We start from the raw sequence: 71,688 nt of genomic DNA, 5'->3' as shown, positions 1-71,688 counted from the left end.
CAGTGTGGGACATGTGAGCGAAAGAAATCAAAAGGTAATCACTCACTTCTCTGCAATGGTCCTGCTCTGAGATGTAATTACTTCAAAGCAGAGGGAAGCTTTGAACTGTGTATAATTATTTCAGGCAAGCAGAACCAGGGTGTCTTTACCAAGTGCTCTGATCTTGCTTGAACAACTATCAAACAAATGTAATTTGACCTTCCCCGGATAGATCCTCTGGAGGATCAAGCTATCCAAGCATCTAATTTACTTTGCTTCAACAATAATCCCATACTGCTCTGAGGCTGAAACCCAAGAATTTAATTTAATTTATTTATTTTTACAAGGTTTCTGAAGTGAATGTAAGAGCGAATAAGTGTTTTCTTAACTTATGGATTTCCAGGGGCGTTGTAGCACATTTTTCATCTGACAACAGTGATATTGACGTATTAATGCTCCGAATGCCCTCTGGCTTGTCGTGCTGCCGTGACAATAGGCACCAAGGCACTGTGTCAGCGTACTGCAGCTCAGCACAGAGGTTTTGTTTTTCAGACAAAAGATCAGCTCAACCTGTCACAGACCACAAAGATTTGTGTGCTTTTCTAAAGAGCCACTAAATATGTTGAAGTTTGTACCACTGTATGACATTCATATGCATTTAGTAAATCCTAGACAATTAATTTGGCCTAAATAATGAAAATGCAACATATGAATTGATCCTCGACATTTGCAAGGGTCCATGCTCATGATGGAATTTGATGTCTGTGTAATAAACGCAATGCCACATTTGAGGCAGTATTAACAAACCTAGGGTTTTGGGACCCTCCTAGGGGTTGCACAATGATAAGGAAAGCAGAGAAAGAATAAGTGCTGCTACACTTTTCTTTCAGACTTTACCCTATGCTTCTTTAAATGCAAACAGAATCACTCAAACAAAAAACGTTTTGTCTCTCACTTTGTCACAACCTAAAGATATGTAACCTGTTACAACAGGATGCCAACAAACTTTTGTTTTAGGGTTGTGATCAAAAAAAGATACGAAACCATTGATTTCCAAAAATGCTGCTGTGGCTTAAAAACCTCATATTAGCAAAAAAGTAACACTTTTCAGGAAGAATAAAGATCTCATTAGATTGACCCATCCATTTTAAAGACTGTAACATGACTCAGCATGTGTAGGACTAGCTCATGGTCCGTAGTGCTGTATAGTGGACATTGTATAATGCTGATTCTTCTAGTATGCAAACAGAGGTCCTCACACAGAGTTCCATCAGCTGTTCACAAGTCTGCGTTCAACATCTGTTCCCTCGCTGGAAACTGAGGTCATGTTTTGTAAAGAATAGGGGAAAGAACAATTGTTTGCTGGTATATTCACATTACAAAAATAGTCTGGCTTTTATCTTGAGCCTAACTTAAGTTCAGATATTTTTTTGTATTTCTATTTTGTATTTAGATATTATGTACAGATGGTGGCAAATTCACTCAAGATCAAGAAATTCTAAAATGTGGCTGATGTAGGCCACGCATCAAAATGCCCATGTGAATCTTACTCAGCCAGACTGTTAAAAATAATCTCTCCTAAATATCAGAGACAGTGTGACTCGTCAACATGTTAATAGCCCATGGAACAGGTTTATGTTGCAAACGAAGGTGGTGCATTATTTCCCTTCATACAGCTCTGGTGTCATACCGCCATATACAACACAAACTGCACCTTGTTCCTAAAAGGAGGTCTTAGGTTATCTGTTATATATCTATGGTGTGTAACATTAGGTATGTGAGAAAAGCACGACTTGCTTGATAAATCCTGGATCGTGTTTCTCTCACTGACGACTTGGCTTACACTGTGTTTTCTTACACATAGTAAAGAAAAGAAGCTCAGTCATACAAAATGATGATTGGACATGGAAACACTCTGTACTCTTGGTCAAAGTATTGTTAGTAAGCAGTTTTATTTAACATCCGCATTGATAAAATTGTGAATACAAAAGTCTTAAGCATTCCAATTGCAATGTTTAAAACTGATATATTGTACAGTATGGCTGGACCCCTTACCAAGTGCAACAGCTTTAGCTTTTTGCACTATAAAATTAGAAATATTTAACCACAAAGTTTGTTGACCAACAACTAAAAAAATATAACTTAACTTAAAATACTGTACATTATTAATGTTTATACAATATAGAGACTCAGTGTTCTTAATGAAAGCCTTTCCTGCGCTTCTTCCCAAAACAGCAATATTGGTTTTAATCTAATGTTGCATGTTATTTTAACATTATAGCAAGTAATCATGAAAGCGTGCTGCGAGGTCTGCTGTCACGTCAAAGACATGAGCTCTTTTTCTGGATTTACTGGTCACTTTTACGACACAGCTGTATCTGCTGCTGGGTCATATCTGGTCAGCTTTATATACTTATGGGTGAACACAGAGCAGAGCCTGACTTTCTACATATTCCAGCATCTACGTAAGAGGAAGAAACACTGGCTGCTTTTCAAACACTTCAGTTTTTCTATTCATGGACAAGGAAGAATAACAACAGGCCGACAAGACAAGAAGGCCAACAGTACACAGAGGGCAACAGAAAATAAACAGATACCACCAGAAGGATAATATTTGCCGATGTCTTCAGCACTGTTCAAATAAAGCTGTCCCTGTACTCTGACATGCATGTTGTAAAATGTGTATATCTATGTTGGTTTGTCAATTCATCGGTTTTAAAGAGATGAATAAAAGTTGTTCTAATAAAAAAAGCTTTCTTTGATATTTCATAAGTCCCTCAAACCATATGGCTTGCTCCAACTCGTAATAATCAGCTCAGTGTGGGAGTAGCAGGATTGCATCACACTTCTCATATTGCTGGTGTGAGGAGGAAAAGGGCTGTATCCTGAGGCTGCTGCCCTCTCCGTCATTCTCCTCCATCTGGTTTCCATCAGGAGCTGCTGGGCTGGACTGTGTGAAGGTTTTCTCAAAGGACACCACCTTTTTTCCTTCTTCTTTTTTTCTCGTCCAATGCCATTTGTGCTCTACATTTGTATTAACTCTAAAGTGCGATAGTCCTTAAACAGATCCAAATAAATAAGTAACATGAAATGTCCCTATGAAATTTTAGGAAACATTTGGAAAAATAAAAATGGGATGAGAATATTTCTAGCTTCATGGAGCTTATTCTTGTCTAGGAGCACTACCACCTTGTCTGATCAGAAGGGCTGCAGGATCTAAGTCTTCCGCTCACAGGGCATTGAATGGCTGTACTTTGAACATCAGTAAACCCAGCATCACTTCACCACCTAATGTATAACCAATGGAGAGATATTAAAATTCAGAGTTCATGATCTTCTCATTTGGCTCCAGTTCAAATCCTCAACGCTGCAACTTGAACTAGTTGAACGAGTCGGATAGGGTAATTACTTTTGACATGGGGCAGGAACAGAGAGAGGTGCCCAACTGTGACTGGAATGAGGTGGGGAAAAATGGAGACTTACATGACCTTTAAATCCACATGGGGCTAAAAGTGACTTAAGTTTTTGATGTTTCTCAGTTCCACTGCTCTATAAATGCCTGAAGTTAAGTCAATACCAAAAGTTGCTCAATTTCTGCAAACCACCAAGGAGCGAGAGCATGTCAGTAGTAAGAATTTAGAAATAAGAGATTGTCTTGTTAACTTTCCCAGAGGAGTGAAAACACATCCAAGTATAGGAGACTAAGTGCATCTCTCATTGAAATAAACATACATTAGAGAAAGCTTTAAATCTTACACTGTCAGTGCTTCGTCTATCTTTGCTAAACTGGATCTGCTTTCTCCCTGGCCACAAATATGCATCTCTAAACATCATAAACATCAAGGTAAAGTTGCAGTGAAAGGGAGGATTTTTGGCCATTTTCAGTACAGGCCTGGAGTCAGCTGGTTACTGAGCCTCCCTCAGTCCATGCTGTTTGTCAAGCACAATGAGTTCTCTTGTTTAAATGTTTCCTTTGTTGTGTTTCTCCCCTCGTTTTGCATTGCCCACTGCAAAATGACAATTTCTATTCAAAACACATGAACACTTAAATGACAAGCTGAAGGGGAAGTAGCATTTCAGATAAATGCAAATTACATGATAATCTTCATTTGATTGAAAAAAAAGGCTTATGTAAAAGATGCATTACTTTCAGATAAACCATCTTATAGACTCTCAAAGCCAACATCGGCGATGAACACAGAATTTGTGAAGCGCTGACCCAGTCTACACCACGCAATACTTCGGAAATGAGCAAATGAAGTGATTGCTTCACTGCACTGTAATTACATCCACATGATTGGGCCTGTGGATAAAGCTGGCTCAAGCTTTATTGTTTCCTAAACTTTAGCTAGAGATACTGCACTTTTGAAAACTGGGCTGCTCACGGTACACAAATTCTTAATTGTCCTAAAACATCTCACATGTTCCTAAACCTTCTGTTCAGATAATTGGCTTTAGGTTATAGTATGCTGGAGGATGAAGATACTGTGTAATGGGCCTTTATTAATAGGATTAGTGCTTAATCTGTTTCAATCAAGGTATGCTCAGATCTAATATGGCCATAGCCAAAGATTTTTCCCAACATTTGTTGCCCTAATGAAGCATACTTTTTATATTTTATATTATATTTTCTCCAAACTCAGGAATGTATTGAGACACTTGGTGTAGAGACCTGACAACTCAGCAGTGGAATATTGTCATAATGGTGCATGTACTTGTATATACTGTATCTTGGATATTACTTGTTTTTTTCTGTATCTCACTTAACCTGTCCGAAAACTGTCAAGACTCTGGTTATAGAAGGACCTTTATGCAGTAGAGCTGTTGATAGGAGTGCTCTCTAGTGGAAAACATGGGGAACTACATGTGCATGACAGAGTGAGACTTTAGAGCACGTGTCAAACTCAAGGCCCGCGGCCGAACCCGGCCCCTGGCAGGTTTTGATCCGGCCTTTATATCAATTTAGGTTCACAATAAATGTTGGCAGAATTTGGTAGATTTGCCGACTTTGGGACTCCCAGAAATTCCCACAGAAGAAGAGAATTTTCGAAATTAAAGCTGGGACAGAGGTTGTGAGTCAACTTTTAAAATGTAATCTTTGTTTTGCTTGATTTGCTAAATTCTAAGATTTTTAAGGAACTATTTGCTGCCTTTTTTAGGGCTTTATGTGGACCAAACTACAAGTGAGAAGACTATATGAGACATGAAATAATACAGTCAAAAATATTTGACTTTTTCGAAATAAAAACATGAAAATAAACTCTGTATGTCTGGCCCTCGATGCAATTCTCCTTTTCCAGTGTGGCCCTTAGTGAAGTTGAGTTTGACACCCCTGCTTTAGAGGATAGGAATAAACAACCTATATCATCATATGGTTTGGAGGACTTGTTTGCCCAGTGACATGGTAGTGTAACCAAGGCAAGTGGTGGGGGCGTTTAAATCCACCAAATAATTAAATATTGCCATAAGTTCCCACACAAAATGATAAACTACAGAGACCTTTTTATTTTGACTGAAAGGGAAATTTAACAGTGATTTTTTTTATTTTTTTTTATTAAATACAATAGAACAAAAACTCAAGCAATGATACATAAAAACAATATGTTAATGCCAACAGTGCCAGGGATGCTAGAAGGGAAAGAAAAGAGGCAAAAGTGTTAACCACTCATCCTTTACAGGAGCCAGACATACAGGGGGGTTACCTGGGTGCTACAGAATGCCCGGACAGAGGCAGAAGGCGGCGCTTCCCTGAAAGGGAGGAACTAGGTGGTGGCATTACTAGGCCACAAGCCTATCACAGTAGTATGTAATTCCCATACTAGTACATTCAGTGTCTCACTGAGTTGATGGATTTTTTTTTGCAAAGCTATGAATGAAACTCTTGTGTGAGGAGCTTGTTGAATATTGATACCTTAAATATATAATCATACCAACAATTCTCAATGTGATCAGAGCAATGCTGGTCTGTACTATGTATTTTTTATTTTTTTCTAGCCAATAACACCCTGCAAGGTTATACTATCTGATAGTTTGCATGAGGGCTCCATGTAGGAAGTCTTCAGTCTGACTGAAGTTTATTATATGCAACCATGCATCCTTTGAGGAGCAAAAAGAGTCCAGCTGCTTTAAGATTATGCGTCCCATCTGACTTCCCACACAAACAAATGACTTGTAAAAAAGTATAATGAGGCTTGAATTAAAATATGTTTGTGCAAAATATGTTGTACGGTACACAAACAGACCACACTAATTGCCTTAGTTTACTTATATTTTATTTTACACATTTCAACCATTTCAAAAGGTTATGAAAATACTGACAAGGAAATTCACATATGCCAGTCAGTGCTAAAATGCAGAAGAAATGTGGGTTAAGTAAGTGGCTCTTTCCACCACGTTCCCATCTATGTCAAGTGTTAAACCTCATAGTTGCCATACTCAATATGCAGTGTTGAGGATATTACTTTTCATGCAATCTTGTATGTTGGAACTCCCTCAAAATGTCACTAAATAGGACAACATTACTTTATGTTCAGCTCTTCAGCAGTTCAACATAAGAGACATAGCTTTAATTTCTCTGCTTTTATTGTAATTCACACAATTTCCAAAAATCTAAAAACAAACAAGAAAATATTAAACTGCTGCGCGCTCTGTTGAAATACTATGTTAGTTAAACACGTAGTCAAACAATGAGCTTACAAAACAGCTAAACCGTCACTGACAAGAAACTTAACCTGCTAAGGATCTTGCTGTCCATAAAGACACTTGTAGTACAAATATAAAGATGTAAAATAAATAGCAATAATCTGAGGAAATATATCTCTGAGGAATTTTCCAGCATTCTATTTCTGACACATCATACTTTATGACCTACAGGTGTCCAGCACTAGTAAAAAATAAACTTTAACTGTAACAGGTCAACCCTGCATGTCTCCATTTCCCTGCTCATTCAATGAACTGCATCTTCCTATGATCCATTTTTAACATTTGTGTTATTTGTTTATTGTGAAGATGTGTTGTGTGCCATGATGCAGCAACATATATTTTTTACGTCATTTGCAGACCACCTCATCAGCAGTTGAGAATGGAGTTGGTCCTCATGATGCGAATGACCTTCCTTGAGGTGTAACTGTACTCGTACTGCATGTGTTCATGGAAGAAATACAAGAATCCTGAAAGAAAACAGAGTGGGATATCATTTAGGAAAAGCAGTGTAGTGGTAGTGCTGGAAAAAATATATACTTTCGCATGCTTTAACTATATTGAAAATGTGATAATTGAGGCTTCATAATACCATAGTGATAAGCAGCTGCGTCGACCTCGTCATCCATCCCAGGAAAATCTTCCTCAATGGATCGTGGGTAGCCGCTGTCCATGGTGCCTGCTGCTTCATCATAGCTGTAGGTGACGAATAAATGCAAAAAAAGTGTTGATGAAATACAGAATTACATGTGGCAAGAATGACAGAAGAATTGTTCTGTGCAGATTTAAATACTTTAAACTTTACTACAACTGGGACATGTGATACTCATCACCGCATACCTCCAGTAGTCCTCATCAGTAAAGAGCAGAGTTTTCCCGGTGTCTCCAATGTGCACGGCTGCATCTATTTTTCTTATTTTCTTGGGAAGACCAAGTTTGTGTATGTACTTTGGGTAACCATTCACAAGGTTATATCCATTCAAAGCCCACATCTGGATCCCTGTTGAAACACAGAGTTACATACCGTATCTATTATCTAATTAAAAAAATATAATAGCAATAAATAAGTATGTATAACCCACCACTAAATATGATGACAAGATCCTTCTCTGGATTCTCGTATGCTGCGTCCACCTTGTTGGGGATGGTGGGCCACGTGGACTTGATTAGTGTTTGCTCAGGCTCCGGCATCTGAGGATGAAGACGCCAGTAGAATCTGCAACAGTGTGGCGTGTTGAAAAAATATAGCAATAAATTGATCGACAATATGCAAATCTTAATGTAGAGTAATTGTTTGGGTCACAGAGTAATCAGCTCTTTTTTACACGCATGCTAGTGGTTATAGGTTATAAGTCCATTAGACCATGATGATCTAGAGGTACTGTATTAGCATCTCCTACTGTACCTGTCTTTGAAGATGATGGTTTCCCCTCTGAGCTCGGTAACAGCATCAAAACTTAACATGGGGTCACATTTGTTTGGTGCATCAGGCTTTGGCTTCACTTTTCTTGGGTTTGGGTTTGGGCCTGTGATCGAAAATTTGGCATCAACGCATAGTTCGCATATTTCCGTGCAAAAATAAATCTAATGCTATAAAAATCACGGTATCAATTATGATTTGACTTGAATTTAAGTTGTTGAGTTTAGAATCAATTTTGAATCTAAACACAGATCATGTATTTTCCCACCGTAGAGAGCTTGAATGCCTTCAATGTCATCCTCAGCCAGAGGGTAGCCTGTAGTGTAGGAGTAGATGGGGTACATCAGGGCGCCGGCGTCTGCCGAGTGGGACATACCGAGGGCGTGGCCCAACTCATGGGCTGCCACTACAAATAGGTTGTAAGCTGAAAAGAAGAGATGCTTAGCATTAATCATTATAGGATACAGTTTAGGGGCTTATGTTGTACATTTGTGTATTACTCTTACCTGATGAATCTTTTGTCCAATTTTCATCGTCATCAAAGTGAGTGTCTCCTCCGATACCTTGGCCGGGTGGGTAGGCATGAGCGAGCAATCCATTAGGCCCGTCAAAAGGGTTGTAATCTCCATGTTCTACAGAATAGAGACAATTTTTAAACATGTTGAGCAGAATGTACACTTTTATAATGTCTATTCTTTAGAACATTTGATTAGCAGATGCAGTGTAGAAAAATCATGTATTTTTGTATTCAGTGGATATACAGTATGTCAGAATTACCTTTTTTTCCAAAACTGATCATAATGTCAGCAATGCCTTTGTGCAGCTTCTTAAAGATCAGAGGGGTGACATTAGACCAAACGTTCAGCGCATTGCGGATGGCTCTATCTACATCAGCCTTCATCAGATCTGGTGTATAATTCACTATCCTGGAACATCATGGGATAGACAACAACGACAATTAGTGAATACTGGTGTTCACTCTCTGAATAATTCAACTCTTTGTAAAAAAGAATATTTGAGTCATATCATTTTAGTGCATACCTGAATGTGACATTGTTGTTTTGCCATTTGAGGTGACGAGGGAAGTGATTGTACTCTCCAACGTCAGGGACTCCACATCTGGCCTGCTTCATCAGCTCCAAAGTGTTGTCGTCCAGATTCCCAGTCACCTGCAGAGGCGGGAGAGGTGTAAAGAAAATATGTGTTGCCAAAGTACTGTAGAATCTTTCATTTTAAAACTATTTAAGGCACATTTTGTTTTTACCAAATGAATTTCTTTGGAAATTAGTGGTATTTAGTTTATTTTAATAAAATGTAGGCTATTCAAGGCTTACATTGTAAAACTGTGACATGTATTTATACAATATAGTTTCATGTGTATGCTGTGTTGAATGCTGTCCCGTCTGTCTTGTGCTATGAGCTCAACAAGGCGAGTCCCTAACAAAGGTTGTTGTAATGGCAATAAAGGTAACTCAACTCAACCCAATTCAACTTCTTTCCCACAAAAAATTACAGTTTGATTATAAACCAAAATATTATCTACACTCCCCCCGTTGCACAAGAGCAGCACCATCAAAACCAACCAACCAACCAATGAGGTTCAGGGAAAATATCACTCCTCAAGCAAATATCACATTGAAAGATCTTAAACACAAATGAAGGTGGACCACCAATAACATCAAATTCAAAAATATTTACAAAATCAGCTGCTCATTTACAGTACCAACAAGATCAATAACTAGCCTACTTTCCAGATCTTGTCACCTTGAGTTTGAAGAATCTCTGCATCTCCTTGATCTTGGTCTGAAAGGCACCCGATGATCTCTGTCTCCCTTGGAGACCAGTTGGAAGCCCATAGAACCGACGGAGGTACTTCTGTTTGTTGAAAGAGAACACATGCCGAATATCATTCATAATGATATGAACAAATAGGCACAGATTACTCCACTCAAGACTGTGTGGAGTCTTTTTTCTTTGATAATGACAAAAAAAAGCCACTTGAAGCCAGAACACAAGACCAAAGGACGTCTGAATTAGAGAGCTCAGATCTTACCTCTGCTAAAAGCTGGTTGTCTTTGTCCCCAGACGGCAGAGGCAGAGCAAAGGAGTGAGCGACCAGCGCCAGCAGCAGCAAAGCTATCATTGTTGTTGTCTCTGTGTTGTCCAAACTAGTCATTGGGGTCAAGAAGCTCTGAAGGGTATTTATAGTGTTTTGGGTCCACTGTTTTTTCAAAAGGTCCTTGTGATTCATGTAAAAGCACCTAGCCACTGACTTCCTCCTTTGATAGGAATGTGCTTGTATCTGTAAAACTGCAGTCACTGTGGTTTGGGTGTACTAATTTGAACCCACCTTAAAGGCTTTTAGAAAGCATTTCCCATTTCCCAAATTGCAGTGACTTAAGACGTTTGCCAATAGATCCTCTGAAAATGTCGATGAGGCAAAAATTATGCACTTTTAATTATTTCTTCAAAACAAAAAAAACAAGCATAACATGGCCTTAGATTTCAAAGGAATAACCCTTTTTTGGCAGATATAGTCGGAGCCTGAATAGTTAATTCCTCTACGTTTTAAATGCATAAATAAATAAATGTCCTACTATGAAAAAGTAGGGGATTTTTTTTCTTTCATGCTGCTGCTGGTCTCATGATAGTCATTCTGTGTCTTGTTATTTTAGGTGAAGACGTTTTAGGATATGTGACTAAAACGTCAAAATAAAGAAAGAGATGATGAAAGCATGACATTTAAATATATATGTCCCTTACGATATATTATGTTTCACATAAATGCATTCAACATAATGTTAGCTCTGTCATACTGACAAACCATGAGACAAACGCATGTTCTGCATGTAATTAAAAGTGCATGTTCTGCATGTGTTTGTCTGGTAATAATTGACATGAGCTCTTCCTAATTTAGGTGTTTTCCCATGTTGCCCATAAATGATGAAGAATGAATGGTAGTCTGCAATAGGTTTGATGACAGCATAGAAACCTTGGTGATCTACAACAAACACAATGTAATATAAAATTCGGAATAATCGCTTGTTACAACACAGTTACTTATGTAGAAGCTCAAAGTACAAAATTCAAGATAAGAAAGCTATTTGATCAAAAATAGAACGTTTCAATTTTTGATATTTTTAGCTGTGCTAGTGGCTCTAGGGATGGCAATGTCCGTCTAGGTCGGTCCACCACTTTGGTCCAGACTGAAATATCTCAACTATCAGAGGGACTGTCATGAACGTTTGTGCAAACTTTTCATTTGGCACCATCATCAGGTCGAAAATTGTCATTTATGACAAGATACCTGCAAAACTAATTTCCATCAGCCTTAGCCAGTGCTACTTTGTGTCTAGTGCTAAGTAGCAAAGGTTAGCATGCTAACATGCGCAGGTAAGATGGCGAACATGGTGAACATAATACTTGCTAAACATCAGCATGTCAGTATTTGAGCGTCTTAGCATGCAGCAAGCTTTTAGCTCAAAGCAGTGCTGTGCCTAAGTACAGCTGGCATGGCTGTAGTGTTAGACTGGTAACACTGGGGAGGGTAGAAGACGGCTCATTATAGGCAGGTTGAAGGAAATAGAGAGGAATTATAGCATCTGAATTGATTGTATAGAAAACAACAATGCTTCTCACAGAATCTTTTTTTTTTTAATATATAATATTAATAATAATAATTAACAATTCAATATAAAAAGTCACTCTTCTGTTTGGCATTGCAGTAGCGATGATGTTCAAACTGATTCTGGGCTATGAAAGACCTTGAGAGTATTGTTCCAGACAATAGATACCTGCAGGTCTCTGGAGTCAAGGCAAGTAAAGACATCCTGCCTATTACTCAGTGTCTGTGTGAGACAACAAAGGTAATTATTTGCCCCTGCCACAACAGTGGAATTCCTTAACTTTAACAGAAAAGGCTGGTAATGACCACTAGAATTGTACATTTTGAAAAAGGTTATATTCTCCTAAATAAAATCGGCATTGTTTACTGTGTGATCAATTCATATTTGGATACAAAAGCACTCTTTTGTAGAGGTAACTTAAATTGCTGCACAGACAACAATAAGGAGACGTCAAACAGAAGAATGTGACTGCATGTGTTACAATTGTAGTAATTATCAACATACTTTTGGAAAATGTCTGGTAATGACTATGCTTTGCTAAGTATGAGACTGTACGCCAAGTGTTGCAGTCAAGGTAGGTATGAAGCTGTTGCCTTGCCAGAAAAAACCCAAACCTAACACACTGCATTAAGAAGTACAGATTACAAACAGGTGGTGGCATGGCGATTGATCATTGGTGAAATGCTCATCTGCATCCAGTTAGTGATATCATGTGTAATTCTTAACAGACATTGTGTCCAAACACTTCCGCATCCTGTGGAGACAAATATTTTTGGAGTAACATCAATGCTGAGAAGGTGGTTAACAGAGTGCTCCTGACTCATGCCAGGGGAAGTTAGCAGCTAGGGGGATTTTTGCTGTTATTTTAAAACTCAGCAACAAACACGCACACAAAAATATGGAAACATATATTCTTTACAGATCTGTGTTGTGGCCCACTGTTTGTATTCAAAAGAGAAAAATGGTGTTGTATAACCTATATTGTAGTGGCAAGTCTGAAGACTCACACCTCAAAGGCCACAAACGCCACACTCTATGGTGCACTGAATTATATATATATATTATTATTATAATTTACCATTTACGGGCAAAATAAATGTCAATGTTAAATGTTTGTAACCATATTGCCTGATGGTTGCGCCATAGGAAACCCCATGTTGTTTATCTTCTATATAACAAGTGGTATTGGACTCTCCTACTCTTAGCTACACATCTATCAACTTCCACATTTTCCAGCTTATACCTGGAATTAGTGGGATGGACTAGCCCTCTGCTTTTGCAAATGAGCAGGAGTGGCCCTGTGAAATCAACTTTTTAAATGTCAGTGTTGTTCTACTTCATCATAATATTTTGGCATGGAAGATGCAAAAGGGTTGTGGCCCACAGGGATGACGTAAGGTGTGATGAAATCAACCACTTCCCTGCTATGTTAGAGGAAAGCTGATGCATGTTCTCCAATGACAAACCTGCAGCATTATACCCTTTTTTCAGTAGGGTATGCACCCAATGCTGCTTTAGATGCAGTTAAAAATAAATAATAACACTACTAATAATTTTGTATTTCAGTCTTGATGTGTTAGAAAATATGAGAGAAAATCATTTTATATAACAGCATGTCCTTGCCCATATGACGTATACATCAGTTGCCTCCACTTTGTTTAGAAAATGAGTCAGAACAAACCGGAAGCTGCATTTACATTTTGCTGATTCAGCCCTGTTTCTCTATGTGTTTCTCTCATTTAGTGACTAACTTACTCTACAGCGCTGTAGAGATAGGTCTGGCAATGCAATTGACTAACTAAATGTTTGTTTTGTGCCTGTGGCTTCTTCAAACAACTTTCACAATAAAAGTGCTGCAGGAGAAGCACTTTAAGGATGTGTATGTGTATTTTTAGTTTTTTTCTTTTGACAATTTTAATTTTATGAACCAGTTCAATGAGGTTACTTGAACAAGACACATTCAGTTGATTCAGCTGTAGGCTTTAATACTAGGTCCTTTTCTCTGGCAAAAAAGCAGCAGTAGCCTATACTAAAACATTCAACTGTTTTGTGGTCAGAAAGTTTGGACATAACTATAAAGGCTGCCTCCTTTGTAAGAATTGTATGCCTTTCTCCTGAATACATAGGTAATGTTTGTTGGTTAATTGGTTTTCTCACAAGTTATTCTTTAATTTAAAATGTTAACTTGAAGACTCTGTACAAAGTGGCTCAATGTTTCCTGTAATAATAATAATAATAATAATAATAATAATAATAATAATAATAATAATAATAATAATATTAATTGATACTTTATTAATCCCGCAAGGGAAATTACAACGTTTTCACTCTGTTGTTAGAATACACATTACACACAGGCCTGAAATACACACACATGCTCAGTACCTATTCATGCACTAATGGAGAGATGTCAGAGTGAGGGGGCTGCAGCTGTCAATGGACAGGCTCCCCGAGCAGTTGGGGGTTCGGTACCTTGCTCAAGAGCACCTTGGCAGAGTCTAAGAGGTGAACTGGCACCTCCCCATACTGCCATCCCCAAATGAGGCAGAATATGCAGCATAGAGCTTTAAAACCATAATAAACACAGCTTATCATACTGTATCAACACACTTATTGGCAACAGACTGAAGAAAAATAATTGAAGTTTTTTATACAGACGTTGTCACTTGAATGTATCACACAATTACACAACCACGATAGCATTATTGCTAGCAAAAGTATGGAAAATGTATTGTAAGTCTTTTTGGAGAAAAGCATCTGCCAAATAAATGCAACACAATATAAGCATATATATAAGCATGGTCGGTGAGCCACAATATGAATCAGCTACTTCTTACAGTAAAGAGAGGATTTTGATTACGCAGATGCGGAGATGTATCACAAATGATACAGTACACTATTGAAACTGTAATTTTATCTTTGCACATTGCAAGTCCGCAAAACACAGTAAACTAGACTACATCAAAATGCTGAGCAACTGCAATTGCAGAGCAACTGCAAAGATTCAAACCACAGTGACTGCTGTGGTGTAAGGTCAGGCCCACTCAGCGAAATTTAGAAACTACACATGCTGAAGAGATACCACAGGAGGGCAGCAGAGACTGTTTTGGACGGGGAGCTGGTCCCATGCCACCTCTTATCATGCCCCACAACCTTATGCTGAAATGCAAAATTTAAATAAATACAGCACAAATAAAGAGCCTATAAAAACATATTTCTTATTTGCTATCTAGTCTTATTTTTTGCTTTAGGACCGAATTGTATTGCTGGTTAGCATTTAGTTGTTTGCTTTGCCACAGATTGATCAATGACCTCATGTACACTAACATGTCGGCCTCCAGCTACAGATTGTAAAAGCTCTTAGAGGAGCCAAACATTAGCATTTAGTCATTGCAGAGTGTGTTCTTATGTTACTATTGTGCAAGTGTATTGCTACATCAAACATGTTTTTAAAGCCACTATGAATAGAAAATGTATGTGATTATATATTCTTTTAATTCATTTTTATATGTTCTTTTTTTGCAGAAAAATATCTCCCAGTTGAAATTAGTGTAATCAAGGTATTGCTTTCACCCATTCATCTTAGTTTGGATGTGTAGGGAGGATGCACTGTGCTTTGTACATTGTACTGTGCCACCGTGACTTTTTTTAAACTACCACTATGGGGAGCCAAATACAGATATTTTCAAATTATACACATAGTGGGTTTAAAAGCACAATCATTTGTTTCAGTTTCATTTCAGTGTCTATTTCTCATTGTGGCACAATATTCTATTTTAAAACAAAAACCACAATACAAATGTATTGGTCTCAGTATGACCCCGTTTCAAAATAAAGGTTGATAGTGTGTGATACTGACAGGAAACCCCAGACCCCAATACATTGGTATTTAAATAAAAACAAATTAAAACTATGATATGAAGTCATTAGGAACATATAGAATGACAGTCATGAACATTTAGAATGATAGAATAAAGCACCTGTGAGATCTGACAAAAAGTAGCCTACAGTATACCTCTGGGGTGTAGTCCTTTTTGTACTATGATATACAGTGTCTTTAATACTACATAAAGTAGCTACTTATTATTACAGACCAAAAAAGATGCTTTCCAAGACAAATATTTAACACCTCAGCTTCTATGTAACATCTCTGGCCCCTTATCAGTGTGAAAGGGTATGTTTGGGGCAAAACAGAGATGTTTTGACTGCTTTAATTACCACAGCGGTCTCCCCCAGCTTGTAACCTTGCAGCTCCAAACTTCACTCTCAGTCATCACTCCTGCTTAAAATGACTTCATTATCTCAGCTTTACTCAGACCATAAAACCAAAGCGACACAAATTCTTGAAGTCTTTTTGCAAAAGAGCGTGGTGTACTCTGGAAAAGTTATGTTGCCCTGCAGAGGAATGCTGTTGTTCCCATAAAACTCCACAATGACCAATCAACCATAATTGTACCCTGAATGTACCACGGCACCACCCTTGCCAGTCTATAGGCGGCCTGGCTGGCGGCCATTTTCTTTTTTTTTCGAAGGTCTTAAATCCACCCCTGCAATTTCAGCTCCCTTTCAGCGAACTCTCTCATTGAAAGGTCTTACATGTATTTGCTGCTAAAAACAGTAAAGAATGGGCTTTGATGGGGCTATTTCAGGAGCTCTTGCAGAATGCGTGGGACTGAGTAGTGCCACCCAGCTCATTGTGTTGCATCAGTCAGGTCTGGAGGGAGTTTAGTTGAGGTTGCCCTACAAGAGATCCACTGAGGAAATACTTTACTCAATATCAGAGCTGCTTTGATTTTGATGGTGGAAATATCAACATGTTTATGCCAAACATACTCATAGTTAAAGCAATGACTGCAGAAAAAATCCTTGTCTGTGCTGTGTGTTGCCTCATCATTTGTTTGGTATTTGTGAGTCAGCACACTGCACTCTAAAACTCCCAATGTATGTTTTGTGTCTCCAACTTATTGACATAATTTGAATTATTGTTGAAACAATTTTAGCCTAAATTTGCATCGGATTTGAATAAGATGTTGAAATTGAAACACTGAATATGTTAGCCATTTAGATCATGATTGGAGCAAACATCTCACGTGACCAAAACTGTTCAAATGTCATTTTTTTCTTTTCTCATTTAGCTGTCCTTGGCTTTCTGCAAACCCCTCCCTATTTTCATAGTACTGTCTGAGGCTTCCCTTGGATTTGCAAGTAGTATGAGTCACAATAACCATTTAAAAGGCTTTCTCATTAACCAGAACTTCATTCTCCGTGTTTTTAAACTATAGGCCACTAAAATCCATGTAGTGTTAAGTCTATGAAATGCATGTCATGCTGCTTTCTTGCTGTGTCTTAGTCTTACTTATGCCTCATCTGTGTCTTACGGCGCCCACACTTATGCCGGAGAGAGAGAGCTCTCCTTCTACAGAACCACAGGTTGACTTGAAGCTGGCCACAGTAAGTGCATAATTGCATGAGCTGCATGATATTAGACTGGATGGGACTTACTATCTTGTACAATGCCAAAAACATGCCAATTTGAAGGTATTTTTTTTGAAGGAAGGAAATTGCAAGAATCCATTCTTGCCTGCGTGTTGGATGTTGAGATAATGTTTTTTATTTCTTTTGTTTTTGTGTGGATGGGGGGGCGGAGGTAAGTAACCGCATTGCCCTCGGAGTTCTTGTAGCGGTTACATTGCATGCTTTAGCAGATTTGTCTTACATCCTCTTTTTTCTCTCTCCCTAATTTCCTTTCATAAATGTATTCTTGTCTTTCTGTGGAAAGAATTCTTGGGAAAGACATTCTGCATGAAAATTAGTTAGCAATGTTACTTGAAAAGTCTTTATTCAGTTTTGAACGATTTTAATTGTATTTATTTGTAATTGTACTTGTAATTATAATGGTCTAATTGAAATTTGATGCCGTAAATCTGATGAACCAGTGCAGATGTATATCTTTATATAGAAGTTATAAACAATGTGATGGATGCAGTCAAGTATGACAATAATGTGTAATCTACTATAATGCATGCTGCAATAAAAAAAGATCCAGAAAGTTAACACAACTTTCTACCTTGGCAATAATTAAGTTGTACAGGATCAGTTAATTCCCTGGCTCTTCACTGCAACATATCTGATTTGGGCATCGAATCTTCTCATAGGAATACCTCCAGCAGTACTACAACCTGCAAAACGACCCTATGGCGCGCATAAAGCGGAGCGGTCCCTCTTTTACCTCCAAGGTGAAAGATATGCAGATATTCTTTGGGCTCAATGCAACAGGCATGCTGGACTCAGTCACCCTGGAGATGATGAGGAGCCCTCGATGTGGCGTACCAGATGTAGAGGAGTACAGCCACATCCAGGGGACACGATGGAACAAGAATGTTATCACCTACAGGTATCAAAGTGGTCTTTAATGATGTTTAATGATCAAGATGCTACCAATCTTTTTTACTTTTAAAGTGGAGTAGAATTGCAGTCTGAAAGATATATCTGTAGATGAAAGATATAGGCATGTCGGACCCAGACTGAACTTGTCAAAACAGTCTGGTTGTCCCTAAAAATGCAAACCTCGCCAATACGTGGGAAACATTTTAATGCAGCAGGCAATAAAACCCTTGGCAGCAATAGGAAGCTGTCACAAATCATTGTGGTTAACACATTTGAGAGTTATTGTGGGCTCGTACAAGTGCCAAGTTCACTATATATGCTTGAACTTACGTATGTAACACTGTGTGGTACGTCCTAATCCATTTCTTTGCTATTTCTGTTTGAGTCATGCCTGCTGGATTACATACAGAATAGATGCAAAAATAAAGAGAAACTAAGACAGGCAGCTATTGTCAAAGGCTGTATAACCATATATTTAGTACATGTCATCTATGAACTTAGCTATTATTCTTTCAAAAGTATCAAAAGTTGGGATAACGTTGCTATCAATCATTTTTAATCATATTAATAAGACGTGTTTTTAGGGGACACTGTCTTGATCCTCATGTTCATCAACAACATTGCTGTTGCAGCATTGGCAGGTACACCAGAGATTTGCCTCGCAACACTGTGGACTCTCTGGTTGAGTCAGCGTTCAGCGTTTGGGCCAGAGCCAGCAGTTTGACGTTTGTCAGGTCACACACCCGCAACGCTGACATCATGGTGGAGTTTGTGACCAACGGTGGGTTGGTCTTTTTGCTTCACACAGGACAGGTATAGATGATATTTGGAAGTGCATTGAACAGATTAACTCATGCTCACATAAGTGCACATTTGAGTGACATATCAAGTATTATGTCAAGAACAGTCTCATAGATATACACACAGGAAGCTTTAGTAGTAATTCAACTGCTAAGCAAGGCAGTGTCATCATGCTCTGACTGCTGAATTTAACAGACTCATCTAGACGATGTGAACAGAGGCCTGTAATTTTCTTTTGGCCTGAAATAAAATTGTGTTATCTGTGGTTTCTATTTCATGTTTGGCCTGGATTACATTATGAAGAACATGGTGACTTTTATCCATTTGATGGACCCAGAGGCACACTGGCTCATGCTTTCGGTCCAGGGCTAGGCGTTGGAGGGGACACGCACTTTGATGACGATGAACACTGGACAGCAGGAGGGACAGGTGCAGAACTGAATCACACTGGCACTTCACAATGATGCTGAATGGATTTAATAGAAAGCCAACAAATCAAATATTATCATTTGGATGCATATTCTTTGTGATATTGCAGGTTTCAATCTGTTTGTTGTAGCTGCACATGAATTTGGCCATGCTTTGGGCCTAAAGCACTCCAGAAACCGAAAGTCACTGATGTACCCAACCTACAAATCCTCCAGTTCAGCCAACCTGTTATCCACAGAAGATGTAGCAAACATCAATGCACTTTACAGTAAACAATTTCTATTTACTTAAAATACAGAATTTATTGTAATGGAAGTATAGTAACATTGTTGGAATATAGTTAAATTTGAGTGTTTTTATTGTTATTATTGAAGTGGAACCTGATCTTTAAGTGTGTGCTTATGTGTGTTAGGTCCAGTCAGAGGTCCAAATTTATTTTCGAGGTTCAGCTGGAGCTCTCAGAACAACCCCTGGCTGTCAGGGTCGCTGTTCCCTCTGCTCATGCAGAAACAATGTGCTTCAGACCTGACCTTTGACGCTGTGTCAACGCTTGGGGATGCCACCTTTTTTTTTAAAGAAAGGTATGTTGATGATTTTTCTTTCTTTTATTCTTTAATTTAAAACACATATTCATATTAAGATATATTTCCTCTTCAGAAAAAGCAAAAAGGTCAAAGGTCATCGTTTGTATCTCTAAATGAGTCTCATATAGTAGATTGATTTTAGGATCTGATGGTTGAACATGTAAAAGTGTTATCATTTACCATTCAATGCAAATTGAATGTAATATTCTTCTTGCGATGTAATGGTATTGATACATGTATAAGGTTTTGCATGATGGATATGTCATTTCTTTTCGTTTCATCATAATCATGAATGTTTTGACCTAACCGACAATGTTTTTTCCCCACAAGATACCTCTGGATTAAACATAATGAGCAATATGACATCAAAGAAGGTCCCATAACCAACTTTATGCCTAAGATTAAGACCAGCATTGATGCGGCCTTCTGGGTGCCTCGCAGATCCACTGCTTACATCATTCATGGTAACTGTCTTAATTCAGTGCCGCAAACTGCAACATAATGTTCCTTGGTCTCACTGCCTCCTTTTAATTAAATCTAATCCCAATTTCTATACACAGTCCAACTATTAATCATCCCAGAACTCTACATTCACAAACATTCAACATTCATAATTGATTAAAATATGTTACAATTTGGACAATCACCAAATTAGTGAAAGCCCTCTGACATAAATGAGAAAAGAAAAAGAAAAACACAGATTTTTCTCCCTTTGTTTCGACAGAATCCATGTTCTGGACAGTGAAAGGCTCTGTTGTGAGGGGCAAGCCTCGACTACTCAGCCACTTTGGATTTCCAGCCTGGGTTCAGGACGTTGATGCAGCAGTGCACATAGTGAAAACAGGACGCACCCTTTTCTTTATGCATGACACTTACTGGAGGTAAGGCCACAAATGAACAACATGAATCCAATAACTGGCTCAATCTTGGCAATTATAGACTTTTGACTCAAATTGGAATCATCCTTATTATTATTATTATTATTATTAGTTTATTTGTCAGGGACAATGCATAATACATACATAGTCATATTATCATAGTCAAAGCCATAACAATATGTGTAGATGTGTTGCATAAAATGTTTCTAGCCAATTGGCTAATTTGCAAACCCAGTCCCTGGTCAAGCCTTTCTAGAAAAATAATCCAAATATAATTTTTAAAAAGAACTACATAGTGTGAGTTACACAATCATGCAGCAAATTCAATTCAATTCAATTCAGTTTTATTTATAGTATCAAATCATAACAAGAGTTATCTCGAGACACTTTACAGATAGAGTAGGACTAGACCACACTCTATAATTTACAAAGCCCCAACAATTACAATAATTCCCTCAAGAGCAAGCATTAGCAGTAGCTATTGCGACAGTGGCGAGGAAAAACTCCCTTTCGGGAAGAAACCTCGGCAGACCCAGACTCTTGGTAGGCGGTGTCTGATGGTGCCGGTTGGGGGTGTGATGAACAGTGGTAGTAATAGTCACAAAAAAGATAATGGAACAGTGACTACAATGGTAGTCGTAGTAGTTCATGTCATAGTAGGGCACAGCAGGGCGTTACGGGGTGTAGTGTGGCAGAGCACAGCATGGGTGGAAGCGGTAGGACGCAGCAGGACGCAGCCGGACACTGCAGGGAATCGCAGAGCGTAGCAGGGTGTAGCAGGTCCCTAGCGACAGCTGCCACCCTGGGGAGTAAACTCCCCAGAGCTAGGTTAGTAACAAGCATTTCTGGGAGAAGGATGCACATAAAAGGAACAAATGAAAAGAGAGATGAAAGAGCAGCTAATTGTGTCATAGAGAGGAAGGAACTTCCCCAGCAGTCTAGAATTATAATAGCATAACTAAGAGAGGCAGGCTAAAGAGAGGTGCCGGGTCGGGCTTGAACTCTCCCCTGCCGGAACGGGCTGTACTTCCTGCCTCCCTCTACTCTCACTATATTATTGATTATATGATAGGTAGATCTGATGACTATGAGGAGAAGCAGAGGGAAGCTGGGGTGCTGTGTCTGTAGCAATACACCCTGCCCCGCCGGTCTAGGCATACGCTGCAACTCCTCACTCCCTAACTATAAGCGTTTGGGGAGATTGTTTTTGAGGAACGTTGTCGTTTGGCCGATCCAGGCAGTGTAGGCCACCCTACTGCATCCCTCAGAAGCTTTCGCCACGTGGTAGCAATTCTCTTCTGTGACGACGGCTGGTCAGTCGGCGTTGAAGGGGGGCGAGCCTGGCGAACCGCATCGGCCGCTACCGGTTCCGACTACGGCAAGGCATATATATATATAAATATATATAAATATATTGTATACTAATATATTACATCAACATTTCACAGAGTCGTGACCACATTACACAGAACAGCACATCACGTAACAACACAAACGCCAAGCACCCTTACTTAAAGGTCATTCATTTTCTTACCCACAGAACATTTTACTTTGCTTATTTTGATCGTTTGAGGTTATTTGAACAGTTTAAGTCGTGCACTGCAGTTAGAAGAATACTAATGTTTTGCACTGTAGATTTTAGTTTTCGTCATGAGGACAGAAGATTTGACTCCAATATCATGCATTAGCAAAAGCCACAAACGAAATTCATGTATGCGTGCACTTCAGATTGAATTAAATACAATTATACTGTACTTTTTTAGCCTAAATATAATACTTAAAAAAATTGCATATATTTAATGAAAGTGTAGTGACATAATCGAGACAAATCACAAAGCACCGGTAGGTAGGGACATTAAAAAAGTTGACTGAAAGATTCCTTTTGTCATTTGGACCTCACACAGAGAGCAAAGGGCTCTCATTTTGGACTTTGATGATGTGACCATACCAGTTGCAGTCATGGAAAAATGTTTGTCTCAGCTTTGAAAGGGAAACAGATGACCATGAGTCATGACTTCTGACGAACACTGTTTATGTCGTGTCTGTTTCAGTTACAATGAAAACCGAAGGGTTATGGATTTTGGTTATCCAAAGTACATCAGCGAGGACTTTCCTGGAGTCAACACAACAATAAATGCAGCTGTTCATAAAGAGGGTGAGCCAGTGTAATTATTATTACCCACTGAACTGTATGTTTGAAATGTTTGTTTAGTCAAATCTAAAAATGTTCCAAAACACGCAATAATATACACATCAACAGTATCAGTGTTGTAATGTAACAAAAGTACAAATACTTTACACTACTGTACTTAGTAAGTAGAATTTTCACGTATCTGTATCTTTACTTCGTTATTTATATTTCCGGAATCTTTTACTTTTACTCCACTACATTTCCCCTAAGCATCTTAGTTACTCGTTACTACAAAATAAAATCAGAAGAAACATGTTACACTGGAAAAAAACAGGTTTGATGAATCATTGCTCCTAAATTGAGATAATGCATGCTCCATTCCAGTTGGTGACCTAATGTCTGTTTGACCGTACATAACTAAAGAAGAAGAGGATGTAGCATAATGACTGATAGTGTCATGGAAGCACCTGGTGCAGGCTCTGCCGCCATGGTAACAGACAATGACCACCCCCACAATAGTGGTGATGAAGATAATGTTACACACTTTGGCCATAAAGTTCATAATCAAAGTTTTTTTTACTTTTACTTTTACTTCTAATACTTAAGTATATTTAATATCAGACAATTACTTTTGATACTTAAAGCTATAGTGCGTAGTTTCTGTCGCCCCCCCCATGAAGAATTCTAAGTAATGACAACAAAGCTGTCACACCCACCCCTCCCCGATGCAGTTGCTAGTAGCCAAGGAGGACACGGAGGATTAAAAAAACATGATGGACTCTTCAGAAGAGGTAATTAGCTTCACTCGAGTTTCTGCGCGCAAAAGTCGCCGGATGACACAATCTTCTGAACATAGCCAAATACAGAGAAAGTTGTACAGAGCTAATAGTCTTAATTAGCTTTGTAGCAACTTATTTGGCAATGGCTTGAATGTAACAGACGTTTATTAATATCAAAAGGTTATCCACTAAAGTTTTCAGTACAGTAAATATCAGATAATTTAAGACTTTTACTCAAGTAATATTCTAAAAGGAGACTTTAACTTCTACCAAAGTCATTTTCTGGTAAGATACTTGTACTATTTGCTCAAGTATTGCTTTCAAGTACTTTATACAAGACTGAACAGTATAGGCAAATAGGGTGATGATCTGAAAGGAAAGTGTATAGAGTTAGGAGGTAGTATACTTCTATCTGTAGTTTCACGGGTTTTTTTGCGGTTATGTGTATTGTTATAAGTAACATAGGAATGCTAATTTACATGAAACATCAGAGTGTAGTGACATTTTTACGGAGCATGTGGTTCTCCTCTATGATTTAAACTGTATACTTTGCCCACTTTACTACTTTAAATGCCTTGATTTGATATACTGCCCTTTCAATTGTGAGCAAAAGTGGATATTTATTATATTTATACTTATTATTTAAGTTCACAAAGCTTGATCATCATCATCATAATCATCATCATCAACAACAAAAAACAGCAAAAACTTTCCAGACAACACAGCATATTAGAGGTGTGAATCACTCTTTAACATCATTGTTTTTTTTTCTCATCTCAGGTTTCATCTACTTCTTCATCGGACCACAAGTCTACAAATATGACTACGCCCAGAAACATGTTGTTGGAGTTGAGAAAGCTAATTCCTGGCTTGGATGTTGAAATACTGTAAATCCATGAAAATGTAGCAATGAAATTACCAGAAAAACTTGATTAAATTAAAACGAGTAAAAGAAAAACACTGTGTTTTTCCAATTTTGAGTGAATTTTTATTATTCATTCATTTTTTTCAAAATAAAATAATTACAGTTCAAACCTGATAATACATTTGTGGTTTTTGTATCTGTATCCCACAGTAAAACGCTCCCAGCAACAGGTTTTATGGTTTGTTTAGTGTAAAAATCTTTTTTTTATCAAATTATAATGATAATCAAGTCACTGTGGTGGAGACTGATATACAGAGATGATGAATGTAATTTAGGTTTACCTCACTACTGCCTTCAGGTTTTGACATGACTGAGTACAATCTACAGAATTCACAAATTACACTCTCGGCTTCTGGTTTCTGTACGATAAAGCACACTGTACACACGTCTTTCCCTTATAACAGATGGAAAGCTCAGACATTATATAGACGGCTCCAGAAAATTGGGGTCGGTAGACCCAGCTGTAACTCTCTGTGCTTTTGTGAAATGTGATTGCCCAACCTCCCAGAGAATACTCCCATATAAAAATGTGAAGCCTGGTGGAAATGTACATTTTAAACATGGCGTTGTTCCGGCTGGGGATACATGTTTTAGGTTCTCTGATGTTAGCGGCAGTCTTGTGGACTCTACCCGTCGATCAGGATCAGTGGCTGGTAATATTGTGGGTATTTCATTTGCTTTGTTCTGTTATAATAGCCTATATACATAACATATAGGCTGTATATAATCTCAATGCAAAGTGATGGACAGAGAAAAAATAAAATATGAGGCATACTTAAAACTCTAAATTGCAGCTTTTGCTCATCCCTTCTCATTTATCTCAGAATCCCATATCTCCCTCTTTGCAATTGATATACTTTTAGTAGGGTCCATCCTTACTTTTACCAGGATTCACCTCGACTGTGTCCTTCATGAAATTAACTACCTAATTAAAAACATAACATCTCGGAAACTTGCTCTGATGGCAACACAATTTAGAGATTTTATTTAGAGGGAAAGGATTTGTATGAATAATTAACAAAAAAAAGCCACCTTTAACCTCACATCAAACATAGACTACATCAATATTGTAGAGTAAATACTATAAAACACCATTTGCAGATATCTCATCATACAAACTGAGATCTAAGCCTCCAGACCTGAATTCTTCTCAACAACAGGGCTACCTCAAGAGGTTTTACAACCTGAACCACAGAGGCAGAGAGTCGGGGAGAAGGATCCGGTCCGCATCAACCATGGAGGAGAAGATCAGAGAAATGCAAAACTTCTTTGGTCTGAGAGAGATAGATCGCCTGGACCCTACCACCCTGGATGTCATGAGGGAGCCCATGTGTGGAAAACTTCAGCTTTTACCCCGAAAAGCCTAAATGGAAGAACCACACCATCACATACATCTAAGATGTTTATTTTTTTACTGATTACTGTAATATTGTGAAAGGGGCATTTTCTTGTAGACTGTTTTATTTTTATGACATGTTACGGGAGCTACAGCTGTTGAACTTGTTGCTCCCACTGTCTCATGTGTGTGTGTCCTTCTTTGGCACTGCAGGATTGCCAAATACACTGCTGGCATGAAGAGAGAGGATGTGGCAAAGTCCTTTTGTTCAGCCCTGAGGATGTGGACTGATGCAGCACCACTGAGGTTCATCAAAGTCAACCATGGCAAAGCTGAAATAGTCTTCTCCCTCTCCTGCAGAAGTAAATCTGAAAATCACTTCTGAAGAATAATAATGTTGGTTTAGCACAGAGTTACCAACTATGGTTACTAATAATGCCACAAAAGAAATAGAAACACAGTTTATTACATGTTTAAGACCTGTCTAATTCATTGTAGTGTCTTTTCTGTTGCAGCTCATGGCGATTTCTTTCCCTTTGATGGACCCCGGGGTGGCTCATGCCTTTCAGCCAGGAGAGGGGATGGGAAGAGACGTGCACTTTGATGGAGGATGGCGATGAGTCAGACAGTATATTTACTCAAATACTCTTGCCTAGTTTACTGCACTGTGCGCATGTGACAAAAATACAATCAGAGGGTAAATCATTAAGATGGGATGACACGGTTTAAGAGGTGCATGAAAAGGAACACAATTAAACTCCTGTAAAATCCTGTAAAATCCTGTAAAATCCAGGATTGAATTGAAAATCCTTCTCCTGACCTACAAAGCTCTAAATGGTCAAGCTCCATCATATATTGAAGAGCTCATAGTACCTTATTGTCCCACTAGAGCACTGCACTCCCAGAATGCAGAGTTACTTGTGGTTCCTAGAGTCTCTAAAAGTAGAATGGGAGCCAGAGCCTTCAGCTATCAGGCTCCTTTCCTGTGGAACCAGCTCCCAGTCTGGGTCCGGGAGGCAGACACCGTCACCACATTTAAGAGTACACTTAAAACTCTCCTCTTCAATAAAGCTTATATTTAGGGAGTGAGGAGTTGCAGCGTTCAGCCAGACCGGCGGGGGAGGGTGTATGTCTTCAGACGCAGCACCCCTTCTCTTCTCTGCTTCTCTTCATAGTTGTCAGATTAATTTACCATATAATCAATGATATAATCAAAGTAGAGGGAGGCAGGCCAGTACAACCCGATCCGGCAGGGGAGAGTTCTAGCCCGACCAGGCTCCTCTCCTTAACCTGTCTCCCTTAGTTATGCTGTTATAGTTTTAGACTGCCGGGGGACTTCCTTTGGCACACTGAGCTTCTCTCTCCTCTTTCTTTCCATCTGTGTGCATCCTTGTCCCAGAAATGCTTGTTACTAACTTAGCTCTGGAGAGCTTATTCCCCAGAGTCCTTATGTATTTTTTCGCCCAGCATGTTTCCTTGGATTAGGGTGGCACCTAAATCATGGTTACAGCTGTCCCGGTTGTCCTGCCCCACGCCCTGCTATGCCCTGTTATACCCCGCTACGCTCTGCAGTGCCCTACTACGTCCTGTAACGCCCTGCAGTGCCCTACTATGCCATTAACTACTACAACTACTATTTCTGGTCATTGTTCCATTATCTTTATTGTGACTATTATTGCCACTGTTCATCACACCCCCAACCGGCACCGTCAGACACAGCCTACCAAAAGCCTGGGTCTGTCCGAGGTTTCTCCCTAAAAGGAAGTTTTTCTCACCACCGAGGTTTCTTCCTAAAAGGAGTTTTTCCTCGCCACTGTCACACTAAATGCTTGCTCTTGGGGGAATTACTGCAATTCTTGGGTCTTTGTAAATTATAGAGTGTGGTCTAGACCTACTCTATCTGTAAAGTGTCCTGAGATAATTCTTGTTATGATTTGATACTATAAATAAAGTTATAGTTAAATGTCATCTCCTCCCACTGTGTAATCAGAGGGGCCACTATTTACTCCCTCCCCCCTCTGGAACAGGGGCTTGTCTTAATACTAAAGCACAAGGGGACACTGCTTATTCTAATTCAGCTTATATCAGAACAATACTTTTTTATTTTTTTATTTAACCTTTATTTAACCAGGACAATACGCACCTCAGACTGGCAAGGCTGCCTTTATAAGAGGAGAGTGGATGGGGAAAAGGCATTTTAAACATTTCAACAAGATGACTCTTGCTAATTTTTGTATTGTGCTGCTGGGCTGTTTAGCCCTGTGTCATGCAGCACATATAATTGCTCCAACACTTTCACCGGAGGACAATGACCTGGTGCAGTAATGCAGGATATATTCTGCATAAATATTTGCATTATTTTGCATAATTCTGTTTAGCTTATTTGCTTTTGTAGTATCTAAAGGCTTATAACTTTGACTTAAGTTTCTGTTGTAAAGGGTTCAGATGGACATTGTCCCATTTTGCTGAGTCATCACAACTACCACAATTACCAGAGGGGCTCCCTTAAAGGGGGGTGACTGTTGGGGCTATTCCATGTGGAGGTTACCGATTGGTTGCTCCTTGCTCCTATTATATACTCCCACATATCACTTCTTATGTTACACAAAGCATAGGATATAAACTATGTCTCAACGGCAGAACTTCAGATTCTGCAGGGTCTGTAAATTGATGCTGAAATCTTTGATGTAATAAACTTTTATAATCAAGAAAGTGTCAAGCGGATTTCTTATCAACACATCATCGCAGCATTGTTGTTCGGACACCACACTTTCTTGCTGAGAGTTAGATGAGAAGATTGTTACCACTATCTCATGTTTGTCCATTACGCAGTAGGAAGCTTTTGCCAGGGAATGGTTAGTTTAGGTTATGTTAGGTTAGCTTTGCTTTGCTTTGCTTTAGCTTAAAGACTGGAAGCAGGGGAAAATACCTAGCCTGGCTCTGTCCAAGTCATAAGGGAGTTATGTGGTAGACTATTTCTTAGTAGAGTGTTCGATGTAGTGTTTTAGCGTATTTTAGATCAACTTAGAACAACTTTACAGTTTTAGTTCACTCTCACCGCGAATACCTGAGTTTCCAGCTCTGATGAACTAAGCTATGTCCAGCACCAAACAAGACAAACAGACAAACAGACACAGTTAGCAATTGGCTATGAACAAACTGGAGCATTTAGCAGCTAAAGAGACAGATATTTTTCTCAGGAGTTGGTGAAGACAAAAAGAGAGCTGAAAGAAGAGTAAAAAATGGACTTTTATTCATCTGGTGCCAAGAAACACGACTCCAAGTAAATGCTAATATTACTCTGTATCTGCTATAGGCAACTGACTAACTTACACATTATGAATACTTGCATATGAACTGAATCTTTCCACCCACAGGATATCTATATTTCTCAGATGGTCCCAGACAGAGTGAATACTACCTGCCCTACAAGAGAGTGATGCGTGTACTGCTCAACTTTGGCTGGCTCAACTGTTACTGAGAACAGACACAGCAACTCAAGTGTCTATGTCCAAGATGTGACTGCAGTTAGCATGTCATGCAAAAATTGTTAATGTGAATAATAGTAGCCTATTATATATTTTTGTGATGTGGGGAACAGTACTCAGTAGTCTCGCTTTCCCAGACCCTCCTCCAAAGCGCGACAGTGTAACTACTGTTTGGCTGTTGACGTATAGCGAATAGCAGGATCAAACTAAGGCAAAGGTCAGTGAGTGATTAAAAGTTGTGCTCTGAACACATCCCAGGGTTACAAATAAAGAGCTCCCTGTAAGTTCACTGTCCCCTTTGGCCAGAACAGGACCCAACTTGTATTCATATTTCGATACACTTGGGTAATTAGCAAACAATTTAGGCCATTAGTTGTTCTTGGTCATGTCTAAACTGGTATGTTGTGAAATACTCCTGTCTTTTGCATGGATGATGCAATTTTAGAATTAGGACCACAGAGCTTGTTTATTGCAAATGTAGCCACATGAGAGGAGAGCCAATATAAGAGAGCTGAGTCATTACTGTTTTCATGAACACAATAACTAACACGATAAATTAAGGATTTTTTAGTCTTAGAAACCTGGTTGAGGCACAAAACAAACCAAGGAAGTGATCATATGCAGAAGATACAATCAGCAAGAATAGGGAAGCTTTAAAGGGGTTGGTTCACCAAAATACAAACAAAAAATACAATACAAAATATATTTTCTGCCTTACCTCTTATGGCAGGTGTCTTCAATGTTTTTTAAGCCAAGGACCCCTCAATTTAAAGAGAGACGCAACAGGGACCCCCTATTACATACAGAATATTGTGTACATTGAGCTGCATATTAAACTGGGCCTACAATAACATGTAGGGCAGCCTTTACACACAACTTTTTTTTACATAGACTACTAAGCTATTAAAATAGCCTAATAATTGTTGGCATGATTTTATAAATCATGTATTAATGTTAAAACATACATGTGGCACAGTGAATCCTTAGGATTAACTGTCCCCCTAGGGGCCCCGGACCCCCTGTTGAAGATCCCTGTCTTATGGTATCCAGACATGAAGATTGTTTTGGTTTCATTTTACAAGGTTATCAGTAAACTGCTTCCACCCAAATACAATGGAGGTGAATGGAATTGTATGTCATCTTCACAGCCCTATAGCAACATCTAGTTCCAGACACAATGTGTCCCCGTGCTCCAGATATGAACCATTTGGGCAATCACCTCAGTAGAAAGCAGTTCCACTGAAAACTGTTCACATTGAGGTCAGTGGATTATAACATTGGTTCGGGAAAAAAATAAATGTTGATGTAATTTTACAATTCTATGAGCACAACATGGTAAATTACATCTCCATTGTATTGGGGAGAAGGCATCGATCTCAGAAACATGTCTCAAAACCTCAGCAGATAAAATCCACATATCTACATGGCTATATTTACCACAGGTTATTTGGGTTAACCATACATCATACATTGTTGGTGGTCTTAATACGAAAATAAGGATATGAAGTAACTGTTTAAATAAATGTTAAGGGAAAGCTACCCACTTTATTGCCTGATACCATGCCAGAATGACAGAAAATATGCAATAATTCTGCTGTAATTTTGTTGGGAGATGTTGATTTCTCAGTACACAACAAATGAGCTCAGTTTATAGATTCACAGATTCTATATGTAAAGTGTCCTGAGATAACTTCTGTTAAGATTTGACACTCTAAATAAAATTGTATTGAAAGTTTGTCCTCATTTCTGACAGTCACCCATTCATTTGAAATGTTAAACTGTTTAGTCCATGGTTTTAGGTGTGTGGCATATTTATGCTCTGCGAGATGTCCCTGTAATCTGTGTTTTGTTCTCTGCATTAAACAACCACACAAGCATTTAGGTGTGTACCACATACTGGAGGTCATTTTGCAATGATGAAGGATGAGGGAAGATATTATTTGAAAACACTGAAGGTGCCAGAAGGAGGAAACACTGAAAATCAAATGTGTCAAATTATCTTGACCATAAAGAGAGTTTTTTCAGATCACACAGTTGCTGCCTGGAGCAGAAGCACAGTGTCCTGTCATGTAACTATTGATGTGTATTGTGTATGGAGGTCACATGACCCTCCCTACTACAAAAACACCAAAACCTAGATGGAGAACAATAATAATAATAATAATAATGATGATAATAATAATAATAATAATAATAATAATAATAACAATAATAATTCTAACAATAATAATAATAATAGTAACTACCAACAGTGAGATAACAGTGAGAAAGAGCACTCAAAAGTTTCCACCGTGTGAGGCACACTTTTAAATCTTTTCCAACACCTAGCGTACAAACTTAAACCTCTCTTTTTTTCCATAAAAAAAGTTATACAACCACAGACTTTGAAATAATTTCATCTGAACATCAATTCACAAACTCAAAATCGACTGTAATTGTAAATGTTAAATTGGCATTTTATCATTTTTCTAACTGTATGTAATATTATTTTTAAAGCTTAAAAAAATAAATAAATAACGAAACCGGATATCCGGTAGAAATTCTCCACGGAATAAGGTCCGATGTGAGCCACAGGCTTTAGTTCCTCTATCTACATGCATCATTTTCTCGCGTGTTGAACCACATTACTGAAATGTTTTTTCTGTAAACCGCTCCATATTGTAGTTTTATTACGACAGAGGGTGCTGTTAAGAGGTTAACCCTAGTGTTTAGCCACTCTGTATGTAAACAACGCGATGAAGACGACTGGAGGTTCCGGTTGACACACGGAAACAAACAAACCGGAGCACGAACTGAAAGAAGTGGGTTTGCTGCGGTTTCACTGAGGTGTGTGTGTTTGCTTCTATCTAACCGTTATTTACTCTTGTATATGATGGCATTGGCAGCTGCGAGCAACTCTTAGCTACACTATCACACAATATTGAGGTTTCTGTATGTGTGTGTGTTCTCTCTTGCTTAACGTTACAGCCACAATGCTGCTAATGTTATTCTAGCTGAATGTATGAGAGGCATTATAGACAGTAAAAGATAATTAATGTATCTGTCTACAGGTCACCGTCTCCTATGGATTCTCTCAACACTTTTGAATCTGAGATGGAGGCTGATGAACAGGGGAACTACTCTCTGTTTCCTGCTCTGGACAGCATTGCAAGTCTATCTGGGACCGCTGAGACTCTGGAGAGGTTGTTGGAAAAGAATGTGATTTTTAAAACATGTCATTAGAAACGTCCAGTGTAGACTCACTGCTTATACTGTGCAAGAATACATATAGATAGCAGAGTGGGGTTGCTACAGAGAGGAGAAGAGCATCCCATCCGTGTAGGTTTGTGCTCACAGGAAATTAAATCATAACACAAATCAGATGATATGATTTAATACCAACTGTCCCCTTTCTTAGCAGTGCTTTGTGATTCTGGACTATCATTTATTTATTTTCTTTTTTTCCCCCCCACATTTGATAACAAGCAATCCTATGACACCTGTTGAGTTAGTTCAAATTATATACACAGTACCTCCCATGGGTGGGCAATTTGTAGTTTTCCCCATGCTAAGTTCAGTAGTGCAGTTTCATTATTTACTCAAATATGGATGAATATGTGCTCTAAAATGATTTTACTTCCTAAGTAATGATTTTTGATATGCCATTAAATGAAATAATGTTACACTGGATGAAACTAAACTTTTTCTATTTGTAGCGAACCACCCAGTGAAATTGCAGAGAAGCCAAACCTCACATGGCTCGATGCTGCACAGGTATCTGCCGTGTATTTATTCATCATATTTCAGTTTGGTGTTTAATAACATTTACCACAATCAACTGGTGTGAGATTTTTTTGGTAAGTGTTTTTTTTTTGGTCCCCTATTCTTTCATGTAGATTGTCTTGGAAGAAGCTGGACGTCCTATGCACATAAAGGAGATTAAACAGAGAATCATCGACAGGGGACTTGTTCAATCCAAGTACAGCAATACTCTCAATTTACTACACATATTATTGCCCATGTGCTCACATGTTAAGCCAAACCATGAATCATTAATTTCTTGAGTAGACCGCAAACTTGTTCCTGGGTCTACATTTAGACTCTGCTTATGCTGCTGTTCTCTCCTTGGCAGTGCAAAATCAAGTCTGGAGGCTGTCATGTACCGAGAGGTAAGGAGGATGTTTAGGATGCAGTCTGACAGCAACCTCTGCTGTTGAGTATAATAACTTGCACCTCCATTTAACAGCTGTGTCAGTTGATACAGTACATGCATCATCTGTATTTCTGTTACAATTTTTCCTTTTTCATATTTTTTTCTTTCTCCATGTTTTTCCATTCTGCTTCTTTGGCCTTATTTTACAACTTTTTAAAAGAGGCAGACATTTTTGCGCTGTAATAAGAACAAAGGATGCTCTGTGCTCAGATGCAGAAGCCTTGAACCTGCTGTATCTAATAATGGTGGAATTCATCTACAATGACCCCCAGCTTTTGGGACTCAAATTTGGCTTTTCCGCCCCGTGCATTGGCCTCAGTCTCACATTATGTTTCAGACACAAAAAGGCAGCAGGAGATTCAAGAGGATTGAGAACAGAAACGGAGTCTTTGCACTGCTGGTGAGTTAAATGGGACACTAATGCCAATTTCACACAAAACCCAAATATATATTGGGATACTGAAAATGCATTTGACCTTTTATGCCAGACTCTGGGTCGTGGATAAATACTGAGGTGTAAAGATGTTGGACTTGAACTGTAGTTTGATACACAATCACGGCCTGGTACAATTCATATCATCATATCACTTATCATGTAGACAAAATGTATTTATATTGGAAATAACATGGGTACATACAGGGCTTTTGCAGTGGAGATTTAATGCTATCCGGCAATCTGATAAGCAAGTGTCATGTAGGATATCTTATATGCTATTTATCTTCTTAGTTAACCTTATACATGAGGGGAAATGTTTGTTAATCTGCATGATCCAGGAGAGCAGAATTTTAAAGTAGAGATGGCTAGAAGTCACTCCTAATTTTTAATTATACCTACAGTAGTAATAAGCCCTTAATACTTCTTTAACTACCATAGGACTAATGCTTACACCATTAGAAGCTGAGCCCCAAAGGTGAGCTGTGTCAGACCTGTGTTAAATGTTGGTCAGCAGCGGGATCTTGGGACCACGCTGGACAACTCAGTTGGACTAACCCACACCTGGCAACTGTTTTTCAGTGTAAAAAGGGGAAATCCTCCCGGAGGAGCTGTGAGAGTAGAACTAATATCTTTATTTAAGTTTACTTGGTTTTGAAGATCTCGTGCACATTTTGTTTTCAGTAACTTTCATTTTTTGTCATACAGCAGTCTATGTGTAAGCTCCCATCAGTGTTATTTTCGTTTACATTGTCACATCCCTCACCCTGAAGGCCACACAAGCATTAGCCTCAGGTACTCCTGTTGCACATGAACAGATCTCTGTCTTCCTCCTTCCCTCTATTTCCTCGCAGACTGATGAGGAGAGGCAGCAGGCCCTGCAGGCTTTCACTGCCCAGTCTTTCCTCGGCTCTCCGCAGCAGAACACCATCTCCAATTCTGGCTCAGTTGCCTCGGCGCCCACCTTCCCATCCCCCACCAGCTCCTCAGAGCATAGGACCAAGATGAAGAGAGGTCCACGAAAAAAGCAGAATGAAAAGTACCGACTCAAGTACCTTAGGCTGCGCAAAGCTGCCAGAGCCATGATATTTGTGAGTAAACTATTGACCCTTGAAAAGCTAGAATTTTACGTTTTCTTTCACATCGTGCATTTTTTGGTATGATATTGTTAGAATTTCTAAATCGTTTTTTGGTGAGAACTGTTTTTTTTTTTTCTTTTATAGAATTTACAGTAAATTCCTCTCAGGACCAGTTTAGATACACAGCTCTTTAATTCTTGTTGTTCTGCTGTTTTACCCACAGGAGAATGCAGCTCTCTGTGATGAAGTTGCCCACTTAGAAGAGAAGTTTCTGAGAGCAAAGGAGGAGCGGAGGTGAGCGGTCACGTTTCAGCTACGCTTATGCTTCCCATAACGTTCTTAAACTGCGGGTGTTCAGCAAGGACCTTCTTATTCGTCTCACTTTATCCAGTTTTTTACTCTTGTACATGCTGGATGTGCTGTTGTGATTGTAAAAAGTGTGGCTTCATAATTGTACATAAAAGTGCTATTTATTTTTTTGCAAATTTTTCACGTCATGTCACCTTTAAAAAACAAAGCATTAAGTCACATTCATATTCATTTTCATTTCCAGGTTTTTACTGAAGTCAATGTTGCAGTACCAGTCTTTGTCAGAGGGGGACATACTGCCAACACCCAGCTCAAGCGCCCATCCACCAGTGCCGCCTGCAGCATTAACCTCAGGTCCTGCAGGGGCTTCTGGCCTGTCTGGGGGGCATAACCTGGCATCAGTGGTGTCAACAGGGGAAGAGGGACTTCTTAAAAAACCCAAGAAGGAAAGGAAAGAGCGAGGCAGGGAAAATGGAAAGGAGGAACGTGAGTGTGTTAATGCATGCATTAATGTGATTTGAATGGTTTACAATCACTTTTCAAGACAGTTGGCCCATTATTTTCATCTCTTATGTTTCTTCAGTTCCAAAGAAGATGTCTAAGAAGAGAAAGCTAGCAGATGGGTCTCGGAAACTGGTGCAGCCCATCCCTTTGGACTCATCTGGTCGTCCCGTTTTTCCCATCGTACTGGGAGGTTTAACAGTCTACAGCCTTGGAGAGGTCAGTGTCTGGCTAGTCTCGCTTTGCCAGACCCTCCTCCAAAGCGCCCTGAAGGAGGGTCTGGCTTCTCCACACAGCATGCACTCCGCACAAAGCCTCTGTCTTGCGAGAGAAAACTCTGATTGGACAGATAGTCTAGCTGTCTCAATTCACCATGCAGAGATCTGATGAGCAGTACACAACAGTCCTCATAAATCCACCCAATTTAAAATTCCAACACAAAGAAAGCGGAAGGAAACGGAAAATAGATGCATCCGGCGGAATTTCCTGCAGCACCAGAGTAATCCTGGAAGTGGAACGCGAAGGAAATAGACTAGTGTCTGGCTCTACTCTCATATTTTATGATTTTGCAACAAAAGCATCACCTATTGCCTCCTCAAAATGTTTGAGAAACAGCACCACATGGTGGCCGATCGCAAGGATTCAGCGGAACATGGGGAACTACTGAGTCGAGTTTTGTGTTAAAGGGGTGATAGAATGGTTATATAGGGTATTTCACGCTGTTCCTTAAGGTCTCCTAATAGGGTATGTAACATTGGTTGGGCTAAAAATAACTCTATTGCTGTTTTTTTGGCCCTAATGCTACCCTGTTAAATGGGACTGGACTGAAACGAGAGTTTTTCTGCCTTATATGGTCTGCTCATGAATATTTAGATGAGCTGCACGCTGATTGGTTGAGCTTAGCATGCACACAGACAGACACACACATTCCCCTCTATGCCAATCTCTAGGTATGGTGAAGGGTATGTGATGATGTAAACTCATCAACTAATCTTACTGTACAAAGCACCAGATAGTTTCGTTACAGTTTATTCATCCTCCTGTGTGTCGTGCACACACACACACACACACACACACACACACCTATGCTTTCGGCACTGTTCGCTGAGGATCCATAAAAAAGTTAACGTACTGTGAACTGCCGCCTGCACACCGCCCATTGCGAGTCCACTGTGCCACTGATTTAAATCCACATGTCCCGCTCAATTGTCCGATATTGACTCCTTTTCTCTGGGCCAGTATTCTGTATCTCCTGAGAGAGCTCCAGCCAGCGTGCAGCGGGGTCTGACAGTCCAGGCAGAAAGCCAGCGATCCGGGCAGGCACTGCGCCGCTGTCACGGCAAACTGTGGAGCTCCTGAACTCTGAAACAGTCGTACTAAATTTGCAATTAGCCATAAATTTTTGTAAAACGGCCCATATTTGAACTTTATATAGTTGATTTCTCGCATAAAAAAGTCTCAGAAGTGAATTTAGTAATGCAACAGCAGATGAACAATGTATACAATTTCTGAGATTTGCGCAAACAAGATTTAGAAGACTAACTGACCTCAGATCAGTTAGTGGCCTATGTAAATTTTGGGGCGTTACAAAGATAGAAGGTAGAGCCAAATGAGAAGGAGTTGAGAAGTTGACGTCAACTTTTAGCTTCGTTCAGATTCCCGTTTTCAGAGGCAGTTTCAAATTGTGAGATTTGCAGAGGAAAGAGGTGTCAATGGGATTTTGAGGTTCTAATGTATGTCCTATTTACCCTCCAAACTGTCGTTTTTCAACTATGACTCGGTTTTGCATTCTATCACCCCTTTAATAGGAGTAATTATTGCCAAAGAGTAATTATTGCCAACACGTCCTGTGAAATAGTTCCACCTAGTAGTGGATTGACGTCAAATTTTGTACACAGCCTCAGTAGAGCATGGGGAACTACTATGTTGAGTTTTGTGTTAATCGGAGTAGTTGTTGCTAAGATACGCATGACTTCCGGTTTTGACTGCAACCTACAGGAAGTTGCTGCTCTATATCTAGCACATTTGTTTTATTAAAACATATTTTAATAACTTTTGGTCATAAGGGTTCACCGAGTCTACACACAAATTACCGTGCAGATCAGACTCACAGCCTAGGAAGAGATCGCAAAAGTAGGTGGAAATAGGTGTGGCCTATATAACAAGATTCAGCTAAATTCAAGGAACGCAGTGATTTAAGAATTTTGAATGTGCAATGTACGGTATGGGAGTTACTGGCCAAAACACTTTCACTTTGATTATAGCGCCATCTGCTGGTGGATGTGTCATTTTTGGTGTCTGAGGTACGTGGTCCAGTCCACCCTTGAAATGTTCACTTGCATCACTTGTACGGTGTAGGCTGCAATAACACTTTGACTGACGGAAGTTTTTTATAATAATAAAAACCTGAGCGGTTTCAACAGGGATCCCAGGTCCGCTGGTGCTGGGATCCACGCTGCTTTGCATGCGCTGATCCCAGCACCCTCGGGCTTGGAGCGCTAAATATTAAGTCTATAACAACCGCTCTAAAATCTGACACAAACCACTCCCAATGCAAACTTTTGCCTGCTCTCCAGATAATCACAGACAGGATGTTGTTCCATGATGAGTGTGCCATCTACCCAGTGGGCTTCTGCAGCACCCGAGTCTTTGCCAGCATGAAAAACCCTGACCAGCAGTGCCTCTACACCTGCCAAATCAAGGATATGGGAGCAGGTCCACAGGTACGCACGCACACACACACAGTTGTTATTGAAGTCAGGTTTGCCAAATGTCCATCATCACTGTTTAGACCCTCGTTTTTAGATGTAAACAGTATTTAAAGAAAATGTTATTAAAATATGTAATATAATAAGGACGAATACATTATTTTCTGTCTATAGAGCCAAGTGAACACAACAAAATTGCAGCATACTACCTCATTCAATAAGTCATGTTTGGTTGGTTCAGTTTGCAATAGTATGAAGAAAATAAAATATTTTATTGACACATGCAATCTAATATTGTCCCTCACAGTTTGAGATTGTGCCTGAAGACGATCCTCAGAATGCCATCGTGGCCTCCTCGGCCCTGACGTGCCACTCCAATCTACTAAAGGCCGTCGCGTCTGTCAGGTACCAAAGTTCACAACAAAGGCTTGAATTGTGATTGATTGGTGTTGAGTCTAGAAAAAGTCCACCATATGTCCAAGACAAATATGTCCAGAAAGTGAAGTCAACTTTATTTTGAAACGTTTTAACATAATTATGAACTATTTCAACATGTCCTGTTTTTAGTTCCAAGTCTGTGGTGCCCATCGTGCCATCAGGAGCTGACTTCTTTGGCTTCTCCCACCCCACCATCCAGAATCTCATCCAGAGTTGTCCTGGAGCACGCAAATGCAGCAAGTAAATTCAATACACAACATGCACTTTTTCCAACATTCGTAATATCAAAAAGGAATGAGATTTGTTTTCATGTTTGATGTCTTTTTCACTCTGTGTATTTAGCTACCGATGGATACGTTTTGACGTGTGTCGCCCTGGTGATGGCCAGGTTCCTCACAGCCTATCGGAGGACGATGCCTCAATCAACTTTGAGGCTTACCAGAGACACCAGGGTTATGATGAGAACATCAAGACGGAGCACATAACAGGTTGCTTAAATATCAGTTTTCTAAACTGCAGATATTTGTAACTTGGCTGTAGATGACCTCATGTTTTGTTATACCCATTACATTTACAGGACAAGCAGTAATGCCAAAATATGACAGTCCTTCTAGTTTTGTCATCTCTTGTATTTTCTAATGTGGATATGATTGCTGAGCATTGACAGTGTCTCTTCTGTCTTTCCTCAGGACAGGCACCGCAGTCCCCTAGCTCCTCTCATCAGCACCACCTGACCTCCCCCACCATGAAGCCCACTACCAAATATTTCAGCTCCTGATTCTGAAAGTGCAAGATCCAACAATCCTTGTGAACTTTCCATTCTTATTTACAAAGCCTACGCGTTTCCCTCTTTTCCTTCCTGGTTCAATAATTCAGTAAACGGAGGCAAACAGGTACCTATGTTATTTATTGCATGTCGTCTTCTACCAGGTTCCAGACAGCTTTACTGGGGATATGTGCTAGCATAGTTGATGCTAATGTACTGGATGTTGCTGGTGAGTTAGCTTTGTGCTTAACGTGACAATAGCAACATACATGCTATATTTCACTTAGTACCCTACCTAGTTGAAACAGTAGATCATGTTTGATTAATCAATTTAATTTCAATATGTTTCACTTTGAAGTAAAATGATTTTCTTTGAATGTATACACACTTAGTTATGTCATTTATTTATGCAAATTATGCAGTGTAAAGAAGACTCATTTGTGTTGTAAACTTCAAAATCCAGCAATTTTGTTTGAAAAAAACATTTGTCTACACACAGTCAAGCAATTGTTTGCAGTGGTTTTAACAGCATATTTTCAGACACTTTCAGTGGTTTTACAAGACTGACTGATAATCTCCATTTAAAAAGAAAAGGAAAAAAAGTAGTGTCCCGCCGGTAGAATAGTCCAGTGGTATTATTCTCTATTCTGGTGAGACACTAAAGTTTGGCTGTCTGACCACTCTGGTAAAAAGGAGGTTAAATAAACATCAAGATAAGCTTGCAAATTTAGTGCGTGAGTTCTGTCCCACTTTGAGGCGATGATTGTCTATTCTTAAAGCAATCCAAACAAGGAATAAATCAAAACAAACTGACAAAAAAAATCATTACTTCTCAAATGCATTGTAGGATACCTGTAAAAACTACAACAATATTAGCTAAATTTGTCTCTCTCAGTAACAATCTAATGTCAATACTTTTCCAGTGTCAATTAAACTTCATTGAACAATCTGGCTACATATTTGTCAAATCAGCTCATCTTGAGCTAAAGAAACCAAAAAAGGCACATTTTTCATCACGTTTCCTTTGGCTGGATAGCGGTTGATAATAAAAGGAGGCGCAGGTAAAATCCGACTGCTGCTGTAGATGGGACAGGCTTTAAATTCACAGGGCCAGTCTCTCCATGCATATCGGAGGGCAGCTACTTCATCAGTAAGTGCACACAAATTAGATAACTGGACACTGGTCGGACCCTGCTGCATGATGGGAGCTGGAACCCAGCGAGACTTAGGCCCACATGGATTGCGAGTCTCTGAGCAACAGATCTTGAAAAAAGAAAAATAGTAAAATCACTGATTTGAGCTTGTTTGTTTATTTGCAAGAATTCAGTTTGTTCAAGAAATTATCAAATCAAACAACTATATCTGATGGTTATTTGATAGTGATTTTGTGTTAGCATTGGTAACGAAGTCAGCAGGTGAATATGGGACATAACTCACACTGACTGTACTGCTGCCAGCCTTACCTCGAAGGTGTCCTTAGATGGTGTGACATAGACTTTCTGGTCGTAAGTAACGTTGACATACATTTGAGTGACCAGGATTGTGTCGGGGAAAGGTCCAAGAAAGGACACATCCTTCTCATTATAAGCCACTGCCCTTGCTCCCAATGTCAGTCTGTAGGCTACATCCTGCTTGTCTCGGGGATGGATCCTGAAACAAACAAAAGAATATCACTTAATCATTTTTCTCGTGGTGGAGAGGTTTGTGTGTCCCTATGAACCTGAGGGCTGTGTTGTCTGGAGCTTTGTGCTCCTGGTAGGGTCTCCCAAGGCAAAGTGGTCTCAGGTGAGGGGCCAGACAAAGAATGGTTCAAAAATCCTATGAAAAATCGAGGAAGGGATGAAGTGACCCCTGCCCGGAGGAAGCCCGCCTGCCTGGAGCCAGGCCCAGATGGAGGGCTCGTCAGCGAGCGTCTGGTGAGCCGGGTTTGCCACGGAGCCCGGTCGGGCACAGCCCGAAAAAGCTACGTGGCGGACATCCCTCCATCCCATGGGCCCACCACCTGTGGGAGGAACCGCTGGGGTCGGGTGCGCTGCACAGTGGCAGTAGGTGGCAGAAGATGGGGCCTCGACGGACCAGACCCGGGCAGCAGAGGCTGGCTCTGAGGGACGTGGAATGTCACCTCTCTGTGGGGAAGGAGCCGAACTTGTGCGGGAGGTGAGCGCTACCGGTTAGATCTGGTGGGGCTTACCTCTACGCACAGTCTTGGTTCTGGAACCATACTCCTGGATAGGGGTTGGACTCTTTTCTTCTCCGGAGTTGCCCAAGGTGTGAGGCGCCGGGCGGGTGTGGGGATACTCACAAGCCCCCGGCTGAGCGCCGCTACGTTGGAGTTTAACCCGGTGGACGAGAGGGTCGCCTCCCTACGCCTGCGGGTTGTGGGGGGGAAAACTCTGACTGTTGTTTGTGCATATGCACCAAACAAGAGTTCAGAGTATTCGGCCTTCTTGGAGACCTTGAGTGGAGTCCTGCATGGGGCTCCAGTTGGGGACTCCATAGTTCTGCTGGGGGACTTCAACGCGCACGATGGGTAATGATGGAGACACATGGAGAGGCGTGATTGGGAGGAACGGCCTCCCTGATCTAAACCAGAGTGGTTGTTTGTTGTTGGACTTCTGTGCTAGTCATGGATTGTCTATAACGAACACCATGTTCGAACTATAGGGATGCTCATAAGTGTACTTGGTACCAGAGCACCCTAGGCCAAAGGTCAATGATCGATTTTATAATCGTTTCATCTGATCTGAGGCCATATGTTTTGGACACTCGGGTGAAGAGAGGGGCGGAGCTGTCAACCGATCACCATCTGGTGGTGAGTTGGGTCAGGGGGTGGGGGAAGACTCTGGACAGACCTGGTAAGCCCAAACGGGTAGTGCGGGTAAATTGGGAACGTCTGAGGAGGCCCCTGTCCGACAGACTTTCAACTCACACTCGGCGGAGCTTTTAGGCATCCCTGTGGAGGCTGGGGGCATTGAACCCGAGTGGACAATGTTCAAAGTTTCCATTGCTGAAGCTGCGGTGAGGAGCTGTGGTCTTAGGGTCTTAGGTGCCTCAAGGGGCGGTAACCCACGAACACCGTGGTGGACACCGGTGGTCAGGGAAGCCGTCCGACTGAAGAAGGAGTCTTTCCGGGATATGTTATCCCAGATGACTCCGGAGGCAGCTGCAAGGTACCCGAAGGGGCTCAAGGGCTGCAGCCTCTGCCGTGAAAGAGGCAAAGCAGCGTGTGTGGGAGAAGTTCGGAGAAGACATGGAGAAGGATCTTCGGTCGGCACCAAGGTGCTTCTGGAAAACCGTTCGCCACCTAAGGAGGGGGGAAGCGGGAACCATCCAAGCTGTGTACAGTAAGGATGGGACGCTGTTGACCTCAACTGAGGAGGTAATAGGGCGGTGGAAGGAGCACTTTGAGGAACTCCTAAATCCGACTAATACGCCTCTATGGTAGAGGCAGAGCTGGAGGATGAGGGGGATTGGCATCAATTTCCCTGGTGGAGGTTGCTGAGGTAGTTAAACAACTCCACAGTGGCAAAGCCCCAGGAATTGATGAGATCCGTCCCAGAAATGCTTAAAGCTCTGGGTGTGGAGGGGTTGTCTTGCTGACACGCCTCTCAACATTGCGTGGAAGTCTGGGACGGTGCCTAAGGAGTGGCAGACCGGGGTGGTGGTTCCCTTTAAAAAAGGGGGACCAGAGGGTGTGTGCCAATTACAGGGGTATCACACTTCTCAGCCTCCCCGGTAAAGTCTACTCGAAGGTGCTGGAAAGGAGGGTTCGGTCGATAGTCGAATCTCAGGTTGAAGAGGAACAATGCGGATTCCGTCCCTGGTCGTGGAACAACGGACCAGATCTTTACTCTTGCAAGGATCCTGGAGGGAGCCTGGGAGTATGCCCAACCAGTCTACATGTGTTTTGTGGATCTGGAGAAGGCGTATGACCGGGTGCCCCGGGAGATACTGTGGGAGGTGCTGCGGGAGTACGGGTGAGGGGGTCCCTTCTCAGGGCCATCCACCTCTGTACGACCAAAGCGAGAGCTGTGTCCGGGTTCTCGGCAGTAAGTCGGACTCGCTTTCAGGTGAGAGTTGGCCTCCGCCAGGGCTGCGCTTTGTCACCAATCCTGTTTGTAGTATTTATGGACAGGATATCGAGGCGTAGTCGGGGTGGAGAGGGGTTGCAGTTCGGGTGGGCTGGGGATCTCATCGCTGCTTTTTTGCAGATGATGTGGTCCTGATGGCATCATCGGCCTGTGACCTTCAGCACTCACTGGATCGGTTCGCAGCCGAGTGTGAAGCGGCTGGGATGAGGATCAGCACCTCTAAATCGGAGGCCATGGTTCTCAGCAGGAAACCGATGGAGTGCCTTCTCCAGGTAGGGAATGAGTCCTTACCCCAAGTGAAGGAGTTCAAGTACCTTGGGGTCTTGTTCACGAAAGTGAGGGGACAATGGAGCGGAGATTGGTCGGAGAATCGGCACAGCAGGTGCGGTATTACATTCAATTTATCGCACCGTTAGACGAAAAGAGAGCTGAGCCAGAAGGCAAAGCTCTCGATCTACCGGTCAGTTTTTGTTCCTACCCTCACCTATGGTCATGAAGGCTGGGTCATGACCGAAAGAACAAGATCCAGGGTACAAGCGGCCGAAATGGGTTTCCTCAGGAGGGTAGCTGGCGTCTCCCTTAGAGATAGGGTGAGAAGCTCAGTTATCCGTGAGGAGCTCGGAGTAGAGCCGCTGCTCCTTTGCGCCGAAAGGAGCCAGTTGAGGTGGTTCGGGCATCTGGTAAGGATGCCCCTGGGCGCCTCCCTAGGAGGTGTTCCAGGCACGTCCCAGCTGGGAGGAGGCCTCGGGGAGACCCAGGACTAGGTGGAGGGATTATATCTCTAACCTGGCCTGGGAACGCCGGGATCCCCAGTCGGAGCTGGTTAATGTGGCCCGGGAAAGGGAAGTTTGGGGTCCCCTGCTGGAGCTGCTACCCCCGCGACCCGACCCTCGGATAAGCGGATGAAGATGGATGGATGGATTTTAACAAACAGCATGGATGAACCAGTTGGTAAAACCAGATAGGGAGGTTGAATGTCAACACAGTACTCATCACTGGATAAATACAATGGCAAGTCACATCATTTGTAGTCTGGCTCAAGGACAGTTCATTTCCAGGTTAACCGCCGGAACATAACCCCGTTCTCTTCGTTGAAACAAAAACAAACTTCGAGCTAGCAAGCTACACACTGAAAATGGCAAGTTTTCAAGAAAATTTGGATTGTGCAACAAGTCAGGCCTGCTTGTTCTTTTTCTGTGAATGATTGTAAAGATTTACAAAGAATATGTTCACGGCATTTACTGTCTAAATGGGACATTTTGGGATCGATTGGTGGGGGATTGCCATGGATGAAGTATGCACGGCGACACACTGGTAAGAGCAAATTACGTTAAGCCATGCATCTATTTGATTTAAATAGCTCACATTAATGTATTGTTAAAAAAAAAAAAAAAACTTAATTTAATATTGTATGTGGCACTCTTTTGCAGTGTGCAAATATTCCACCAAAACCAAGTTCCTTCCCGAGACCATTTTGTAGAGCCACCATTGCTGCGTCCAGAGCTCAGCGCTGCCCAAGTCGATTGCATTTCTTTAAACCAATCCCAAACAACCCAAAGTGTTTTTTTGGAATGTATGTGTGGAGGAGCCAGTCCTACTGTATACTCTGCAGCGCTGTAGAGATATGCGAGACTACATCATTTGCATACTTTTAATAAAGACAAAAAAAACAGCAGAAAGTTGTCCTGTTGTCGTAGTTAAAAAAAGCACTGACTTTTGGCACCACATCAAATTTAAAGTTAGTTTTACATGGAATTCTGTCAGAATTGTTTGTGTAAAAATTGTTGATATAATCTATGCGAAGGATTTGCACAGTTGCTGATGTGGCACCATTTGTTAATCACACAAGTATTAACAAATAGCTGTATAAGCACAGTGTGATGCTCCTTGGTGGTGTGCAGATTTTATATGGTATGAGTACATACAAACAACCCTTACGTGCCAAGAGGTGAGGTTGCATCTGGCAAATCCAAAGCCACGGCCATGAAGGTATTCTGCATCCGGGCATTTGGGGCAAAGCCGTAGTCTGCTGTCTGGTGCCAGCGGATGTTTGGAAAGGCGTCACTAGTGGAGCCTTTTTCGTTGGTGGACAGCTGCAAGTACAAAGAAATCCTGAATTAGATCTACAATACTGCAAAATGATGTTTGCAAAAACTTTCTATGGTCATACATTTTCTAATTCTACATAGTGTTTCCAAAAAGTTCACTCTGAGACCTGCTTTATTTTGACCGTTACATTTTCTGCACTGTTTATATTGTGCAAATTAAAAACTAATAACATACCTGGACAAATCCAAAGGGGAAGTCGTGAGCGGTCTGCCCCCCTGAGCCCTGGTGAAACGCCATCCTCCAGTCATCAATCATAGCAGGGAAAGAACAGCTGTATTTCTCTTGATGATAGATTGCATTTGCCTCACCTGAAAGCGACAAAGGCTTATCGATGCATGCTATACACGTGGCTGTACTGAACATCTCATACCCGTGCAGATCGTCTTACCTTGGTACCAGATGGCACCTTTGATGGTCATGTTGAGCAGCGGGTGGATCATTGCATTCCACAGGACAGAATTCTCCTTGGGACTGAGAGATTTTAATGTGAAAAAGTAGCAAGGGTGCAATTAATGCAAGCTAACTTTTCTTCGTCATTACATAGAACTATTGAGAGCAGGAGAAAAAGTACACTTGCGTGGGAGCCATGTGTCAACTGCTAAAATTAGATAAGCGTCCTTTATCAGTTACCATACATAGCATGTGGCAGGTTAGCTGAATTGTTTTTTCTCTCTTTATTTTTACCCTGTGTTAGTTTGCTCTAGTCCACACTGCTGCAGTGCTCTTGAAGATGACCAGACTTCGACAGGTGTGCCTCCCCAACAGGACTCCACCAGTCCTATGGGGTACTGCAGCGTCTTATATAAGTAACGTCCAAAAAGCCAGCACACTGCAGAGAACTCTGTCAAATCTGGAAATACACCTGCCTGTTAAGACCGTTACTCGCAGAAGGAAAGTAGGTAGTAGTACGCACGCACATAAACAAACATATTTCATCAAATGTGATTACATTATGCAGTACTATACTATTCCTGTGCTGTAACCATAACAAAACACTAGCTTGGATTTAGGAACATATACAATATAATGCATGTTTCTATTACACAGCATTTAGAACTGACTCAGTTGCTGTTCAACGTTGCAAACCTAAACCTTTAACTGCAAACATCTTTAAACAATTCTATGAACAAATAAATTCTTGACTTACTTGCTGGCGGCACAGACCAGGGAAGTTCCACTTCAATTAAATCAGTCAGCTCAGTTTCACTCATTTTCAAGGATGCCATAAAAGTCCTCACATGGGGAAACTTCGCTGCGAGGTTCAGCTCCTCTGAAGCATTGAAAATCTATTGGGAGAATGAATAAATAAAAAAGTTCATTAAACAATAAAATATGAATACAGTAAATGCATACATATCAAATTAAAAGTTCTTGAATGCTTCATGTCACTCATGTATTTGTGCAACCTTTCAGACTAGTACAGCAATTCTGTTGCACCAAACAAGAAATAAAGCCAATTTAATTGATACTTCCTATATTTTATAACCTACTGTAAGTCAAAGGGTTTTGGGCTTCTAAAGCACATTTATATGAATGCAAATGGGCTCATGAGAAAGACAAGACAGGTGTTCACCTGGCTGGGCCTACCTGAGACGTTTGAAACCACATGTTGCTCTGCCCTCCACACAGCCAAATATCTCCAAACAGCACATCTGTCAGAGTGGCTGTACTGTTGTGAACGGCTGCTGTCACATTGTAGGGACCACCTGCTTCGACAGGGTCAAGAGTGACTCGCCACATACCTGTAAAAACAGTCAATTGGCTCTTCTCATTTCTTTATTGTGCCTCCTTGTTTCCTCTCTCCACCTGCGTGTGACCCGGAAATCAATCTCAGTGCCATCAATTCCTAAAAAAAAATACATTAGGCTTGTTCGAGATGAACCAGGACTGCGCAGAATCAATCACCATTGATCGCCGCCCAATGCAGGATAGATTTGTGTTTTTTTTATTCATTTGCATGCTTTTACAAATATCTGATAGATTTGTGTCGGACTTGATCCCGACTTGCTCCGACGTCATGCACAGGTGGGCAACGATAACCTCATGAGATCAAGGTGGCTACAGGTTTGAGACGCAGGCAGAGCTGTTGCTTTCCACCAACTGCAAGACCAAGGCGGACCCAGGGCATGCTGGGATACGCCTGCCTCTCAGCTGATTGGTTCAGAATCAACATAACATTTTACATGAACTTTTTATTGCTTTTGATTGGAGGGAGTTGAATTGCTATTTGTCTGATTTAAAGGCTTATTATGAACAGAACACATGTGTGGCTACAGTCTGTTGTTCATTAACATCAGCAACAGATCAGAAGTAGAGCATGTTAACAGCTACTCTGTCTTAAAAGTCACAACTGGAGACTGTGTACAAGCTGATATATGGGTCTGAAAACATTTTAGTAAATCGGAACCAGACGTAACAGGATGTGAGTGTTTCTGTGACTTCCTGTTTAGACTGAAGGCTGCTGCTCAACCACAATCAAACCTGTCCGACCGACCGCGACCTTTTGTCACCACCCCCTGCTGCTGCCGCCTGCTCTCGTCCACTTTACAGGTGAGGCACAGTTCATCTCGAACGAGCCTATTGTTGATTGGGGAAAAAAATGTAATTCAGATTTTATCTACCTGGGCAGGTTTCAAACTACCTGGGCGGTGCGCCCAAGTAAAACCTATGTATGGGAAACGCTGGAGGGTTGACAGCTGATTAGGCACACCTGGGCTGGTTGTTATGCAGTCTCTCTATCCCTTCCTACAGCTGACATTCACCCTCCATCACATGCTTTTGCACCTTCAACACCTCCACAGCACACATGACACAAATCCATTCACTGCTCACATGGCTGATCCACCCACTCCATTGTTTGTTTTGTGTTAACTTTAGTTTAATAAATGTTTGTTTCCAATTAAAAACCTTGTGTGGACTCCCTCCTTGTTTGTGACAGTAACCAAATGAATAAGTGCAGGCTGTAACGCATTGACGCTTTTTTCGAGGGTCTAAGGACAGAAGGGTGTACAGACTGTAATTCATCTTGATGAATAAAATGTACCCGACTTGACATTCATTTTACTTCCAGGGCTGTACACAGAGACAACAAAGAAACATGCATATCCTTTAGACACCTGAGACATGCACTTGGAGGAGTAGGATCAAGTCAGCATAAAGAGAGCAATCCTGATTATAGAATTAAAATGGTTACATGTTCTGTGGTCTTCACTGGAACAACCAGGAATCATGACCTCTATAAAAAAAAAAAAAAACGGTTGAGGAACTAACTCCGTAACTTCAACTTTATTCAGGGCAAACCCTAACTGTCGTAACAGTGGTTACACAACAAAAGCTGTGATTGAAAAATGCAGTCTGTGCCATCTGTCCCCGTCATGATCACGGTTTGACCTATTCAGTAGCACGGGTTGTCAGCATACACTTCTCACTTAACCGAAATTGTGCACTCGAAGCAGTTTGTTACACTCACCTTTTTTCACAGTGACCGGTGAGGTTTTCTGTTTGATTGGTCCTGACAAGTAGAGGGTCACCAGTGCACCCTCAGGGCCGTAGCCCCACAGCACAGCTCTCTCTGGAGACTTCTGCAGCACCATGTGATCTCCATAGTAGGAGGCAAAGCACAGGTCGCAATCTACACACACACATACAATTTTATTATTTCCTTGGTGCTTATATAAAATGCAATGAAACATAGCTACTCTAGAGAGTGTAGAATAATTAAAATAAAATATAACATTAAAAGGTAATGTAATTTATAAAAGGAGGTGTGGTGGTACAGACATACAGGTGCTGGTCATATAATTAGAATATCATGAAAAAGTTGATTTATGTTAGTAATGCCATTCAAAAAAGTGAAATTTGTATATTATATTCATTCATTACACAGTGATATATTTCAAATGTTCCCTTCTTTTAATTGTGATGATTACTAATGAAAATCCCAAATTCAGTATCTCAGAAAATTTGAATATTACTTGAGACCAATACAAAAAAGGATTTTTAGAAATGTTGGCCTACTGAAAAGTATGAACACGAAAAGTATGAGCATGTACAGCACTCAATACTTAGTTGGGGCTCCTTCTGCCTGAATTACTGCAGCGTGGCATGGAGTCGATCAGTCTGTGGCACTGCTCAGGTGTTACAAGAGCCCAGGTTGCTCTGATAGTGGCCTTCAGCTCTTCTGCATTGTTGGATCTGCATCTTCCTCTTCACAATACCCCATAGATTTTCTAAAGGGTTAAGGTCAGGAGAGTTTGCTGGCCAATTAAGAACAGGGATACCATGGTCCTTAAACCAGGTACTGGTAGCTTTGGCACTGTGTGCAGGTGCAAAGTCCTGTTGGAAAATGAAATCTGCATCTCCATAAAGTTGGTCAGCAGCAGGAAGCATGAAGTGCTCTAAAACTTCCTGGTAGACGGCTGCGTTGACCCTGGACATCAGAAAACACAATGAACCAACACCAGCAGATGACATGGCACCCCAAACCATCACTGACTGTGGAAACTTTACACTGGACTTCAAGCACTGTGGATTCTGTGCCTCTCCTCTCTTCCTCCAGACTCTGGGACCTTGATTTCCAAAGGAAATGCAAAATGTACTTTCATCAGAGAACATAACTTTGGACCACTCAGCAGCAGTCCAGTCCTTTTTGGCTTTAGCCCAGGCGAGACGCTTCTGACGCTGTGTCTTGTTCAAGAGTGGCTTGACACAAGGAATGGGACAGCTGAAACCCATGTCTTGCATACGTCTGTGCGTGGTGGTTCTTGAAGCACTGACTCCAGCTGCAGTCCACTCTTTGTGAATCTCCCCCACATTTTTGAATGGGTTTTGTTTCATAATCCTCTTCAGGGTGCCGTTATCCCCATTGCTTGTACACTTTTTTTCTACCACATCTTTTCCTTCCCTTCGCCTCTATTAATGTGCTTGGCCACAGAGCTCTGTGAACAGCCAGCCTCTTTAGCAATGACCTTTTGTGTCTTGCCCTCCTTGTGCAAGGTGTCAATGGTTGTCTTTTGGACAGCTGTCAAGTCAGCAGTCTTCCCCATGATTGTGTAGCCTACAGAACTAGACTGAGAGACCATTTAAAGGCCTTTGCAGGTGTTTTGAGTTAATTAGCTGATTAGAGTGTGGTACCAGGTGTCTTCAATATTGAACCTTGTCACGATATTCTAATTTTCTGAGATACTGAATTTGGAGTTTATTAGTTGTCAGTTATAATCTTCAAAATAAAAATAAAAACACTTGTATAACACTTGAATGTATACATTATACAAGTTTCACTTTTTGAATGGACTTACTGAAATAAATCAACTTTTTCATGATATTCCAATTATATGACCAGCACCTGTAGTGTGCTTGGTAAGTAGATAAGATAAGGCAGCGCAGAAATGGAGCTGCCCTTTGGCAAAAGTCCAGTACCAGTAGTTTAATGTTGACAAACCATATTTAACGTTAACGTTATAATTTATATGATAAATTATGCTGACAAACATTTTGGCAGACGGTTACTCACCACTGTCGTGAATAGAAGCCACAAGTATAAAGGCAACACACAGAGTAATTGTTGCCATTACAAGACAACCCACGTTAACAAAAAGCTGAAAAACTCTTTTAGACAAAGTCATACCAGTTAGCTTACATGCTGAAAAGCAAGTAAAATACCCAGAACAGACGGAACAATTTACACTAACCTAACCAACTAGCTACATTTCCGTGATTTCATCGACCCTGTGACGTCACTATCTGACTGAGGACCTTCAAAATAAAAGCACGAAAGCACAAAAGTCCTCTTAAAAACCTAGTCTATGGTCTAATCCAATTCTGTTGTATAACTATCTCAATAGTTGGAACCACGTATGAATGATATTGAATAAATTTTTTTAATTGAAGCATAGATTCATGACCATGTAAATTTCAAGAGTCGCTGTAATTGTTGTTCTTGTCCATACTAGCAATGAAATGAGCCCTTCTCAAAGCAGATATAATGGAACAGATTGGGGACAAAATCCACAGTCCTCATTCTATGCAAAAATGCATTCAAAAGTAAAAAGTTTTGTCTGTAGGAATGTAAGAGAGGATTTTTCATTTATTAAATACAAATGGTGTTTTTTTTGACAACTTCTCTGTATTGTGTGTGTGCTGCAGTCAATTTGTTCCATATGATGGTTATAATTATTGATTCTTATCATAAAGGCTAGTATAATTATCAATGCTAGTAAAGCTGTTTGATGTTTTAGGTCTGTCCTTTACCAGAATAGTTGCTGTGGCAACAGTTATTCAAGAGTTGACGCCCTTTATTGTAACCCAGTGTGGGCTTTTTTCTTTCTTATAATTGTTTGAGTGACTCATCTTCTCAAACATAGACAACTTGAGATGTTCTCACACACATACGATGTTTTTAAATAAATAACACTCATTTTGGATACATTTCCAAATATAGAAGCCAGATCACTTCTCAGCCCGCATCATGCTGTCAGTTATATAATGAATCATAATGAAACTTGGGTAACACCAGCAATAAGATAAACAAAAAGAAATGGTCAAGTACATTTTATTTCAAATGATCTGGCTTATAGCATTCCACCACACTCTCTACGCTCTCAGTTAACTACAGTGAGTACTTGCAAAACTTTATGCTAACATAATTGCATTGTTTCTCAAATCTGCCCCTCAGATGACCAAAGCAGCATGCTACAGTGAGGTGAATCTTGATGAAGGCCAAAGTAATTAACATCTATAGACTTAAACAACAGCATGAAAAATGAAAAGCAGGTGTAACATTCATTATCCCAATAGTTTACCAGCCAGGTGTTTATTTTCTGTAGTGTTTTATGAGTTTGCCTATAGTCAAGACAAATGAACAGGGCGTGTTTTGTTGACATGCTATTTAACAGAAAACATCAACACTTATACAAAGATAAGTGATGGATAAGGATAATTAAAAAACTGTTGGTTGGAGCATACAGTAATGAGAGGACTGTAAAGTGAGGAACATAAATATTCATGGAGTGTTATAGTGCGATGTAGGGTAATTATACATGAGTGAGACATACAATTATTTCCCCTTACCCTGCTGCTTTCCATGTGCACCTACCGTGTCAATTGCATACATCTTCAAAGGCCAGGGATAACATTTGGAATTTGAAATAGCACATTTATCTTAAAGGTCCCATGGCATGAAAATGTCACTTTATGAGTTTTTTTTTAACATTAATATGCGTTCCCCCAGCCTGCCTATGGTCCCCCACTCAGAATCTTAAGCTCTGCAGGCATGCAGGTCAAACATACTGTATTTCTCTCTGATGCTGTTTGAGATCATTCCCATGAACGCAAATGTTGCTTCTGTTTGCGTATCGTGCTAAAGCAGTTTGTAAAGGGCATCAGAAATTAAATGTTTTAGCCAATCTTTAAGCATTTATTTTAGGTAAGCATAAATGTTGGAGAATGTTCCAGTCTGTTTCAATATGCATCATAAAACAGTGTAATTTTGTGCTTAATGGAATTTCAAATAATTCATAAATAAGAAGACATGTTTGACATAATTGAAAAGTACAACGAAATGAAGTGGACTGTTATTACAACAAATGACCCATTTTCTTCTTTTATTTATTTTCTTCAGTATACCTTTTCTTTAACATATCACTCCTATTAATTATGTGTGTGCAGATGTTTTAAAGCTTTGTGTCCGTTTTCGTATGAAAAAAGAACAACAAAATCTCACTTCACAAAACTAAACAACTTGCACGTCGACATGGGACACCAATATCACAACAATATGGTTGCCAAGAAAGCTCACACATCAAGAAGATTAAATGGCAATGGCATGTTTTCTCCATACAGGTATTTACTGACAGAGATAAAATACCATGCCAAGCACTTCACCAATTACAGCAGCCTACCCAAGCTACTAATTGACTAATTGCACACACACACACACACACACACACACACACACACACACACACACACACACACACACACACACACACACACACACACACACACACACACACAAATATCAATAGTAAACACACATTTGAGTCTCTCTCTGAAATGAAAAAAATGTGTCATCATCAGCACCTCCAGATCTGTAATTTACTCATCACGTTTCTGTACATGCAGACCAGGATACCATCAGACTGATGTGACAGTGCATTTCCGTGTGAGTACTGCTTCAATATTTTCAATATTACCGCTCCACTTCAGAGTCCAAGGCAGTGCTCAAATTAGATTGCAGAAATTGGGTTGAAAATGGCTGTCCCTCCTCAAGTGATCCGTGGAATGGGCTTTGGTCTGTTCCGTCACATTTTACAGCTAATTTCATGTGGTGAAATGAGAGATGCAAATATGTTTGTGGTTTCATGCATGAACCAAGATTTATGACTGCTGTCTAGGGCCCTCCTAGGTCTCTTAACACATCAGCTCCCATCCATCATGTGATAAATCCCTTGAATTAGTGCCTCCCTTTAAGTCACTCGGCAGCTATTAGGTGCATAAGAGGAGCCTGAGCATCCTCTCCTGTAGCCTACATTGTATCATGGTTATACACTTTAACACTCACTGCCTCCTAAATCAGTTTACACATGAGACTGCCTTGCTCCATTTAAAATAACAAAACAAGATGCTGAGGAATAGATGTTCACGCTACTGTACATTCACTTCCAGTACAGTCAATTCAAGAAATGGAATTCAAGAAATTCTCATGTACAATATGTAAACAAGTTATTTGAAATTAAAGCCATGTAATGATTTTCATTTTGGGAAATATGCTTGTTGGCCTTCTCACATACAGTTGAAGATTGTATACATATATATGAATCTACCACCAGGAGCTAGTTAGCTTAGCTTAGCACAAAGACTGGAAAGAGTAAGAAACAGCTAACCCGAATCTGTCCAAAGGTAATAAAATGCACCTGCCAGCACCTTTCACATCTCATTAATTAACACGTTATATCTTATTTGTTTAAAGTGCTCATATTACAGTTTTTTACGATCGCTATGACAATTTTTTCAATACTTTTAACAACTTTCCTAAACTCTTAACGCACCAACACACCTACAACACACGATTGGCAAAACAGTTAATTTCATGCTCAAAATCGCACATTGTAAACTAAACTCCAACACTGATTTTTAAAATACAATAATTCACTAACACAATACACTGTGTTTACCAAAACAATGCAATCATGTCTCAAAATCAAATAATTCTTCCAAAACACTAACACATATTCTCTTCCAACAGGAACATTTAGTCAATCATAGAACAATGTCATACAAAACACTAACATCACATGGAATTACATAAACTGCATTATTTGATATGTGTCAGGTCTGCCCTTATACAATAGACAATAGTATATTGTATTACAGTTTTTTACGATCGCTATGGCACTTTTTTCAATACTTTTAACAACTTTCCTAAACTCTTAACAGTTAGCACAACATCTGTCTGTGTAGGCTATACAATTAACACATTTCTTTTGCTTTGACACAAAATGCATACAGTTAACACACATTTTAAATGCTTAAACTTCTTTTACACACAAGCTCCACCAAGACCAAAACAATGGATCTTTACTGACCAATTTGCAAATGCTTTCACACTGTATGTCAGAACAGATAACATGTTCTTAACCTAACTTATAGGCTAAAGTCAAAGTGAACAGCTGATCATATTGTAAATTGAAACACAAATATATCCCCTGCATTTTATACATGCATTTATTGAGAAACAGCTGATTGAAGTTATGCAAATAGATCAATCACAGCTGATTCCCTTCTAGGAAACACACTCAGGTGTTGAGGTTCTTTCAATCGCATGATCATATGGTAGTACAGTAAAAGAGGACCTATTTGAACAATATACTGTAGATGAACACAGAAAATAAGAAAAATGCCTTCACGAGGGAGAGGAAGAGGAGTACCAGGACAATTCTATCGCTGTTTCCTTTTTTTCATAAACTGTACATTCTATAAAGCTACTCTGAGATGGGTCATTCATTTTTTGTATTGTCTGTTGTATAAGGGCAGACCTGACACATTTAAAATAATGTAGTTTCTGTAATTCCATGTGATGTTAGTGTTTTGTATGACATTGTTCTATGACTGACTAAATGTTCCTGTTGGAAGATAACATGTGTTAGTGTTTTGGAAGAATGATTTGACTTAGACACATGATTGCATTGTTTTGGTAAACACAGTGTATTGTGTTAGTGAATTATTGTATTTTGAAAATCAGTGTTGGAGTTTAGTTTACAATGTGTGATTTTGAGCATGAAATTAATTGTTTTGCCAATCGTGTGTTGTAGGTGTGTTGGTGCGTTAAGAGTTTAGGAAAGTTGTTAAAAGTATTGAAAAAATTGTCATAGCGATCGTGAAAAACTGTAATCATAGATTGTGTTTTACACTGCAGTTTCTCTTGAAGCCTCTCTACATTTTTTTTTAAAGATTCTTTTTTGGGCTTTTTCACCTTTATTTGACAGGACAGCTAGGTGAGAAAGGGGAGAGAGAGAGGGAAGACATGCAGGAAATCGTCACAAGTCAGATTTGAACCCTGGACCTCTGCGTCGAGGCATAAACTATAAAGTACATGTATGCCTGCTCTACCCACTGAGTCAACCGGGCCAGCAGTTTGTTTCTTTTGCTGCAGAGATTCAATTAAAAAAATGAATGACCCATCTCAGAGTAGTTTTATAGAATGTGCAGTTTATGAAAAAAAGGAGACAGACAGAATTGTCCTGGTACTCCTCTTCCTCTCCCTCGTGAAGGCATTTTTCTTATTTTCTGTGTTCATCTACAGTATATTGTTCAAATAGGTCCTCTTTTACTGTACTACCATATGATCATGCGATTGAAAGAACCTCAACACCTGAGTGTGTTTCCTAGAAGGGAATCAGCTGTGATTGATCTATTTGCATAACTTCAATCAGCTGTTTCTCAATAAATGCATGTATAAAATGCAGGGGATATATTTGTGTTTCAATTTACAATATAATCAGCTGTTCACTTTGACTTTAGCCTATAAGTTAGGTTAAGAACATGTTATCTGTTCTGACATACAGTGTGAAAGCATTTGTAAATTGGTCAGTAAAGATCCATCCATTGTTTTGGTCTTGGTGGAGCTTGTGTGTGTAAAAGAAGTTCAAGCATTTTAAATTTGTGTTAACTGTATGCATTTTGTGTCAAAGCATCAAGAAATGTATTAATTGTATAGCCTACACAGGCAGATGTGCTAACTGTGTTAAGAGTTTAGGAAAGTTGTTCAAAGTATTGAAAAAAGTGTCATAGCGATCATAAAAAACTGTATACTCATTTTTAGGTTCATAATTGTATTTAGAGGTTATATCAAAATAGCTTTACATGGTTTAATAAAAAAAACACCATATTTTTGTTGTACTGCACATTGCTGCAGCTCTTCTTTTCACCCTGTGTGTTGAGCTCTCTGTTTTAGCTACAGAGTGAGGCATCTCACTTCTGTTCCATCTTTGTTGGGAGTCGCAGATACGCAGTAGCTAGGTAAGGACTACTACCCAGTCAGAAGCAGAGTATGAGGGCGTGCCACGCTAGCAGCTAGGTGAGCATTATAACGTGCGTTACAAAGTGACGCACGTTCGTCACGGAAGTAAACGCTGGACTACAATAGAGCTGTTTGGAGCAGTTTGTGAACAGTGTTTTCTGTTGGAGATGGTAAGTCCCTTTGGGGTGGACTTTGGGCTTTTTCACTTTGTAAACCTAAAACATGCACAAAAAAATAATATAACACAATAAGGAAAGGGAAAAAGCCAAAAAGCTTATGAGCACTTTAATACATACAAAAGTGTGTAAATGTCATGTTGTGGTTTTACCGGGTGTTATTTCCTGGTCGGCCCAGTAACTTCCTGGAGCCATCGTTGTGAGGTTGCCAGGCAACCAGAGGGCACTACTGTAAAGTATATATATTTTCATATACAGGCCTGCTTACTAGCAATTAAAACAGTGTGATTTCATAGCCAAATTAGTTCATTAAGTTATGGCAGTGGCAAAGTAAATATGCGCAATTTCGTTTTATACTTTAACCCACAAATTTGCGCTGGTGACCAATAGCAAACTGTCTTGACCTCTTGACAGTACTGACCTTTAAGGGAACGGGAACTGGACAGTCCAAAATGGCTAGCTTATTAGCTGTAAACCTTTCATATGGTTTATTTTTAACCAGTCTCCGATGTTCCGGCCTTGTACTGTAATGTATCTAGAAAACCAAATGGCTGGTACAAATGTCACAGAAGTTCATTATTGCAACTCTTATATGAAACAAAAAAAGTAACTAAACAAATATTCCCATTCACATCCAGCCTCAGATACTGCCGCTCCAGCTCTCAGCCTCCTACACAGATCTAAATTGGTTCCCAGCTTCATGATTGGTTAAGGTGTTGCAGCATTACTTCATAATGTTTTTGTTGCATGACAAAATGTTGCTAGGCTGATCAGTAGTATATGCACAGTCGTTTTTGACACTGTCTGGTATTTGACCCAAAGTGAGTGTTACCTAAGTGTCTGTCTTACGTTCAATATAGCTTCATGAGAAACAGCTGGAGGTAGAAGAAAATCAACTCACTGTTGGCAAACAATGTAACACATCACCAGTGAAAAGAGAGCTCTTCACCCTTGTGCAAACCATTGACAGAGTTGGGCTCCTTGGTATCATAAACAGAGTGAATAACCAGAGGGGCAATATCAAAATGACAGCAAAGCAAAATGAAAATACTATAACATTATTAATGACCTTTTCTATTTCAGTAGCAAACCATTAGATCATAAACCAAAGCCCACATTAATACAAGCCTGGGAGGAACAATCCCAGCTAAGTGTCACTTTAATAAATGGGAGTATCTGGTTCATCAGCTATTGTGATTTTTGCTTTGAAGCATAAATCAATATATCATACTCATTTTTGAAGTTGCAGTGAAAGGTGCAATTTGACAGCTGATATCAAATAAGCAGCATTACTTATATACCTTGTATTGGATAAAAACCTTGTATTGGATTATATATATCCAATTTCTGTATGTGGCGGCACATTTTATGATGCATAACAAATACTATGATAAATCAGTGAATTTGATGAAAACGTTTACTATTATTATTATTATTATTATTATTATTATTATTATTATTGTTACATTTTGTTTAACTATATAGGCATGCTGTGTTGCCCTGCCCTCTTCTCCCAATGAAAATCAAAGACTATGTATCTTGTATATTACCAGCAGGAGTAGACAGTGGCAGGCACAGGGATAGACAGTACACACAACTACATTTATGCAATTAGCTGCACATTGACATTCACTATAAATCATTATTTTATTTTAAATACCTGCTGTTCCATTCTCGGCAGTGGAGAATATGATGATGGGTATTGATGTATGTTTAAAGAGGTACATCATAAAAAAATGCACAAAAAAGGAGGATACAGACATTAAGAATTATTTTAAAGCGCTTTTGTTCCTTTTGCCTGTTGTGTGAAATATGTCCAGTATCTTTACATAAACATCGAAAAGAAACAACTGGGTCTCTAATGGGAAAATCCTTTGTCGCTCCTTGAAAAGCAACATTTTGAGTGTATGTGTGTGAAAGAAAGGCCATTTTCTCCCAGTGTCTTCCTCTTCCAGGTGTAATCCTGAATTTATTCATGGCTGCAGCTAGCCCTACATTCATGTCTCCTGAAAGACACTTCCAGTCACACACTTGGTGCATACAGTGCCTTTCGCCTCTAATATTTCACTTCCGCTTCCCCAGATGATTAATGAGCTTTAAAATAAACAGTGAGGGGGTTCCGGTTATGGCGGCAGAGTGAACGGCAGCACGCTCTTGAGCTCTCCTGATACGTCATGATTATTGCGTAACCTGTAGTGCTTTACAGCTGATTTGTATACTCTTTACATATTGACGAACACCCAAGACGTTGACATAAACCTAAATACCTCCTAAAAAACCAGACGACAAGAAAAATAACGGACAGACGGAGGCCGCTACGGCTAGCGCTAACACGGCTAGCGCTAAGTTGTCGCAAGCTAACATCGACAGCTTCATGGACCCGCAGTCTCCACCCTGGTTTCTGAGGGAGATGGAAAAAATGACGAATGTGATTCAGAACACATTTGCTGCCCGTCTTAACCAAATGGACGCATCTATTGAGAAGCTGGAGGGAGGGCTGCAAGCTAACACAGAGAGGACAGCCCAACTGGAGCAAAAATGCACTGAGCTCGAGCAGTCTGTCACCAGCCTGCAACAAGACTACGACGAGCTGGCTGAGAAACACTCACGGGCTGAGGCTGAATTTAGGGCACAACTCGACGACCAGGAGAATCGTCAGAGAAGGAAGAATTTGAGGATTGCAGGGTTCCCAGAGGGAATTGAAGGTAATGACGCCGTTGCCTTCCTAGAAAAATGGCTACCATCGATATTGGGTCTCCCCGACACACTGGAGATAGAGAGAGCGCACCGCACGATCCGGAGGAAACCACAGGAGAGTGGATCACCGCGAGCCTTTGTCATTAAACGGCAGAAAAGGGATCTCATGCACGGTAACTCCAAAATTCCCTGATCTATCTCCAACCTTGCACAAGAAGCGGGTGCCTTTCAACGCACTAAAAAGCCGGCTCCGCCAGGGCAGCGTTAAGTACGGGATGTTTTACCCTGCAACCTTGAAAGTGGATACCCGCAGTGGGGCGACAAGAGCGTTTGACTCGGTGGATGCGGCAGAGAGATTTCTTCTTTTTATGCTTAAGACCATTTTATTATTTGTAGCAAGTTATACAAGTATATATAAGCCACCCCAATGAGCTATAGATGTCTGGTTTGGAATGTAAGAGGGGTAAATAATTGTGTGAAAAGGAAAAGTATTTTAAGTTATCTGAAACAGCACAACATCGATATAGCCTTACTGCAGGAAACACATTTGACAAACAATGAACATGTTAAACTGAAACAAGGTGGATATAGTCAAATATTTTTCTCATCATATACATCTCAGGCTAGAGGAGTGGCCATACTACTTCATAGAAATGTCCCATTTCAGGTAAATTCAGTCACTAAGGACCCTTTAGGAAGATTTGTGATAGTACAAGGGTTATTACACTTGGAACCCATAACACTGGTTAATGTTTACGGGCCTAACACTGATAATCCTCAGTTCTTTGAGAAACTGTTCTTTACCTTATCTGACCTACACACGGAGGTCTACATGGGAGGTGACTTCAACTTAGTTTTGGATCCAATCCTTGATCGGTCTTCTCAGAAAACCAGCTCTCTAACACGGAGAGCTATATGTTTAAAAGAAGAGATGCTGGGATTGGGGCTTGTAGATATTTGGCGCCCACTAAATAAAGATACTAGAGAATACTCATTTTATTCTCCTGTCCACAGTAGTTATACCCGTATAGATTTATTTTTGATGCCCTCCTCTAAGATACACCAAGTCACTTCCTGTGAGCACTTGGCAAGGACCTTATCAGATCACGCTGCTTTGTTAGTAACTGTACCTGCACCCACACCAATCACCAGGTGTAATAGATGGAGATTTACCTCACACCTACTTAACGATTCAGAATTTGTGAATATGATTGGCAGGGAAATTGACTCTTTTTTAAATATAAATCAAAACACTGCAAACCCTAACATTGTATGGGATGCTATGAAAGCTTACCTCAGAGGTCAAATAATAGCTTATACCTCAAGTAAACACAGAACGTATATAACCGAAATCCAATATCTTGAAAATAAGATTAAGAATTTAGAAAGATGACATGTACAGTCGGGTGACAGGATCATTCTCCAACAACTGAAAGCAAGACAGCTGGAATACAACATGCTTAATACACATAAGACAGAAAATGCTATAAAACGTATGAAACAGATATTATGAACAGGGAGACAAGGCAGGGAAGCTTTTAGCTTGGGAGATAAAGAAAGAGGAGACAAACATGGCTATATACAATCCAAAAGGATGACATATTCACTAGTAATCCTAAAGAGATTAATGAGGCTTTCTTGAGTTATTACCAGTCACTGTATACATCTCAAGGATGTAACACTGTGAGTATACAGCATTTTTTGGATAAGCTCACTCTTCCTACACTATCTGGTGATAGGAAGGAGATACTAGAGGGCAGTATTACAAAAGAGGAGGTGATGAAAGCTTTGACCTCACTTGCCTCAGGAAAATCACCAGGTCATGACGGATTTCCCATGGAGTTCTTTAAAACATTTACTCCCAAACTGATAGAGTCCATGCTCTTAATGTTTAATTATGCCATAGAAACAGGTAGACTCCCAGAGTCACTGGAGCAGGCACTGATTATTGTTTTATCGAAACCGGGGAAGGATCCTAAACTCTGCAGCTCGTACAGGCCTATCTCAATCTTGCCCAGCGAATATAAAAAAATTTCTAAAGTCCTTGCTCTACGACTTGAAAAAGTACTTCTTGGCGTTATCAACATGGACCAAACAGGATTCATTCAGAATAGATCATCAATTGACAATGTACGTTTATTTTTTAATGTAATTTACAGCTCCAAGTCTGACCAAAACTCATGCGTTGCAGTATCACTCGATGCAGAAAAGGCGTTCGACCGTGTGGAGTGGCAGTACTTGTTTGAGACGATGAGTAGAATGAGCATAGGTCCCAAATTCACCAACTTGGTCAAAATGCTTTACACACACCCTACAGCACAAATACAAACTAATAAAGACATTTCGGCCAGATTTGTTCTATCACGTAGCACTAGACAAGGCTGTTGCCTTTCGCCTTTATTATTTGCTATTGCGATTGAACCGCTAGCCACGGCTATAAGGTCTAATCCAGCCATTCATGGTATACAAATGGGTGACTGTATTCATACTTTGTCGCTATATGCGGACGATATATTGGTATATCTCTCAAGTCCAGATGAATCTATCCCAGCTCTTATGGACACACTGACAGAATATGGCAAAATATCTGGCTATAAGATCAATATAAATAAAAGTGTTGTCATGCCCCTGAACGCCAAAGCTATAGCTGACCCTCCTGATACTATGTTTCAATGGAGCCATAATCACATTACCTACCTTGGACTTAAAATTCCAAATGAAGAACATAATTCATTTTTCCTTAACTAGACACCGTTACTAAAAAAGACAAAAGAGGACTGTAAAAGATAGAATGATTTACTTTGTCTATAATCGGGCGTGTTAATTGCATAAAAATGAATGTATTACCAAAATATTTGTATCTTTTTCAGATGTTACCAATTCCTGTCCCGAAACAATTTTTTAAACAACTCAACCTTTGCATCACACAGTGTATATGGAGAAACAAACCACCCAGGATAAAGTTGACAACTTTGCAAAACCCTTTAGGAAAAGGTGGACTGAAAGTCCCCAATTTTGAGCGTTTCTATTGGGCAGCACAAATTAGAGCAATATGGGTCTGGCAAACAGTGCAAGACCATTCACCTAAGTGGAAACAAATTGAACAGAATCATCTAACAGAGGTGAAACTGGAATCAGTTCCATATATCCGATCGCTTAGCTCTCTCTTGGTTGCAACAACAAACCCAGTTATTGCCCATACTTACAAGATCTGGCAGCAAATTCGGAAGAAAACGGGCTGTATCCAACCTATTTATGACAAGTCCCCTTTCCATTCCAATCCCTCTCTACCTGGAGCCCTTAGAGATGGTATTACAAACCTATGGTTTACAAAAGGTATTACAACTTTTGGGAATTTGTTTAAAGACGGAACCCTTCAGACTTTTGAGGGGCTCTCATCACAGTATGGACTACCCCACACTCATTTTTTCAAATACCTCCAGGTTAGGCACTTGTACGCAGTAAACAGGGAGTGAGGGGGTTTATATCCTACTCTTACTCAGGAATTTCTCAGATTATAGGCTGGAAAAAGCTAGGAGTGAAATGTAAATGGGAAGAAGACCTGGAGTGTAACTTTGAAGAAGGGGTTTGGGAATCATTGTGTACTAGTAGTCAGTGTTTTTCTTTTAACTCTAGACATAAAATTACACAATACAATCTTATTCACAGAACATATTATACCCCTGAAAGACTACATAAAATAAAGTCTCAGTACTCCCAGTTTTGTCCAAGATGCAAATCGGGAGTAGGAATGTTGGTACATATGTTTTGGACTTGCCCTTGTCTTAATTTGTATTGGGTGTCTATACTCAAAGTGCTTAATGACATTACAGGATTAACCATCCCCGCAGAACCAAGAGTAATTCTCCTGGGTGACACATCTATGATGTCAGTCAATAAAAACCAACTCAAATTTATTACAATTGCCCTTATTACAGCTAACAAATGTATAGCTATGCATTGGAAAGATGTATTACAACCTACATTTGCTAGATGGACGAATGAACTGGCATTATGCATACCAAGTGAAAAGATTATGTATAATTTGAAGGGTAAACCTGGAGAGTTTCAAAAGATCTGGGGTGGTTTTCTAGCATATGTGGACATGGTGCCCACAATACAATAATTCTTTTATATTTACACAATGTCAGGTGATGGTTAAACATGCTAATACAACATTTGGTGCGGTTTCTAGCTTTATTTTTTGTTTATTTTATATTTCTTTTCTACCTATCCCTGCTAGGCACCTCCCTTCTGCAACAGTTTTGTTTTAGGCTTATTTTGTTTTTGCTCGTTTGCTTTATGTTATACTGAATGCTAGTATTCACTCTCTTTTTTTTACTTGGTACACACTCTGTATGGTCGGACCTATAGGGGTGGAGTGAGTGGGAGGGTGGGATGGGCTGTTCTGCTATCTACTTGATATATTGTTGTACAATATCCCTTTACCCAGCTCTAGGGTTGTTATATAAAACATCCAATAAAGATATTGTTGAAAAAAATAAATAAACAGTGAGCATTAGCATAATGAATTGTTTTAAAACCAGCTGAAGCTGAGTTTTTATTTTGACACACAGGAGCCATTGTATAGTAGAGATGTCAGATGGCTGCTGGACATGCTTCAGATCAGCAGGTGGCACTCTCATGTCAGTGAAATAGGCAAGGCCTTGTGTATATTTCCATGGATGTGAGGGAGCTGATGTGTTTGCCTTTTAGTTTATCTTAAGCCTTATAGAGAGGACAACTTCAGTCATCTGGATTATAATAACCAAGTTTCAAAGATAAGCCATATCAGACCAACACAGAGGGATTTAATTTTATTCTTAATTTTATGGACAAATGAAACTTCAATATTACCAATGGTGCATTTAATGCTAAATCCCACTTTTAATAGCTTGGATAAGCTCCCAGGCCTAACAGTGTGGAATCACTTTAACATGAGCGTTAGATAAAGCAGTGGGAGCTGAGATATTGATGCATTGTACAGAAACACCTTTTTATCTTTTCTTTCCTTTCTGCTAACCCTCTCATAATAATGTATATATTAATAAAAATAGCATTTGAATGAGGCAATCTGATGTGTAATGAATGGCACAGGGATTATAATCATAATATAATCTTTTATAATGAAAATGTCTATACTGGTGACACAGATACGTGTGGCTCATATCGTAACATAAGTTATATTTAATATAATTTTTGTTACATAACAATGGTGTACTCTGTACACTGTTTATTAATTACCAGGATCTAAAACCTGTATTCTTAATCTACTTTGCATTCACACACACTTATTGTTCATTCTTTAGGACGATGCGATACACTATCAAATAATGGAGTCATTACACATTCGGGTGGTGGTTCCCCTTTTTAAAAAGGGGGACCAGAGGGTGTGTGCCAATTACAGGGGTATCACACTTCTCCTTGTCCTCCCCGGTAAAGTCTACTCCAAGGTGCTGGAAAGGAGGGTTCGGTCGATAGTCGAATCTCAGGTTGAAGAGGAACAATGCGGATTCCGTCCTGGTCGTGGAACAACGGACCAGCTCTTTACTCTCGCAAGGATCCTGGAGGGAGCCTGGGAGTATGCCCAACCAGTCTACATGTGTTTTGTGGATCTGGAGAAGGCGTATGACCGGGTGCCCCGGGAGATACTGTGGGAGGTGCTGCGGGAGTACGGGGTGAGGGGGTCCCTTCTTAGGGCCATCCAATCTCTGTACGACCAAAGCGAGAGCTGTGTCCGGGTTCTCGGCAGTAAGTCGGACTCGTTTCAGGTGAGAGTTGGCCTCCGCCAGGGCTGCGCTTTGTCACCAATCCTGTTTGTAGTATTTATGGACAGGATATCGAGGCGTAGTCGGGGTGGAGAGGGGTTGCAGTTCGGTGGGCTGGGGATCTCATCGCTGCTTTTTGCAGATGATGTGGTCCTGATGGCATCATCGGCCTGTGACCTTCAGCACTCACTGGATCGGTTCGCAGCCGAGTGTGAAGCGGCTGGGATGAGGATCAGCACCTCTAAATCGGAGGCCATGGTTCTCAGCAGGAAACCGATGGAGTGCCTTCTCCAGGTAGGGAATGAGTCCTTACCCCAAGTGAAGGAGTTCAAGTACCTTGGGGTCTTGTTCGCGAGTGAGGGGACAATGGAGCGGGAGATTGGTCGGAGAATCGGCACAGCAGGTGCGGTATTACATTCAATTTATCGCACCGTTGTGACGAAAAGAGAGCTGAGCCAGAAGGCAAAGCTCTCAATCTACCGGTCAGTTTTTGTTCCTACCCTCACCTATGGTCATGAAGGCTGGGTCATGACCGAAAGAACAAGATCCAGGTTACAAGCGGCAGAAATGGGTTTCCTCAGGAGGGTAGCTGGCGTCTCCCTTAGAGATAGGGTGAGAAGCTCAGTTATCCGTGAGGAGCTCGGAGTAGAGCCGCTGCTCCTTTGCGTCGAAAGGAGCCAGTTGAGGTGGTTCGGGCATCTGGTAAGGATGCCCCCTGGGCGCCTCCCTAGGGAGGTGTTCCAGGCACGTCCAGCTGGGAGGAGGCCTCGGGGGAGACCCAGGACTAGGTGGAGGGATTATATCTCTAACCTGGCCTGGGAACGCCTCGGGATCCCCCAGTCGGAGCTGGTTAATGTGGCCCGGGAAAGGGAAGTTTGGGGTCCCCTGCTGGAGCTGCTACCCCCGCGACCCGACCCCGGATAAGCGGGTGAAGATGGATGGATGGATGGATTACACATTCGGTTTATTGGATTGCCTTGCAATTTGCAACTTTGGCACACATGCATGCATCACAAAGTCACGGCTGGCTGAATGATAATTATAAAATCTATTTCACAAATCTCTCTTTGTAGCACAGGTGATGCAGGGACAGGGACAGGGAGCTGTTGTAGCTTATCAGCAGTAGTCATGTGTCTATCCGGGCTTATTGACTGTCAGGTGTGCAGTGTTTGCAGTTTACAGTGAAAATAAAATGATGCTACAATTCCCAACACGCTGCTGTACGCCAGCAGAGGACTTAGATCAGCAAGAAGGCCTCCAAATCAAACCCTTGATAAATCAAAGCCAATAAAGTCCCAAAATGGCAGAGGTCATGCACTGAATGAAATTATATGAGTATTTCCAATTTTAAATTGGACCTATTAAGATTTGGGGTCATATATTCCCCTATTCCCTTTGCATTTTCCTCTTTGTTGAATGCTCAAGAGGCTAGTGCAGCAATTTCCTACATATTCAATCAAAAGTGACTGAGGTATTAACAGTGTAGCAGAAAAAGAAAACACTCTGACCGTCTCGCCAGACACTTCTCAAGATTCTCAAGAACGTGTAGTTCTTTTATGAGCAAAATGCACTGCTTAAAATCTGGTCAAACTCTGTCAGCCTGATAAAGTGCAAAAATAAGTCTAGGAATAAACGCTTTCTAAAGTCATTTAAATTTGATGTGCAGTGTGGAGAGATGGACATTTTTAAGCGTAGAGTAGTGAAAGCCTGTCTCCTTTAATTTACAAAGGGAAAGACTCGCTCCCTGCACGCACAAATTTCTTACTGCATGCCCATTTCTGGTAAGATGAGATGGGAGTATGATGCAGAGCAAGAGAGGAAGCAGGTATGCTAGTAGCTTCATCCAAGAGACTGACTTTCAACTGCATCTCCTATGAAAAGGCATCTTACTGCTCATATACTGTAAGGTTTTTTGATTTTAATCAGCTCCCAGGCAGCTTCAATTTAAACGAAATTGTTAGAGAGGTGAGGACACTTAGCCTGACAAGCCAGACCCACTTTCTTCATGTCCCATGACACGGTGGAAGAGGCAGGTGATGGCAGAGAGGAGGATGTTAAAGAGCACCGGAGCCAAGACACAGCCTTGCTTCACCCCAACGTTTACCTCGAAAAACTCTGACTGGAGTTCTCCCGTGAGCACTCTGGCTTGCATCCCACCATGCAGCTGCTGTAGGATGCTGAGAAACTTGGGTGGTACCCCAAGTTTGGAGAGGTGTTTCCAGAGCAGCTCACGGTTGATGGTGTCAAAAGCTTTACTGAGATCGATGAAGGCTACGTAAAGATCTTTGTGATGTTCTCCTGCAGCTGCCTCAAGACGAAATCCATGACTGTCGTGGATCTGGCTTTCCGGAAGCCACACTGCGTTTCCGGAAGCACAGCTTCCGAGATGTGCTCAACCAATCTGCTGAGCATGATCTTGGCCAGGACTTTCCCTGCGATGGATCGGAGCAATATCCCACAGCTATTGCCGCAGACTGCTTTGTCTCCTTTCTGTTTGTAAATGACCACGATGTTAGCATCCTTCCAGTCCTGTGGGAGGGTTCCATGTTCCCAGATGTTTTGGATCAGGAGGTGCAGGCAACGCGTGAGGATGTATCCTCCGTATTTGAAAACCTCTGCAGGGATTCTATCGGGTCCAGCGCTTTTGTTTGTCTTTAGCCCTGCAATAGCTTGCCGGAGTTCTGAGTAAAGTAGTGGGGTGTCCAGGTGCATGGTTGGTGGCAGGTCTGGGAGATTATCCAGAATATATGGGTCGACAGGGTTGGTGTGGTTGAGCAGACTCTCAAAATGATTTGCCCAACAGGCAAGAATCTCATGGCGGTCCTTGAAGAGCATGGACCTGTCAGCTGATCGGACTGGGGCAATCGCCCGCTTCCTGGGGCCGTACAATGCTTTTATGGTTGTTATTGCAGTCTGCCAGGTTTTGGATTTCTTGCGCCTTTTGCACCCACCAGGTGTCCTCCATAGTCCGGAGGGCTGGGTTTCTGTTCTTCCAGCAGTAAAGGTGGTTTTAAGGGTGGGTGATCCAGGGCAGGACAGGATAGCCTTGTGGGCCTCATGCTTGGTTTTTAGGAGTGACTGTATCTCAGCTGAGTTACAGTCAAACCAGTCCTGGTGATGTTTCCTTGATTGGCCGAGCACCTCTGAGGCTGCGCTATGAATAGCCTGGCGCAGAGCTGGCCAGTCGGTTGATTCCTCCGGGATCTTGCTGAGGTTTTCAGCAAGGAGCCGTCGGAGGTTATCTTTGGTGGTGAGGCTATTCAGCGCTATACAGTTGAGTTTCTTGTTTGGAGCTGTCCTTGGGCCACAGAATCGAATGCTCATGAGTAGATTGGATCTGACCATGAGGTGGTCAGTCCAGCACTCAGCTCCGCGCATAACACGGGTGGTGAGGACATCTTGTCTTGATGCGCTGCAGCAGTTTAGATGCACTGCAGCAGTTTAGACTTCACAGCAAAGCCAACTCCATGGTTACGGCGAGTGCCTTATGAGACCCCTTTCTAGAAGAAGGTGTACCCAGCACCAACCTCTGTCAGGGAGTCCTCTCCATGTAGTCTGGTCTCGCTGAGAGCTGCTATGTTGATGTTGTATCTTGTGAGCTCCAGGGCCACCAGTGCTGTCCTGCAGTGGGGCCTGTCAGGAGTTACGGCCAAGTCCAGCAGTGTGCGAACATTCCACGAAGCAATGCTTAGCTTATTTCTCACTTTGATTTTTTGACCGCAAGGGGGGATGCTCCGAAGGTTGCGGCTTACCGTCCGGAGTGTGGGGAGCAGACAATTTTTGGACCACCTTTTCCAGGTCCTTCCCCATCAAAGGGGTAAGCAGTGTGGGGCAGCTCAGTCGCAATGGAAGCTGCCGAAAAGACGCGCTGCTCCATCCCGCAGTCCTAGCGACCATCCCTCCATTGCCGCCTGTGTGCATGGTTTGGTTAGACGTACCCAGCCACATCCTTGGTCTGTGCCTACCACCATTCCACATCGACTTTGTGGGACTTTGAGGGGGGGGGCACGGAACTTGCGCATAGGTAAGGATTAAGGTGAGGGTGTGGGTGCACAGACCTCACTCCCACCATATCCTTAGCAGGTCTGGGTCAGGATCCAGTGGCATGGAGTCCAAGACGACTGGGGACCCATCACTACTGCAGCCTTCATCCGCCTTCCCAGCTGTTGTGATGCTCCACTTAAGTCAGCCATCATCCTCTGCCTGTTCCGCCATTGAGGTCTTTTGTCTTTTTTTTCATTGTGTGCTCCCTTAGCCTTTGCCTCTATAGGCTACCCCACAAGGCAGTGGGACTATTTACCCATAGCTGGGGCTGTGGTTGGTGGGTGCCAGGGCGTGTCCACTGCTTGGTGGGCCTGCACACCGCGCGTCTGGGGCCCACTGCTGCTCCGAGATCCCCTACAGTTCAGCCTGGGTCTGCTAGGGCCCAGTTACCGTGTGTGGCTGCGAGGAGGCACTGTAGGAGTCTTGGTGGTGGAGAGGCTGTGTACCGACAGGAAGAAACTTACGCACTCGGCTCCTCTTTTGGCCCTTGCACAAGGGCTAGTCGGTGGCAGTAGCTGTAAGCAGAATGTAGCAAGCAGAAGCAGCAAGCAGAAGCAGCATGCAGTGTGCAGCATGCAATAACTACTACACTGCTAAACTACAGGCACTACTATCCCAGTACTACTGCACTGACACATCAGGCACGCCCTGTGACACACACACACACACACACACACACACACACACACACACACACACACACACACACACACACACACACACACACACACACACACACACACACACACACACACACACACACACACACACAAAATACTGATGTGACACTCCATTTAAGACAACCTCCTGTTAATGTAGTGAAAGTGTCACTTTAGCTGTTAATACAGCTTGGTGCCGGTAAACACATAACCGCCATCACTCCTGTCAGTGCTTCAGTCTTTTACAGGAAGCAATGAAAGTTAACAGTTAGTAAAAACCAAAACATATTATTAGTCTAGTCTATAATATGTAGTGCAGGGTGTGCTGTGATGTTGATATAATGCAACAGAGTAAGTAAAGTTGTGGAAGTCAGGGTGGTGGATTGGCATGTCAATTTTTCACTTCTGACATATCAGGCCCAGACTTGGGTCCCGTCTCATGCCAAGACCCAGTCAGAGTTTTTGGAATATTTAAACATGATAACAATCTTGACACTAAGCAGTTTTCAATGACATGCTAATATGTGAGGCTCCATTTTGATGTTCAACAGTATAACTGAACACATAGCAGAGGAGTATGTTATTCTTTATCAAGTTTAGATTCCTGCAGGTCTACACCGCATGTTTGCTCATTTAAACTTAGGAATGGCAGGTAAACCTTGTAGTATATTTTATCAACATTGTGAGATTTGCATGTCAACATTTTTTCCTCAATACTAGATAGATTTAGTGTAAACC

General features: G+C 40.8%; 4 protein-coding genes across 4 annotated transcripts; 2 read left to right on the top strand and 2 right to left on the bottom strand.

The window, feature by feature from the left end:
- Positions 1-6,229: 6,229 nt before the first annotated feature.
- mmp13b (matrix metallopeptidase 13b) lies at positions 6,230-10,269 on the bottom strand. Its single transcript, XM_078246597.1, has 11 exons — positions 10,152-10,269; positions 9,863-9,973; positions 9,140-9,267; positions 8,876-9,024; positions 8,605-8,730; positions 8,367-8,522; positions 8,084-8,204; positions 7,761-7,894; positions 7,519-7,678; positions 7,271-7,374; positions 6,230-7,148 (listed from the first exon to the last, which is right to left on the bottom strand). Exons 1-11 carry the CDS (start codon positions 10,239-10,241, stop codon positions 7,048-7,050), a joined length of 1,380 nt encoding a protein of 459 aa, XP_078102723.1. The 5' UTR covers positions 10,242-10,269; the 3' UTR covers positions 6,230-7,047.
- A 6,771-nt stretch (positions 10,270-17,040) lies between these two features.
- mmp20b (matrix metallopeptidase 20b (enamelysin)) lies at positions 17,041-24,683 on the top strand. Its single transcript, XM_078246595.1, has 10 exons — positions 17,041-17,175; positions 17,880-18,118; positions 18,744-18,892; positions 19,216-19,341; positions 19,451-19,609; positions 19,754-19,922; positions 20,256-20,389; positions 20,650-20,806; positions 22,855-22,958; positions 24,494-24,683. Exons 1-10 carry the CDS (start codon positions 17,041-17,043, stop codon positions 24,592-24,594), a joined length of 1,473 nt encoding a protein of 490 aa, XP_078102721.1. The 3' UTR covers positions 24,595-24,683.
- Positions 24,684-32,204: 7,521 nt separating this feature from the next.
- On the top strand, positions 32,205-40,016 carry tbrg1 (transforming growth factor beta regulator 1). Its single transcript, XM_078246593.1, has 15 exons — positions 32,205-32,288; positions 32,513-32,644; positions 33,158-33,215; positions 33,338-33,420; positions 33,574-33,610; positions 33,992-34,054; positions 34,942-35,178; positions 35,390-35,460; positions 35,720-35,961; positions 36,059-36,195; positions 38,553-38,699; positions 38,992-39,089; positions 39,252-39,362; positions 39,465-39,610; positions 39,812-40,016. Exons 2-15 carry the CDS (start codon positions 32,526-32,528, stop codon positions 39,898-39,900), a joined length of 1,638 nt encoding a protein of 545 aa, XP_078102719.1. The 5' UTR covers positions 32,205-32,288; positions 32,513-32,525; the 3' UTR covers positions 39,901-40,016.
- Positions 40,017-40,271: 255 nt separating this feature from the next.
- Positions 40,272-51,826, bottom strand: siae (sialic acid acetylesterase). The gene is made up of 10 exons (XM_078246594.1): positions 51,601-51,826; positions 49,558-49,719; positions 47,676-47,830; positions 47,236-47,374; positions 46,773-46,938; positions 46,477-46,559; positions 46,263-46,396; positions 45,918-46,072; positions 41,352-41,538; positions 40,272-41,151 (listed from the first exon to the last, which is right to left on the bottom strand). Exons 1-10 carry the CDS (start codon positions 51,710-51,712, stop codon positions 40,852-40,854), a joined length of 1,593 nt encoding a protein of 530 aa, XP_078102720.1. The 5' UTR covers positions 51,713-51,826; the 3' UTR covers positions 40,272-40,851.
- Positions 51,827-71,688: the final 19,862 nt, after the last annotated feature.

This window comes from Sander vitreus, chromosome 3, assembly GCF_031162955.1.
Source record: "Sander vitreus isolate 19-12246 chromosome 3, sanVit1, whole genome shotgun sequence".
Lineage (NCBI taxonomy): Eukaryota > Metazoa > Chordata > Actinopteri > Perciformes > Percidae > Sander > Sander vitreus.
The sequence above is the reverse complement of the archived record's forward strand: the minus strand, read 5'-3'. Positions and strand labels throughout refer to the sequence as shown.

What these genes read in the sequence shown, in the direction of transcription:
- mmp13b (XM_078246597.1), bottom strand. Translation starts at nt 10,241, where the DNA reads ATGATAGCTTTGCTGCTGCTGGCGCTGGTCGCTCACTCCTTTGCTCTG. An exon ending in TTGGACAAAAGATTCATCAG is followed by an intron (nt 8,523 to 8,604) that starts GTAAGAGTAATA and finishes TCTTCTTTTCAG; the next exon opens with CTTACAACCTATTTGTAGTG. An exon ending in ACTGATGAGGACTACTGGAG is followed by an intron (nt 7,375 to 7,518) that starts GTATGCGGTGAT and finishes CGTCACCTACAG; the next exon opens with CTATGATGAAGCAGCAGGCA.
- mmp20b (XM_078246595.1), top strand. Translation starts at nt 17,041, where the DNA reads ATGCATGTCATGCTGCTTTCTTGCTGTGTCTTAGTCTTACTTATGCCT. An exon ending in AAACATCAATGCACTTTACA is followed by an intron (nt 19,610 to 19,753) that starts GTAAACAATTTC and finishes TATGTGTGTTAG; the next exon opens with GTCCAGTCAGAGGTCCAAAT. An exon ending in ATGCATGACACTTACTGGAG is followed by an intron (nt 20,807 to 22,854) that starts GTAAGGCCACAA and finishes TGTCTGTTTCAG; the next exon opens with TTACAATGAAAACCGAAGGG.
- siae (XM_078246594.1), bottom strand. Translation starts at nt 51,712, where the DNA reads ATGACTTTGTCTAAAAGAGTTTTTCAGCTTTTTGTTAACGTGGGTTGT. An exon ending in TGTGGTTTCAAACGTCTCAG is followed by an intron (nt 47,375 to 47,675) that starts GTAGGCCCAGCC and finishes TTCTCCCAATAG; the next exon opens with ATTTTCAATGCTTCAGAGGA. An exon ending in CTAGAGCAAACTAACACAGG is followed by an intron (nt 46,560 to 46,772) that starts GTAAAAATAAAG and finishes AAAATCTCTCAG; the next exon opens with TCCCAAGGAGAATTCTGTCC.
- tbrg1 (XM_078246593.1), top strand. Translation starts at nt 32,526, where the DNA reads ATGGATTCTCTCAACACTTTTGAATCTGAGATGGAGGCTGATGAACAG. An exon ending in CATGGCTCGATGCTGCACAG is followed by an intron (nt 33,216 to 33,337) that starts GTATCTGCCGTG and finishes TCTTTCATGTAG; the next exon opens with ATTGTCTTGGAAGAAGCTGG. An exon ending in CAGTCTACAGCCTTGGAGAG is followed by an intron (nt 36,196 to 38,552) that starts GTCAGTGTCTGG and finishes CCTGCTCTCCAG; the next exon opens with ATAATCACAGACAGGATGTT.